Below are 72089 nucleotides of genomic sequence, written 5' to 3'. Positions count from 1 at the left end.
TTTTAGATCCTGAACACTTTACATAAAAATATGACCTATGTGTCAATAGGACGTCTGAGGAATCAGCCTTGTTGTGTGCTGTCTAACATAAACTTTGGTTTGTAAGCACAAAACCTTGGAAGCAAGTTCTATTGAAGCATTTCTTCAAATATGCTTGCTGGAAATAACTGAAATAATTCAAGTTTTTTTCCCCTTTAACCCTTGTTAGTGGTTAGTCCACTGATAGTCTGGTCCTGTGTAGCTATATGAGTATATGCAGCAAAGTAATACAGATTTTGATACAAGTGGAAAGTGAAAAACAGAAATTGCTTTGTGTATGTGTAGCTGTATAAGTGTTAGTATGTCTGTGAGCAATTGCAATCAATGTCATGCCACTTAAGTGTCTTGTATATTTTTATTCGACAAGTGCACCAAAATGCTTATAGCTCCTAAGGAGGCAATTACAGTGCATTTCAAAGTCATTTACAATTTTAGGCTTACATGTAAATAAATAAACATTTGAGCAAATCTTGTATTTGAGTAGCCTCGTGTTTTTCTAGAACAAATTAAAATGTCCTTTTCTGATTATCTGATAATCTGGCGGCATATATACCCACACAAGAACATACATCTGCCCTAGCCAGAAATAAATACGTCCTTTAAATTGGGACTTCAATAGGGACTGCTTGTTAATTTCAGTTGGTATTGCCTAAAATAAAAGCCATGAAAGTGTTACAGGTATAAAGCAGTACAAGCAGAGATGTAAAATTTCTGAAAATATTGAAGCCATGGAAAAATCCTGGGGTGGTTTCTGGGGATTTTTTTGGGGAAGCGGAATTTTTTGGGGACGGGATAGAATATATATAGAGAGAGAGACAGACAGACATTATTAATTATTATTATTATTTATTACATTTATATACAACCCCATAGACCAAGCTCTCTGGGCAGTTTACAATGATTACTTCACAAACCTCTTTAGGATGGCCTTCCCCAAACTGGTGCTCTCCAAATGTTTTGGACATCTCCTGCAGCCAGCATGGCCAGTGGTCAGGAATGCTGGGTGTTGTAGTCTAAACCATCTGAAGGTCACCAAGTTGGGGTAAGTTGCTTTAGGTACATAAAACGTCCTCTTTTTTTCTTGGTCCTTCAAGGATAGGTGACTGAATAGATGTCGCCAAACAGTTGCCTCTAGTCAAGTCGAGACTTGTGAGAGTAGAACAGCATGCACTTGGCCAGACCATCTCCAATTACCTATGGGGCATTGTTTTGTTGAATTTACCTGAATTTTTTAATCAATATTTAATAACAGTCTTTTTCAACCTGGTGCCCTCCAGATGTTTTGGACTACAACTCCCAGCATTCCTGACCATTGGCCATGTTGGCTGGATCTGAAGGGAGTTGAAGTGCAAAAAATGTGGAGAACACTAGTTTAGGAAGGCTAGGTTAGAACACTTGGTTGGAAACCTAAGCACTGGTTCCACAATTATCATGGTCAACCCATTCTGTGGGTAAATTATGAAGCTGTATCATAGACTCATAGAAGATTAGAGTTGGAAGGAGCCTATAAGGCCATCGATGCAGGAATCCATAGTAAAGCATACCTGACAGATGTCTGTTCAGCTGCATCTTGGATGCCTCTAATGTGGGAGAGCCCACGACCTCCCTAGGTAATTGGTTCCATTGTCGGACTGCTCTAACAGTCAGGACGGTTTTCCTGATGTCCAGCTGTAATCTGGTTTCCTGTAATTTGATCCCATTATTCTATGTTCTGCACTCTGACTTGATTGAGAAGAGATCCCGGCCCTCCTCTGTGTGACAACCTTTCAACCTTTCAAGACCTTTTTATTCTCCCAGTATTTTAACAGTCTATAAATTAATTCTAACTTTGCTGTTTTAAATTTGTATTTTAAATTTGTATTTTTGCATTGCTGCTGTTTTTATCTTGGTTGTGCTTTTATATTGTTTTTTATATTATGGTTTTATACTATTGTTTTGTTTTGAATTGTCTTAAATTTGTAAACAGCCCAGAGAGCTTCGGCTATAGGGCGGTATAGAAGTGCAATAAAAAAATAAGTACTTGAAGAGTGCTATCATGTCTCTCTGTATCTGGGTGAATTGGGTAGGTGGTTTGTGCTGGTGCAGAGAGAAAAATGGGTTATTACGTATACAGTAAGATTGGCCAAGAAGCCAGTTTAGGTACTTTGCAAAGCGGCCATCTTTGGAGATTCCACATTATCTTTTCGTGTTGGATGATTAAAAAATCAGTTGCTTTGAAATCATCTTGACGCCCAAATCGTAGAATGATCTTGCACACATGTTCTGACTTTTGGAAAGTCCCTTTGTTAGCCTGAGGACAGGATGAATACTTAACAGAAGCTGCTGTGGTGTTCAACTTCCTCACTGTTTTGATGGATGTGAGTTTGGGAACCCTTGATAAGATTGATTGAGCCTTTATGCTTACTTTTCAAATGTTGCTCATGGAAAGTTATTGAAACTGGGCCTCAAAAATAGTGACAAAACATGTCTGGTTTGCTACACAATGAATTGGTTTCACTCACAAACGTAAATCTCTGGGGTGAGCAAACGGCAGAGGTGGCGGTTCCCTTTCTTTGCACACAAAGGGAGGCACAGTACACACTTTGCACAGTTTATCCATGCTACTGGTTTTACTGGTTTCATTAGGTGCTACTGCTGTTATCTGACCAATTACCTTGTATTTTGGGTTTTTGAATTTGTACACCACCCAGAGAACACTTGTGTTACTAGATTTTTTAAAAAATATCGTAATTATGTGAAAAATAGAATTAATAAATTCCAAGCCAGGGACTTGGAAAATTAGGGGGAGACAACAAAGGGAATTTTAGATAGTTGTTGCCCCAATTCAGAGGGACGCTAGCTTCCTTTTCCTTTGATCCAAAATCTCAGTTCAGTTGCACATCGCTGCAAAAGAAAAAGAAAATATCCATGGATGATCTAATACTCGGGGGTATTCTCTGGATAAGAATTAGAACCCATGTCTGTTATCAATCCTGCTTGATTACATGAGACTTCAGAATATTGTCCAGGATCCAAAGGATATCGAAACTACTTCCCTGAGGTCAAGAGTGTCTTACTGTTTTTCTTGAACAGCAGCTCCAACCACCACCATGTTGCATAACGTGTGTGTGTGTGTGTGTGTGTGTGTGTGTGTGTGTAGGGTTACTATTAATGCAGGCTCCACAGACCAGCATCCACTAGTCACATTTCTAGAAGGGTATACGAGTTAGGAAGACTGGAAATTGAAATAGGAACACTATTATTTATTAATTTATTATTTATTTATTTAAAACATTTATATCCCGGCCTATAAGATCTCGGGGTGGCATACAGATAAAAGCATACAGTATAAAACAGTAAATCTACACAGCTAAAAACAAATTAAACCATAAACCAAGTTAAAACAATATATAATTTAAAAGTAGTAAAACTATTAAAACAGTTAAAACAATGTGACAACTTAGTGAATTCAACCATTTAAAGCTTCGTTAAAAAGCCATGTTTTCACTTAGTGCCAGAATAAAATCAGCGTTGGCGCCAGTCGGGCCTCCAAGGGGAGGGCATTCCACAGTCGGGGTGCCACAACAGAGAAAGTCCTCTCCCTTGTCCCATCATAGCGAATGTGTTGTGCTGGTGGGATGCGGAGAAGGGCTCCTCCAACAGATCTCAGGTCTCAGGCAGGCATATATAAGGAGAGGCGCTCCCTCAAGTATAGAGGTCCCAAGCCGTTTAGGGCTTTAAATGTCATTACCAACACCTTGAATTCCGACCGGAAGCATATAGGCAGCCAGTGCAATTCCTTTAAGACCGGTGTTATGTGGTCTCTGTAAGATGTACCCGCCAGCAGTCTAGCTGCTGCATTTTGCACTAGCTGCAACTTCCGAGTCGTCTTCAAGGGCAGCCCCATGTAGAGTGCATTGCAGTAGTCTAATCGGGAGGTTACCAGTGCATGCACTACTGTGGCTAGGTTGTCCCTGTCCAGGAAAGGCCGTAGCTGGTGGATCAGCCGAAGCTGACCCCAAGTACTCCGTGCCACAGAGTCCACCTGGGCCTCCAGTGACAAAGATGAATCTAGGAATACTCCCAAGCTACGCACCTGCTCCTTCAGAGGGAGCACCACCTCATCCAGAACAAGTTGCTTACCCAATTCCCAGACTCGGGAACCACCAATCCACAGAGCTTCCGTCTTATCAGGATTCAGCTTCAGTTTATTGGCCCTCATCCAGCCCATTACAGCCTCCGGGCACTGGTCCAGCACCTTCACAGTCCCAGCTGACTCCAATGATGAGAAGTAGAGCTGAGTATCATCAGCATAATGATGGCACCCAACCCCAAAACCCCCAATGATTTCACCCAGCGGCTTCATATAGATGTTGAACAGCATGGGGGATAGAATAGAACCCTGTGGCACCCCACAGCTTAATATTATCCCATCTCAAATTTTTCTGTATCGACTAGCATATCTGGCAAACAATGTAAGATGAACTGTTTGTGTTGTGTACTGTTGATGTTTTCGTTATATGGTAAAACTATTATCTATCTTAGAACAAAAATGAAATAAAACATAAAAATATTAGAGTTGGGGGGGCTAAGAGTGTGTAACACCATACTATTTCTTCTGTGCTAAAATCTCATCAAACTATAGCTACAAAGCCTGAACTAACCAGATCCTTGATTCAATAATGTTCCTTGATATGTTTTTTTGTACCCTGGACAGCTATTGTTTCTTCTCCTTATTGGACATTACTGAGACATAATATGTACAGCCACCAGGAGGAATGTTAAAGATGGATGAGCCTTGTCAGTTATTTCATGGAATGACAAATTGGCTCTGCTGTTCTGAAAACTGAAAAGAACGGGAGAGGGGGTGGGAGGGGGTGTCCCTGTCAGCCTGGAGGTTGTTTGAGAAGCCACTGCCACTTGAATTGTATGAAAATAACCCTTAGGGTGGTTCAAGAAAGAGAGGCCATCTTCTCAAGGAGTTATCTCTAAATGTATTCAGAGATATTCTGAGGTACATTAACACTTAAAGGACGATTCATGGGTGTTTCCCCATTTACTTCATTCTTATAAGAGAGAAGTGATGGGGAAGGTGAAGAGTAGGACTCAAAAATGAAAGGGTGGCAGAAGAGAGAAAGCTTCAAGCTGGGGCTTCAAAGTACTAATCGATTGTGTGAAGTTTACTTAATGCATATTATTATTATTATTATTATTATTATTATTATTATTATTATTATTATTATTACTACTACATTTATATCCTGCCTTTTTCCTTCAAGGAAGCCAAGGCAGCGTACATAATCCTCTCCATTTTATCCTCACAACAACAACCCTGTGAGGTAGGCTGGGCTGAGTCTGTGACTGGCGCAAAGTCACCTAGTGGGTTTCCACGGCTGCGTTGGGACTAGAACCCGGATCTCCCGACTCCCACTCCAACTCTCTAGCCGCTTCACCACACTGGCTCTTGGGTCACACTAGAATAATGCATTTTCCTTTTTCTAGTATGACCCATCCAGTATATTACCGACGAGTGAATGGGCTTCTCTACATGAGGCTTTTATTTTACACTCTTCATTGGTCGCTCACGGTTCTCTGCATGTCCTTTGCACAATGTTGCCAAGCTCTAGGGCCTCTCCAGTGTTTTCTGGCCATTATAGCAGCTTTATTCTCAATGGAGAAAATGAATTTCCTGCTATATCACAGCTATACTATAACACCATCTAGTGGCGGTATAATGAAACATAGAACTTGCCCAGAATGAAAATCCCGGGGGGGGGGGGACACATGTAAAGGAGCCGGTCTTAATCCTGTAAGGAATCTGGAAGCAGAAGCCCCAATAATGGTGCAGGATTTTAGCGTCATGTAGAAAAGCCAATTATTACATTTTTATTGTTATATTTTTATGTTTATACTATTGTTGTTCACTTTGTTAGTTGACTAGAAAGTGGTATATAAACCTGTGTATATAAATGCTAACACAACTCAAGAAAGTATGTGTCAAAATGAGACATGTGACAATCCATTGATCAAAATGCTTTGGGCAATCTCCACATAAGGAATTACCACTTGGAAGCACCAGCTTGAGCCTTGAGCCTTCCTTTGATCTTTCTACTACATCAGCACTAAACTAGATGGGCCATGATGTGAATTGTCTCTTAAGCAATTAATGGACACACGCATTTCTTCTAAAATCTAGGTAGCCATTGCTTATTCTGATTTTACTCCAAACATGAAGGATCACAAATGCCATCACACAAATGCCAGCGGTGATCTCTACACCTTTTAGAAGTGTAATTTCCCCACCGACATAGATCACCCAGAGTAGAATCCATAGAGGTGGATGAACTTAGGAGGCAGTGGAGGCCCCATTCCACATTATATGATACCTTGGAGATTGCTTGTTCCCAGTAGTGCAGCTAGGGTTGGACCTTGGAGCCAAAGGGCCCTGCAGCCCAGAGGTTCCCCTAGAGAACAGCAGATACAGAAGCAAACTCCATTTTATCCATGTAGACATGATGGTTTAAATGAGTTAAAATGCAAAGCTGCCCATGCTCAGGGTAATCTAAAGGCGGGGTGGGGGTGAGGGTGGTTAAGCCCCGGGTCTAAAGTCACCTAGCTGTACCATGGCTTGCTTCCATGTCTACAAGCAGTCTTAAGAAATCATAGGGCTTGGATGGATCATTTTGAATGGAACCTAAACCAATCCAAGTACATGCAGAAAGCACATACGTTTCTTTGAACAAAATTGCCCTAGGCCAGTACAGGTCAAAGATCATTAAATACCTAATTGGAGCTTCATTAGTAAGAGCAAAACAGCTGCTCAGCACACACTGTACCTAATCACAGTTCAGGCAATGCTGGTCAGGCCAGCGGGCTAACAGACAGCAGATAATATGAAAGTTAACTGGTGTGTTCATAATTGGCCCTTATTGTGCAAACATGCACTTTACTTAATGTGATGGGCCAGGCACATAGGGTTTTTGCTACCTTAAGTTTCTGCCTTGCTCCCAAATTGTTTATCCCACCCCCGAAGAAACAGACCCTATAAAAGCCTCCAGTAGACTACCACTATGTAGCTCTTGCACAGGACTAGAACACTTTGTTCATATCCTCCGATGAAATGAACCCAACATTTTCCGGGTAACATTTATTTGATTTCTACCTTTTTCTTTTTTCTTTTTTGCTCCAGAAGCATCCCTGAGGCACTGTACAGAACATAATACACTATCATACAGTCCCTTCCCAGAGGGGTGCAGGTCTTTTTACTGCTTTATATTATATGTGGAGAGGGAAAACACCCCCACCTCCCTGCCTAGGTTGCCTTTCAGTCCAAAAGACAATGTCCCTGCCCCCTGCCCCCAGCAAAATAAGTTACTTGACTTGAAAGCATGGCATGTGGGCTGCTGTGATTGGAACTTAAGTTCTAAGAGGAGGTCTTTTTGGCTGTCCAGAGCTACTGCTTTATAGAGGTATTGAAGTGCATGGATAACTGTTGGTATATGCACATTACACATTCCATATACCGAATTTTATTCCGAATTTTCCAAAATACCACAAGAAATGTCAGTGTGTTAATGTGCAAGAGGGACATAGAGGGCATGTCTAGACTGGGCAATATCCTGGGGATTGTCCTGGGATTGTCCCTGTGCACATGGCATCCCGAGTACAGGGAGGGAGTACAGGCCCGCCATCGTGGTTTTGTCCTGGCTCCTCATGAGTAAATGCAAGGAACCGGGTTCAGAGCTCCTCAGGAGCTCTGTGGCCATCGGGGGTGTGGTGGGGGGAGCACAAGGTTTTTTTTAAAAAAAACCAACAACTTACAATTATGTTCGAGCCCTCATGCACTCATTTTCCTTTAAAAAAAATTAAAAATGGCGGGCGCGACATCGTCTTCTTCCTGGGATGTCACGCGCTGCATGTAGATGAGGGGAATGATCTCATGATCATAAAATCCTGAGATCATGCCCCTCAACTTCCCCCCCCGCCCCCCCGTCTAGCCATGCCCCAGAGTTACAATGATGGGATCGTAATAATTTGTCAAAAGTGTAGATCTGGCCCAGGTTACTGAGCATGTGCAGTGGACATGCATGACCCTATGCTTTCCAGTAGGAAGGTTCAGAGCCTCACAGGGCACTTGCTAACTCAGCATGGTTTGCTGATTTTGAGTCCAATGGTGGTGGTCAAGCAGAGAATTTAGAGCATTGTGGAAGCTGCTACTAAATGTCTTGAGCCGATTGCAACCATTTTATGCACTTTGTAAAATCTTTGGAGTTACATTTTAGTTAGGCCCCTCCCTTGTCTCCATTCCCAAAGTCTCCCTGCCTCTCTCCAGGCTTGTTATTTTCTTTGGTGTAGTCAAGATTGAAGGAAAAGCCCTGTTTTAGGGCTCCTAATTTTAAAGTTTAGTTTGAAGTTGTAATCAAATGCTGAGAGGCCAAAGAGGAGCCTGTGCCCCTTTGTTTCCCCGAGTATCTGTGAACCAACCAGAAAGTGAAATGCTTGCGTTTCTATTTCTGCTCTATTTTCCTTTCCTCCTATAAATCTATCCATCTCTGTCCTGCACCCACCATTTTCACCAGCACTCAAGTTTTCCCTTGGAAAATAGTAGCAATGCACAATCTTTTCGGCCTGAAGGCTTTATCAAATGTTGGGGGTGGGGTGGTGGGCACATGCATGCACACACACACACACACACACACACACACACACACACACACACACACCCCACACTCACACTAAGGTGGTGGTAAGGGAAGGCTTTAACCTTGCCCCCATCCCAGTGATCCCACAGGAAGCTTGCAGGTTGTTAAGCTGTGCATAAATTTCCTGTGTGCATGCCATAGCTTTGGAAAAGGTCCCTTTGGTCTTGTGTATGTTTTGACATGCATATACATATGAGTATGCATGTGAACAGAGGATGCATGGCAACAGTAGCCTGTTCTAGACAAGGTTGCACTCCTTCTGAAAGAGCTGTGTGGATTGGAGTTGCTCTTTGATTCAGCTCTGTCACTTGAGAACTTGGTGGCCTTGGTGGCCAGGAATGCCTTTTACTAGCTTTATCTGGTTTCCCAGCTATGACCATTCCTGGACAGGGATAGTGTGCCCATGGTCGTACCTCGTGTTCTGCTAACCTCCCGATTGGATTGCTGTTGTGACTTGTACATGGGGCTGCCCTTGAAGATGACTCATGTTTCAGCCAATGCAGAATGCAACAGGCAGAACTGTAACCAGTACAGCCAGGTGGGATCAGATTACACCAATTTTGAAGGAGCTCCTTATTTGCTTCCAAGCTCAGTTCAAGATACTAAATGTGCTTACCTTTAAAGCCCAGAATGGCTGTGGCCCAAATATCTGAAGAATATCTCTTTCGTTATCAGTTTGCTCATGTCTGAGATAATCAGGGGAGGCTCTTCTCTAAGGACCTTGGGTACTTTATGTGTTGTGGTGCCCCAATTAGGAATTACCCTACACATGGAGGTGCAGCTGGTGCCAACATTGCAATCTTTCCAGTGCCAGTTCAAACCTTGTTGTTTGCTCCGGCATTGTTTGAGATGATTTGTCTGTATTGGGTTTGCTGTCCTCCACCCACCCTTTGGTCTAATTATCATGATATTGTTATTTTGTTTTTGTTGCATATTATATGGTGAATGTGACCATACTCTTGTACATGCCTTGGTATCTGCAAGGATGAAGGATGGCTCAAAAATATTTTAAATAAATAATCAATTTCTTTAAATCCTCCACATTCCAGATTCTCTGAATCTGGGCAAAAAGTTGATCTAGTAGTTACAGCTCCTGAACATGTCCATCAAAATGCAAAAGAAATAAAATGCCTGTTCTCATGTCTCATATCTTTCCATTTCCCCAGCAGGCCTAAATACATATACTTATATACCACTTAATATAACAACAACAACAACCTTTAAGTGGGATATACTAAAATGTAATACAATATAAAATGTTATAAAATAATAAATAATTAAAAACATAACAGCAAAATCAATAAACAATAAAACAATATTACAGGCCAGGGAAAGCCTGTGTAAACAGATAGATTTTCAAAAGGCATGCAAACCTTGTCATGGTTAATGCCTCTCGAAGCATGTGTGGGATAGCGTTCCAAGGAGTGGGAGCCACTGCTGAGAAGGACTGCTTTTTTGATATTATCTGGCAACATTCGCCTCTGAAGATCTCAGAGGTCAACTGGGTGTATATAGGGGAAGGCAGTCTAGGTAAAGGCCCCTCTGCATCCATCCTTCTCCTAATGCTTTCCCCTCTATCCTAGTTCCTCACTTCCTCCAACAGCTGATGGTCTCATACACCATGGAGGCTACATCTGTCCCACTTTTGCACCTTGAGAAGCCTGCCCTTTGTCTATCAAACTTTCTGCCCCACTGCAGTCCTAACCTGAGCCCAGTGGGAAGGGATCCCTATCAACCATTGCCTAGCAACAAAGACCTAGCATGTGTGGCAAAGCTTTTATTGATCGGCATCCAGGATGGAGATCTTGAAAGTGTGTGGGACTGGCAACCAGTCACTTCAGAGGCTCTACAGGCAGCAGGTTAGCAGATGTTAGACCCTGTTGTATCAATGGTGCCATATTTCTAATTCCACCAGCACATCAGGGTTTCCACAAAATCCTAAACTCCGTCAGCCAGCGGGGTGCTGTCTACATGCCCTATTTACCATGGGGTAGCTGTGCAGTGGCGCTGTGTTGGTTATACAGAACAGCAGCCAATTTGCAGCCACCACAGGGCTTCTCCCCTTAAAAATCACAGACTTACTGTGACTTTTTCCTTTCCTCCAAGATCACCACCATATTTCCACTATCTGTTGGTAGTGATCTTGCTTCATGTGGATGCTGGGGGAGTTCTGGGGGCAAATCGAGGTCCATGGTAGGTTGCCTGGGGCGTGGGAAGACAGGGTGGATGGCAGGGGTCATGTTCCATGAGCCCAATGGCCACGGTAAAGCCTGCACTCCCTCCTGGTGACCTCGCTCCAGCGAGAAAAGTCAAGGAAAGTACCCAACTTTTTCACTGCGCAGCTTCATCTATTTGCTCCCTGGTGGCAATGCAGCACCGATTCGCAGCCACCACAGGGCAAAAGACCTTTAGACAGCCCCCGGACACTGTAGCTTTTCTCGCGTTCAAAGGTATTTCTCTCCACAACAACCGGGGTGGGGTGGGGGGGACACTATCAGAAAATAGGCAGAAAAATAAAATAAAAGTTTAAAATAATTCAAATAAAATAGATGGCTTTCCACTTATTTAGCAGTCAGCTGCATTCATAAAATAATGAGCAGACTTCACAAGCAAGATGATGAAAAACTGAGATAAGTGTCCAAAGGTATAGTCTGACAATTTTGTAATTGTGTTTTTAGACTGTTGGTTGTTTTATTATGCTTTTCATGGTTTTAATTTTTGTGAACTGCCCAGAGAGCTTCGGCTATTGGGCGGTATAAAAATGAAATAAATAAATAAATAACCAAAATAACCTTAGCGCCATCCAGCTGCTAGAAGCCACATTTTGTGTAATTCTCCCCACAACCCTTTCATTTGCAAGTCGATACTCATTGCTTGGTTGCTAATTGGACCAGTGTTCCCGCCACACAAAGAACCGGGGACAGAAACTCTAATGCCTGCGGACGCTATATGGAGTATATATATATATTGCTGTTCATCCTTAACACAGGGAAACACTGCTGTGTTCCCCTGTAATGCAATCTGATTCCATTATATTGTTAATCTGCCCAATAACAGACGTTGTCTGGACGGGTGTTGCAACTGCGTCCTTCTGGAGACCCTCACTAGTACAAAGAGAGCAGTTTGCGTGTGAGGGAAGGAAGGCTCGTATATGACGGGTCAAGGGACAGACAGCGAAGGGGGGTGAAGACGCCGAGGGAGCCACAGCACTCTGCCTGATGAATGACAGAAATGCTCGTATGTGTGTACGCGTGCGCGCGTGTAAACATGGAAGCGCCGTAACTCCCAGCGCTGTCTGCGTCCGGCGCACACCGGCAAGCCCACTAGTTTTAACACGCAGACTGAGGAGGAGAAGACGCGGCGCCCTCAGCCAGAATGTGACGTGACGTGACCGTAAGTGGGCGTTGCGGGCGGGCAGCCAGCCCGGCTGTCGCGAGCCAAAAGAAAGCGCCTTTCGCCCAATCCTGACGCGGGCTGCTTCTCCATCGCTGCGGCTCTCGCTCTCGCCTCAGCCTTTCGCCGGCGGGGCGGTGACGTCATCGGCCATGGCCCCGCCCTCCTCCTCTTCTTTCCCACCCCCACCTCTGCGAGCGCGCCCCCGTGCCGGCGGGAAGAGGAGAGGCTTGTTTCGGTGTGCTTGCGAGAGTGTGTCGGGGGCGCGCACGGCGACGGCTTGGGCGCCATGTTGGAAGCTTGCTGAGCCCGGCCGCCGGGGACTCTGTGTTTCTCTCTCTCCCTCTCTCCCTCTCTGATTGTGTGGTGGAAGCTGAGCCCCCGTCGCTGCGCGGCTGCTGGCTGCCTGTTTCCTGTGAGGGCCCGGGGGGCAGGGCAGGAGGAGAAGGGGGAAGAAGAAGAGGTAGCGGCGGATCATGGATGTCGACAGACTGCAGGAGGCACTAAAAGGTGGAGGCTGTGGGTGCTTTTGGGGGGGAGGGGAGGGGGTTACCCCTAGGTCACGGGGGTAGGGGGTAGAGGAGAGAATGGGGCAAGCCACCGGCCTTGGGAATGAGGAGATAAGGCCTGGTCCTCAGTCTTGGGGGAGCCACGTAAGAACCTCCAGAGATCCCCTGTGGGAAGGGAAGATACTTTTTTTAATCTCCCTGGGTGAGGGAAGAGGGGAAGGAAGAGAAGCTGGGTAGTTGGGAACCCATTCCTCCCCCTCACCCCCAATGTCCCGCCAGAGTCTGAGCAGTTCTGTTCAGAGGGCCCTGCTCAGTGCGTGAAAGTATCTGTGGCCAGGGTGGTAATATAGCGACCCTAATATGACCCACACACCAGTGGTTTCCCGTTCCTCCCATTCCATCTGACTCTTCCACTCTTTCCTTAAAGGACCTTTGGAATGCCCTTTCCTACATTATCTGCACTTTCTTCCATATTTGATGTCTGTGTTCCCTTGTAATTGCCTTCCCCTTCCTTTTTCTATTTCCTGTTACCTTTTCCTTCCATGTTCTGTCCCACACCAACAAATCACTGGATTGCATTGCGTATGCTTCACCTTGCTCTCCTACCTAAGGCAGGTGGCCTAGTATTAGAAACTAGCTTTGAAAGACAAGGGGAAAATCAATTTCCGAGCTATTAATATGTATTTGATATCCTTCAGAGGCTTCTAAGGCCTTGTTCTGGTGTATGTGTGTTTATATTTAGTATATGGGGTAGCAGGAGGGTGAGATGGTGTTTAACAAACAAAGTATCCTTTAAATAACTCCCCCCCACCCCCATTTCTTCTGTTCTTTTCACAGATTTTGAAAAGAGGGGGAAGAAGGAAGTGTGTCCGATACTGGATCAGTTTCTTTGTCATGTTGCCAAGACTGGAGAGACAATGTGAGTGATTTTAATTGACTGATAGCTTCTTTCTATGTTCCCAGAAAAGTCAGAAAGAAAGTTAGCAACTAAATGCTTTTCAAACATTGGAATACTTCATTAGTTACATTTCTTTATAATTCCAAATTTAGAACCCTGCAGTGTAAGTGTTTCTCAAGTTCTTCTGTTGAGGTAACTTTCTTACAGAATTAAAAATTGCTGCACTTACTTATCAGAGTTTGAGAAGTATATTTCTAACTGCCTGTGATCCTTCCTAGAGTTGCTTATCAGCTTTAATTGATCCTAGTGAATACAGTAAACGTGATTCTTCCTCTTTGGGCTTTATACACTTCTGGTCCCTGATTTCATAGGCAAAAACTGGAAATCTACTGTGTATTTTGCAATCAGTTTTCAGAGTTGTGAGTTAAGTCAAGCTACAAACATTGAGTCAGGCTATTGCTACATTTTGCTACTACATGTGTGAAAAGGTGGATTTATGTGAGGTTTCTTGCACAAAGGTATACATGAACTTTTTTGCTTTTCATTTGTTTTTGATCTACTAGCTAGTATTGAGCCAGGCAACGGTAATTCTGCATAATGGCAAAACGAGTTCGTTAGCATTACATAAATATGCACATATCAAGTCCAAAGTCTGATACAGTGCCACTCTTAATAATCAGCAATGGGAACTGCTCGCACAAGACCCTTTTTTGTGCATGTGCTTCTTGATCCAGAAGTAGAGCCACGCATGGAAAGCAAACTTTTATTGGCCATTTTCAGACCCAATTTACAGATAGGGAATTAATGCTAAGAATGACATTAAATGTTGAAAAAACTACTACAACGACAGGCAGTGGTTTTCCAGGGTTTTAACAGAAGTCTTTCCCAGGCATGCCTAGAGATGCCAAGGACTGAACTTGGGCCTTTTACATCCAAAATATGCCCTTTAACACTGAGCTACAGCTTTTCCCTATAGGTTGGAGCAGTCAAGGGAGAGAGTGCAGTGCAGTTATTGAACACACTTGTTTGTATATCTGGGTTTTACTTGACTATTTCATTTCTCTGGGATAATCTCTAGTGCTACTCTGACTTTTTTATTGGCTCACTGCCTAGCAGGAAGGGAAAAGATCTCCAGTGTGTACTGTTAGTGAGTGCTCATTTTCTTGCTTCCAGTCTGTCATAGTGGTATGCATGCTTCAGCAAGGAATGCTTATTTCAAGTGGATATTGATCTTTCAGAGCTTACTTCAGAGCTTACAATAGTCAACTTTCTTATACTATGTGACTCTGGGTTGGGGGAAAAACTGAAGTTTAGCAAAATAAGAAAAAAATGTAGCGCTTGACTTTTCCTAGTATATGCAAAACCTAAATTACACAGAATAATTCTGCACTTAATAGCTGGTTTTTTTGTTGCATCAGTATAAACTTATTTTAAACTTTTTATTTTTGTCATCCTTGCATGGTACAGCTTGAAAATATAAGACCCAGGATCAATTATTTATGCTACTATGATAAAATGTAACAATTGTTGTAATAGCTTCTGTATTTCTGTTTTGCAGATTCAGTTTTTTATTTTGGCCCAGTTCACATGTTGCAATAACCTGATTTTTTTTTTAAAAAATAATAATATCTGAGGTATTGTGAATGTGGCAGTGTGCAGCAGGAGTGACTAAACAACCCAGGGTTGTTTGCTATGAACTCTGGCTTGTTGGGGGAGAGAGAGAGAGACTAGAGTCCCTGGTTCACATGTCATGATAAACAACCCAGGGATAGAGTGTCCATGGGTTATTTAACCACTCCCACTTGCACCAGCACATTGCTTCACTTACAATCACCCAGACTTTTTTTTTTAATTCAGGGTTATTGTGATGTGTGTACAGGCCATATTTTATTGTAGCTTGGATCACATCTGTCCTTAAATGTTAACAAAAATATTTTTGCTCTGTTATTGTTTTGCTTTACTACCAGTATTGATCCTCAAAGTTTTTGGCTTTGGAAAGTACATACATAGGGCAGTAACCAACACTGTTTGTGTGCTTCCACTAATTATGTTTTGCCAGTGGGGCCCACCACTGGTGCGCAACAGAAAGTTAGCGCTTTCTAGAGCAACCCCGGAACTGAGCCAAACGGTTCATTTTTGAAGTGGGACAAGTCAGTGTGAGCTTTGTTGACCTGTTCCAGAAATGAGTTTTGGCTCCGTTCCAGTTGTTTTAAGAAGTGCTAGCTTTCTGTTGCACTGATTGTGGGTCCTGCTGGCACTTGAGTGGCATTGGATACTGCCCATAGTATCTTACATTTTTTGGTATCTGAAGAGTTCATTATATTTCAGGATAAAATATTAAGAACATATTTTCAGAATTATTTACAAGAACTTTTTTAGTATTATTTTAGTTTAAAAGCTATAATAAGAAACACACGATTAAAACATTTTAAAAATACCTGTAGGGTTTATGTAAATTGATTTAATGTTTCTCCAAATGAAATGTTAAATATGTTATTTTGAAACAACGCCTAGGAATTTACTGAAAGGGGAATAAACAGAATTTGAAAGTTCAGTTTTGAGAAATTTGCAGCATAGTATACATTTTAACTCTGAAACGGACTCCACAGTTTATTTATTACATTTTTATACTGTCCAATAGCCAAATCTCTCTGGGCAGTTCACAAAAAGATGTAGGTCATCAGTTTAAAAGATGTAGGTCATCAATGGATCATACATTTACTTTGTTGCTCAGCTGAACTATTGTTAATAGTTAGATTTGTGTCTCATATTTAGCCCCCTTTTCTTTAGCATTTTCTAGGTACATAGATTTTAAAACCATTTTCTAGAAGTAGCATGAGCTCTCTTGATGAATAGTTCTGAAAAATGAGAGAAAATTTACCTGAAAGTATAATGAAAGTTTGCTTAGGTTTAAGGCATGATTTCTTTGTAAAAAGTGTACATGTTGGATAGCTGGACTTTGTAAATATGCTATAGCTCTAGTAGCATAGTACTGCTCTATCCTGTCATGGCAAGTGTAGCTGAGTCACTTACAGTCCTTACAGATAATTGGTTGAAGCTATACATGAATGAGAATGCTTGTGTCCCGCCTGCTTGCTGCTTCTGCTTTGCATCTGGTTTAGTAAACAACAGTTCCTGGGTTGTTTGGTGTGATGTATGAACCCGGCACTCTGGATTGTTGAGGGAGAACCAACCCAGAGTTTTAACCCAATGACAAACCATGCATTAAAACTCTGGGTTGTTTCTCCCTCAGACATTCTAGCAAAGAGGCCAGGAACTGATGAGGCTGGGGGCAGTGTGTGGCAACCATGGACTGTCGTTACATGCGAATCAGGTCATGGTGTGAGTTTTCTGATCTTTTATGATTATGTTGAATCATAGTAGCTCATAATTTTGTATTCCTTGTCCTTACGATTGACCTTGTGTGTACAGCTATGGAAGGGGGCTGGGTGGGGACAGAAGGAAGACTCCTGTGTTAGTTTTGTACCCTTGTATTAGGGCTATCACTATTTTTATTTATGATCTGGTTTTCTATGGTCTTATGCTAATTGAGGTGAAAAACTGTTTATGGGGCTGATGGGGACTTGTATGGAATAAATGCCTCTCCATACCAAAACAAAATACCTCTATGAACATAGAGGAGTAGGAGTCAGAGAAAAGGCTAGGCTACAAACCTTCTCCCTGACATCTAGTTTTCTATGTGAAGGGAATTTTTGTATGGAAGAGCTTTAAGTCATATTAATATAGTCTGAAGTGGTACAGCTTGGCAAAGGATTGCCACGTTACTGGGAGTTAGGTGTCTGTTCAGGAGCTCATAGCATCAGGACATACAATTTCCAGTTCTTAGTTTGAACAGCATACGTTGTATATTGCAAATTAGTTTAAGGTATTGAATCTCTAAGTAATCATACAGTATAGGACTATTGCCTGCCTTAAAAACAGAGTCTGTTTATGGGTTTCCAAGGGTTAAATCGTTAGGAAACGTTATTCTAGAAATTTCGTTGAAGCATAACAACACTTGAGACCAGGCTTGTTCATAAATACAGTAATTATCTTGCACAAAGATTTCACAAATTTAGTGCTTCCTTGAAGCTACTGGGGCAGTTAGACTTGTACAATGCACCCTGTTGTGAGGGAGACTCTGAAGATACTCTGACAAGTATGTTAGAAGGTACCGTTAAGGTTGGAGAAGGCTTCAACCACCAGCAGTGGAGCTCTGCATCTGCAAAGTAAAGGATAAAAGCTCCCTCCGTAAATGGGCAGTGGTGGATTAATGTTTCTCTCTGTGTGTGTCTTTTTGTTTAATGAGGATAATGGTTTGAGGGGGGAAGTTTTAAAATTCTAAAAATTCAAGGCACAAATGAATCTGCTACAAATTTGGCACGCCTAAAGTCCTCCTTAAGAGCTATCACCATGCCAATTTTTCATCTCTTTAAAAATTACACAGATGTAAGCATTTTTTAAATTTCCATTTAAAAAATTCTTAAAAATCAAGCATGAATGAATCTGATTCAAATTTGGCGTGGCTAAAGCCCTCCTTAAGAGCTGTCAGTGTGCCAAGTTTTATCTGTTAATCTTTAAAAATGGGGGAGCTGTAAACATTTGATTAACTTCCATTGACGTGGAAATGGAAAATGGGTGGTTCCCTGATGGGTAATCTGACGAGGTGGAGTATTATTATTATTCTTCATTGCATTTTTATACCACCCAATAGCCGAAGCTCCCTGGGCGGTTCTCTTGGGGCAGAGAATCGCCTCAACAGAGCTCTGGATCGAATTTTGAGGTGGAGAAGACCCATTTTGCACATCCCTAGTAGACTGCTTTTGCACACCACTGTTGTTCCCCAAATTCTGGGGGTGGGGAACTAGTAGCTCTCTAAATGTTGTTGGACTACAACTCCCATTAGCCCTAGCCAGCACAGCCACTGGTGAGGGATGATAGGAGTTGCAGTCCAGCAACATCTGCAGGCCTGCAATTTCCCCATCCTGGCTTTGTACTAAACAGATATATGTCAAATTGGACAGATCAGGATGAGTTTGGATGCGTGAAAAAGGCGTCACAGCATGGAACTGTCAATAGCCAAATCAAATTTTAAGACAAAGTAGGGTGAGTGTTCATTTTTAATGAATAGCTGCAAGCTGTGCTTTAAACTAGGCCTATTGCTTGCTTGGATGGAAGGTTCCTTAAAGTTCCATGGGACCAATCACTTTGTATCTGTAGGCAGCGGGAGGTAGAGGATATTTGTCATTATTTATTATGCAGCCCATTGTATCGGGCACCTAGAGAGAGATTTTTATCCTGTTTTTTTCTTGTCCTGAGATGTCAAATTTTGAGAACCTTTGTATAATTTTGGTTGATCAGAACAAATACGTTGCATACCAAGTTTCATTATTTGCAATAACTGCTTTTAAAATTAGATGAAATTGTGTATAATGGTGGAGATTGTTTGATTATTGTGGATTTGTTTTGGGTTTCCCTCCATTCTTCTCTCCTATTTCGCAATCATCCTTGGTTTTAAGCAAATAAAGATTGATTGAATAGCAGCCTTTGTGTTCGTCTATGTAAATATAGACAATAACAAGAAGAAATGTGTCTTTTTTTTCTTTGTAGGTGTTGCTACAGGATTTATGTGATAAATAAATATTGTCCAATCTTTTATTAAGCTGCCTAAAATATTTATAGCTGTTTTTAGTTTGTTTTCATGCCATGCCACCCCCCCTTTTTACCTCATCAGACTTCCTTTTCCCATTAATCAAAGTGGCCTGCGATCAGCCCCTCCTCACTGAACAGTCAACTCTTACATCCTCTCAGGTAGAACAAAATAATCTAATTACTCCAATTGGATGTTGTAGCCAGTGGGTCACGAATGTGTTCTGTACCAAGGTCTTTCTTCTTTCTTCAGAAAATTAGTGAGTATGAATGTGTTCCTTGAGGTATATGAAATGAAACAAGCCACTGTGAGTGACCTGACAGAGGTATGCTAATTCAGAGATGCCACATGTATGTCTTGGCTGCTTTACTGATAGTGTGTTAGAATCCAGTGGAGGCTGTGGCTCTGAATCAAGTTTTATCTCTTTATCTTTACAAATGAGGGAGCTGTAAGCATTTCTGTAAATACCAGTTACCCAAATGCTGAATGGGTTCTTCCATGGGTAATTCGACGAGGCAGAGAGAGGGGAGCCGCTCAGAAATCAAGGCAGATAATCACCTCTACGGAGCTCCAGATTGAATTTTTAACAGAGAAGACCCACTTTGCACACCTCAACATGTTGAAAACAAGCCATGGTGGGTTAGTTAATTGCTTGCTAAGCCATGTTGCTGCCGACAGATGATCAGGCACTTTCCAGCTTGTCATGATTTGTTTCCCCCTTCGTCTTTCCACCTGCTCCCAGTACATATCCCAAAGGTGTTCGCGACACCTCATCCAAGTTTTTCTCCTCTCTTGCCAAGTGGCTGGGTATCCCTTTCTGAAAAGCCATTGTGCCAGGTTTGCAAGTCTCTACAAGCCACTTTGAAAACTAGCCACCCTTACCAACCCAACAGCAAGCCATGGGTTCTCAAACCACCGTGAGAAAAAGGGCTGGATTTGGACATCATAACAAGCCATGCTGAAACAAACAAGGCTGACAGACTATGGTGGTTTTTTGTGTTGCATGGACCAGGTCCATATCTTTGGGTTCGAGTATTTCTTTGGATTTTTTATTTTAACTACAATTATTAGGCAAGTTTTTCTCCTCGTCAGAAGAGAATGATCAAACTTGGATGCAAGACTTCTGGTTTTGTGATTTCAATTGTAAATTTTAGAAACTGAAAGTTTGGATCAAGTCCAAATACCATTCTGCTTCTTGGACCATATTCAGGCTTTATAAAACTACTCAGTAAGTGTGGGATGGTTGATGGTGGCAAGTGAGATAAGGTTGTAAACCCATCTTTACATTCAGATCTGTTCAGATACTTCCTGCAGGAGTACATTTCTTTCATCATGTAAATTGTTTCAGCTGTATGGTTGAACAGCAGGTTTTAAACTTCCATTATCTGTATAGGCTGGGGAAGGCTGGTATAGGGAATGCTGTGCATTTATAAGTCACTATCATGAGCATCAAGGAAATGTGCAGAAGTTGTGTTACTTGTATATTGTGCTTTTTTTTTTTCATTGGATGACTTCCTTATTGATTGATTGCCCTCAAGTGATAGGTACAGTGATTTAGGTTTTCCCGGAAATTTTGAATGGGAATTTTTTTCAATGCGAATTAGGTACATTTTCATAGAGTCATTTGTGGTTTGTGTTGATTAATTTGCATAGGAACATTTTTAGTTTGCATTGTAAAATGTTCTTATACCCGAGAGATCTAATTTAACATGAAAACAACAAAGCTTTTTTTTTAAAAAAAGTACCACATATTAAACTTTTTATTATTATTATTATTATTATTATTATTATATATAGCACCATCAATGTCTCAGTATACCACATGTATTTGACCTGAAATATTTGAAGGTACAAAAATTAAAGCATGATTAATATTAATTAAAGGTTATGTTATGTAATTATATAATCTTTGAATAATATTAATATTTAAAGGTTATATTATATACTTGTAAAAATTTAAAGACAATAGCATGTGTTTCCCTAACATGTGTTTCCCTAACAGTTTTTAAAAATTTAAGAAAAAGAAAGGTACTGAAAACTGTTGATACACTAATTTTAGCAACCTGAAGAAATGTGCATGGTATACTGACAACCACTCATCTCTTTCAAGAGAGTTCAACTCTCTTCCACGCTACCTTCAGTCTTGCTGTCACTATTTATTAGTTCCATTTCACTCTGAGATATAAATGTATTTCAAAAACATATTTATACTAGGGTTTCATATAAGAAAAACTAATTGCAAGTTTGGAACAGTCAGGCTTCCATATTATTGTTTAATTTATTTGTAATACTTATGTATAATAAAATATATAATAAAATCTCTAAGCTGTTGGAAATATTGTATTTGCAATTGACATGCATTTATTTTTACTAATAAACTTATGAAATAGAAAATTCTCTACAAAAAAATAAAGCGCTGGAAAATTTTCTGCACTATATCTCTGGATAGATGCTTCAAAAATGATTACAGACCAGAAACTTCATTGCTGTTTCAGAGCTGGTTGCTGAACACTGGTGGAACTTGGCCTTGTGAAATGTATAACTGCAGTTAATTAAGTTTCAAGAAATTTCCACAATCTCTATACTTGAAGCTCTTGTTGGTACCCAAAATATAACTGCATGCCTGGACGTGTAAGTGAGTAAAGTTCTTCCCCAGCTATGTTGGTCTTACAAATGCCCATCTTGTCTGAGATGTGAATTATTGGGCAGCATGTAACGATGGAAAACACCAAGCAATTGGAGGATCTCTCATTCTTTTCTTTGCAACCATTTACCTAGTTAGATGCTGACTCATGCTCTTTCATTCATCTGTACTTATTGAATCCATGCATGAACCTATTAGTCTGTAAATATATAGACTAATGTTTTTTCCTCCTCTACATTTCTACCATTTTTGTTTTGTACTTCTCAATAATAATAATAATAATAATAAATTTCTTACCGCCTCTCCGATTGGATCGAGGCGGGGAACAACAGCAAGCATAAAATACTGATTAAGAACATAGTATACACTGTTTAAAAAACATCCTAAAAGCATACTAAAAGTATCCTAAAATTCTACTGGATAGGCCTGCCAGAAGAGATCAGTCTTGATAGCTTTCTTGAATGCTAAAAGATTGTCAAACTGACGAGTCTTTGAATATTTGCATATCCAGATCAGTCAGTATCAGGTACATTTTACTCCTATTTTATGAACCACCCAGAGAGCGTCAGCTGTTGGGCAGTATAGAAATGTAATAAATAAAATAAATAAGATAATGCAGTATATTTTCTTTGTGAGGTGAGTTTTCTCATTTGTCAGAATCTAGCATGCAACTGATGATACATTTAGCGCTTTTCTGTAGGTCTGTTCCCTTAATGTAGAGTATTAATAGTGAATAGGTACTGTTTCTCCCTGCATGGGCACAGCACCCATAAGGAAAAGGATAATAGATTCTATGCATGTGCAGGCCATACAAGATACTGTTATGCTAACTGGAAGATCTGTGCATTCTTCCTATATCCCCATTCTGTCTTTCCTCACCCCTTAACTGTCAAGTTATATGAGTTTGGAGGACATATAACTTGACTGAGTGGAAGAATGGGGTGTGAAGGATGTGGGAAGTGCGCATATACCTCTTATTGTCTGGTCTGATTTGCTGTGTGTGATATGTAGGAAGGGAATAAATACAGTTTTTCTTGAGCCCAGGGAAAATCTAGTTCTGTTAATTTATAGCATTGTTTGCCCTTATCCTTGCATTGGGTGAAGGCTTTAATCAGCTGGAGTAATTCAAGGTAACTGATCATGAATGAGTATAATAGAAATGATTGTAAAAGTACTATAGCATGTTAAAAGTACTATAGAAATTAATAGTAGTAATCAAAATAGTACTAATCCAAAGTTTATTGATACAAACTTTGAATACTATCCCATAGTCTTGCTAGGCTATCCTGTGGAGGTACGTTAGTTCTTGTTCCAACAATAAGAACATGTATGTCTGGGTCCTGTGTCTCTAATCTGGGATTGGAAATTCCAGAAATAGCAGTTGTTTTTAATATTGAAATTTCCCCACCACCCTTCCTGGCAAAAAACAAAGAAACGCTGATTTTTTAGACAAGTTATGGTGTCAGGCATTGTGGGGGTTATAGATATATCTTCATATCTGATATTTGCTCTTCCAAAGTAATTGGTATTAATAAAACCAGCCTGGAAAATAACTTTTAGGCCATACCTGTTGATTTGCTCCATTTTGTTAATTCCATGAGAAACTAGACTTTCCAGTCGCCTTTGATTTAGTACAGCACTGTATGCACCATGTAAACACGCATCTTATTTGGGCAACTACATTTAGAGACCAATCTCGCCAGCTTCTATTTCTAATCAAATAAGTAATACCCCACCCCCACCCGGTGAACTCTCAGTAACTTCATTAATCAATTTTTCTTTATCAGCTGATTTGTAAGCTAATTAAGGTGCTATTTAGCAATGGTTGCCTCCTGTCACAATGGTTTCTTCCACCCTGCCCCGCCATGTCAACACTTCAGATGTAGTTTAGAAGCAGAGAGCTCAGGGATTCGATCACTGTTGAAACAACACAGCATTGTTTGTCGAAAGAGCAGTTTACCATAGCAGCACTTCAGGCATAACTGATGATGAAAGTAAGCATTTTGCAACCCCAGACAGAGTGAATGAAAGGAATATTTAATCAGTGTCGTTATCTGGGGGACTCAATACTTTTGTGCGATACTGATGACATAGAGAAAGTTGGGGGTTAGTTGGTTATTCCTTTTTTACTGCCTTCCCGTTGACCGATTCTCATGAAACACGCTTCATTGGAAACCTCTTGACATGCAGATTCCACTAATAGCAACTGTTTTCACTATAATTTAAAGTCGGGAGTTTATTTACATCCATAACTTTTTTTGGGGGGGGCAGTATAAAGTTGTTTTACCAATATAAAAAATGTCAAGTATAATTAAACACAATTAATTGTAAATTGGAGCAAATTGAAATATGAACACAAAAAGGTCTCTGTACAACTTTATAAACACAGGTGCACGCCAAAGTACAATGATATGCCGATAACATACAGACTTGTAAACAAATCATGAAGTGATTAAGAGACATAGTTAAAAGTAACCCGTTAGATTTGATTTTTCTTCATAAACTGATCGTGGGTAACAACTGGTTATTTTAAAAAGAATGAAATGAGAGATCTTAAAAAAATGTTTTTGAAGAAACTGGATTAAATAAGAGGATGTCTAGTATCTTGCACTGAAGTAAATTTTGTATTTTAATTCAAAATGACCACTACCCTCAAATGCTGCCTAAATGAGAGCTATCTCAACATCTACAAGAACAAAAACGGTACCAACATTTTGAAGAGTTTTCTTGAAAATGCTTGTAAAGTTAAGGTGACTTATATATCTGTTAAATGGTAAAAAGAGCAAGAATTTGTAAAAATTAAACGTGTGTACCATGGGAATAGAGTTAGAATGTAAGAAGAGGCATGCTGGATCAAACCAAGGTTGCATCTAATCTAGTGCTGTGTTCACACCGCCGTTGAGCAGGAACCCACAAGCAGGGCACGAGTGCAACAGCACCTTCCTGCCATGTTCCCCAACAACTGGTGTACATAGGTTTACTGCCTCTGCTACTGGAGCTGTTGTACCTCTTCACCTTTCTCTCTCTTTCTTTAATAGCTTTTTTCTATGACATGTATGTTGCTTTGCATCCACACAGCTGTCTGTAATACTGAAATGAACGTAAAGCCGTTCCTTGTAAAGGAACTTGTGTGCATTACAGCACCCATATTTGTCTTCACCTTTTCCCCATAGAACTCAAGGCACTTTCCATAAGGTTCCCATGTAGTTCTAATCCAGGCATTGACTAGTTTCAGTTTAGCAAAATTGCTTCAGCATGTGCCTCGGACCAAGCCCAGAGAAACTAAAATTAGTATTCTGTTTGAATGGCCATTTGGACCTTGACTGGTTGGTTGCTGCTTCGTGAGTTTTGTGATATTGATGCTTGCTTGATAGAATTTAATGCCTTTTGATGTGTATTCAAGCTTAAAAAAAACTTGAAAAATGAAAAATCAAATATCTGTAGAAAATTGGCAGTTAAGTATGAAGTTGCATACTACTACTATTCATATTGAAAATATAAAAGGGGATTTGAGACAGATTAAGTGTAATTTTTTGAAAGCTTCCATAGTGATTCTGTAGTAGAAGTGGTAGACTTCAACACAGGTTCAGACACTACTCTATCCACTGGACCATACTTCTCATGTTATACAGAGGCCACAGCTAGACCTAAGGTTTATCCTGGGATCATCCAGGGTTCGCCCCTGCCTGAGCACTGGATCCCCTGTGTGTCACCTAGATGAACAGGTTTGACCCCTGGATGATCCAGGGATAAACCTTAGGTCTAGCTATGGCCATAGTTTACCTTATTTGGATGCCTTGTATAAATACGTTTTTGACAGTATAATCCTAGACATTATTGCTCCAAAGTAAGCCCCACTGAATACAGTGAGACTTATTTCTTGGAAAGAGGATTGCAGCCTGTATCTTCCATGCTGAATAATCACAGTTTCAATCTAAAACTTAACTCTGTTTGAACCACTGTAATCTTCTAAGTAATTAAACATATGTAATGTAAACTGCTTGTTTTTTCCCAAGACTGTAAAGTCCATAGTAGCTTTCTGTTATGGATGCAAAGCTTAAATGTTGTTGTTGGCATTGGTAAAACCATTTTCCAGATAAGTGCAAGATCTAACCAAGTAAAGGAAGCTTCCCAATTCTCATAATCACGTGTAAGGATAAGAAATGTGCTTCCTCCCATGAAAGAAAAAGCAAATATGAATTATTTTCTTTAGCTATAAAATTAAATGAAAAGTTGAGAAGCCTCAAATAGTTTGGTAGCAGAAGCTACTGTCTCCTACCCCCAGTTGGGAAAATAGCAGAAAGACTTGCCTCAGTGTATGGTTGGATTGTCTATGTGATTGCCTAGAATAGGGTAATGTATTATGCATGATCTGGCCAAATTTGGGGATAATTCTGAAAAGCAAATTTGGCACAAAAAAACCCCTGTGCTTTTCTTGCATTAAAATATAGCCCTTGGTTGCTGAATAAGCTACTTACTGTATTCTGTACATTCCTCTGAGAGGCTTGTTGCAGCATTGTTGTGATGAAGCCATGGTAACAAGAAGAATGAAAACGTCAGTAGGCTGAATCAAGTTATGGGTGAAAGTGGTGAGCAAGGAAAACAGTCTCACAATCATGCAGATGGTGACATTGGCTAAAAGTTCACCCTCTTCTAATGATCAGTTTTTATACGCCCTCCTCCTTTGGAAATTGTGCCAGTACACTAGTAAAATGTGTGTGTTTTGAGGGTAGCTTATTTATTTTTGATGCCTTCCTTATACATGTTGTAAAAATCATACTATAAACATATTAAATAAATAAAACAAACAAAGCAGTGCTTTTTCTTGCAGCTTAATCCTGTGATAAGATTAAAAAGTTGGCAGTATTCGGTGCCCTTGCACAAGTGCAGCATCACAGAACAGATCACTAAGGTTGTTGCATAGGTGTAGCAACTTAATACAGTTCAAATGTGGATAGAGCAAGGGTGTGACAGGTTGAGAGGACCCCTTTCCTTGTAGGACTGGTAGTATATTATGCAACTCAAATGCCATAGCCAAGCATTTCTTTTATATAGGACGGAAGATCCCTTCACTTTTCATATGCTAATATTGGGATAAGAATTAAGAAAATCATGCATTTACTTGCCTCAACACTGCCCTTGTCCTACCTGCCAGGCTTGTTTTCAGGAAGTGAAAGGGCATGGAAAAGAAGAATGGGTTGGAGTGGGAGAGAGCCTGTTGTGTAACTACCATATTAGTGACCGTATTTTACACAGGGAAGCAAAGGTTGAACCAGGGTTTGCTCAGTCTCATAACAGTAAAGAGCCAGTAACTCTCAAGGCAATAAGGAAGTCACACAGTGCAATTGTCAATATATGTCAATATTGTCATACACTGCCTCAAATCAGTCTCCTTTCCAGTTTAGAGTTCTGAGCTCTACATGTGAGACAAAACTTGATTTTTTTCCACCATGGTGTGCACCCTTCAGGTGTTTATGTGCCTCTCTCCCCATTAGTCTGGCTGTGTGTGATACATTAAAATTGCCTCCAAGGGACTAGATAAGCGGCTAATTTTAACCCTGACTAAATGTTTCACTTACAATCTCATATGCCTCTGTAAATGCTGTATCACCCTTTCTCTCTTATTTCTTGCAATTCCTCAGCATTTTTCTGAGAGGAACATTCCCTAGAATGAATCTTCCTGAAACACCTCTTTAGATCAGAGATGGGAACCAGTGGCCTTGTAGATGTTGTTGGGATCTAAGTTCCATGAACCCCAGCCAGCCTGGCCAGTTGTCAGGGGTGATGGTAGTCCAATATTTGGAGGGCTTCAGGTTCCCCACCCCTGCTTTAAACTGTCAAGGGTTGCATTCAGACTTAGTCATGCTTAGAGTCGACCTATTAAGTCAATGATGGTCATGATTAACTTAAGTCCCATTAATTTCAGTGCACCTAGTCCAAGCATGACTAAGTCTGGATCCAACCCAAAGTTGGATCACTGTAAAATTTTGTTTTTCTCTCCTATGGTTATATTCTTGGCTCTGGATTATTGCCTGTTAACTCATTCCATTGTGCACCACCCTCTTTTGTCTTGCTTATGTGATCATATTTGTCATTAGGCCACTTTTTTTAAAAAAATAAAAACCTTCACTGTTTCATTAGATATGTCATTTATAACTGTACATATTTTGAATCATTATTTACCCTAAAAACAACCACACTCTGAATAATTAAGATATAGCAATGTTAACTTGTATGAGTTCTTTTCAGTCTCATTGGAAATATAGTACTTTTTTGTTCTGCAGAAACTTGGGAAAGAAATGGAGCTATACTTTGTCTATTCTTCTAATAAAAATCCCCACTCCCAGGAGAGCTCCACTGACCTAGATTTTCACTCACTGAAGTCTAGTGTAGCCCAGTAGTTGACCCACACTTACTTATTCTTTTAAACGAGGCCCTTTGAAATGAATTGGCTTCAACAAGAGTTATGGGACTGGCCAGGGCTATAAAAATAGGACAGGCTTGGGAGGAACATAGCTGTATGACTACTGGGGGAGCCCCAACTTATAGAGTGTCTCGGTCCTAATAATAACCTGTCACAGGAATAAGTTAAGCAGAAAGGCAAATTAAACAAGGAGGCCTGGGCAGTCTGCCTTTCTCCATTAATGATAATAAATGACTGGTAAACAAGTCCATTGAAGAACTATGAAGCAGTGCTTTGGGGGCTATCCAGTGTATTGCACTGAGTGTCACACATAAGCGTACCAGTTTGCTGGACAGATGTGCTCATAAAATTAACTCCAGGCTCTCAGGGAACAAGTTTGCTCCTGTGAAGCCAAGGTTGCTGACCTGGAGAAGTTGAGAGAAGCAGATACGTTAGTGGACAAAACCTTCCAAAAATAATTAAATGATACCAGGCATAAGATTATTGAAGACACAGGCACATGTGACAGACATGTAAACTTCAAAGTGACTTGGCAAATTACAGATGATGCGTGTTGTCTGGGTTGGAATCAGTGGGACATATTGTAGTAATGTGTGACTTCAACTACCCTCGCATTGATTGGATAACCCAGCAGGGCTCTTCTTATGTTCCTAACCTAAATATATAAATATTAATGTCTTGCTGATCATTTTTCTCCACTGCAAGTACTGATACTAGAAATGCTTTTTCAAGCATTAAACTATAAGAGCACAATACAGAATTATAAGTTTCAGTCGGTTGGTCAGTCTGTACAAAAATCTAAACTTTTGTATACAGAAGGAAAACTGCTGCAATCTTTGCTTGCCAAGTTGAGTATCCTGGCTCAAGTATAGTTTAAATCCTGACATTAGTTATTCTGTTTAGTTTTGAGTTTGCATTACTAAATTCAGTGGATGCATGCTATTTTGATTTAACCTTTCTCAGTTCATTTTCCCCAGTCAGATACTCTAAGCTTGCTATGCGCTGGTTTCTAAATATTTGTTATGTCACCTCTTCAAAGATTGGCTGTCTGTTTTAGAGGCTAAAGACTCCTTCCATACTGAATGTGAGCATTCCTACCTCACACCATTTGTAACTGAAGTAGTTGTACACAGAGGGTTTAGTTTAAGAAAAAGAAGATAGTGTCAGTGGTTTGGATCCAAAGGTCTGCTCATTTTTCAAGCACAAAACATCTTCTGTTCTTGGAAGGACTGAGCCCAACTTAACCGAAGAGCATTGCACTAAAATGAGCCCCCCAATCCAGAGGAATTCCATATGTGCAAACTCTTGGTAAGACTTGACCCAAGCTCACTCTCAGGACTTGTGGCCACTAAAATTTATATAATATAGTCTATATGTTTCTTATTCATTATTCCTCATATTGTAATGCAACTCCTGAAATAGTTGTGCTGCCCTGTGAAAAGGCTTTCACTAGTGCTTGTGCGAGAATTCATGGAACACTGCTGATGTATTCTCTCCTTCTGCTCACAGTTCTTTGGATTGCTTTTAAGCTGTGGGTTGGTTTTCTTTCCCTTTTTGGTAGTTTTTAATATGTTTGCTCAGGATGCCAAAGTTAGGAATTTTTAAAGGTTGTTCGGTACCCTTTGAGGTCTATTCAGTATAATTCTGCTGAATAGATTGCTTGGGTTAGTTTATCAGCTTTCATCCAAGGTGGGTCTAACCTCTGGCATAACATAAATGGCCCTGGACAAGTGTGCCTCAGTGTTCCATTGATTTCCAGATTTTCACTAGAATAGATACAGCAATAAAAATAATTTCTGAGAGAAGTTAAAAATAACTTTTGATTGTTCGTTTCATTAATTCTTGATAAAGGTTCTGACTCAAGCTTTAGAAATTAAATGTCACATTTTTGTGTGTGAATCAATTATATGCAAGATAAATACAATGGCTGTTTTGCAAGGCCATACATGTCGAATTGCCAGTTTGCACAAAAGTGCTTATCAGCATTAAAGTAAACCTAAGGCCGCTAGACCAAGCTCTTAACCCAAATAGGTATCAATGAGGAGACTATGAACCTTCAACTCTTAAAAATACTTAGAAAAAAGACCTCTTTCTTGTAATTGTTTCCTGCAGCATCTCTGCTGGAGAGCACTTTTCTTGCAAGATGAAAGAATGAATTAAGATAAGCTGCCTGTTTTTGTGCTTTTAAAATGGCTGGCCCTCCTAATTGGCTCTTACTAGATAAATGCTCTGACAATACTTTTACTTGTCCTCCGATTGCAGGGAGGTCAGTGTTGGAACTTAGCCATTGCCAAATCAGTGCTTATTTTTCAGGTTACTTGTGGGATCGCCTTCTCCCGTACACTCAAGTCCTCTGGGAAGGGTCTACTCCAGTCAGCCACAATTAGGCTGGCAACTGTTACCCCGAGGGACCTTTTCTTCTGCTGCCCCCAGACTGTGGAATGGCCTGCCGGAGGAGATTTGTTGGCTTAATACTCTCTCTGAGTTTAAGACAGCCATAAAGACTAGTCACTTCCGGCAGGCTTACCCAGATGAAGTTTAAACCTAAGAATTTTAAGATGTTGTGATTGTTATTTTAATACCATATTTCTTCGATTCTAAGACACACTTTTTCCCCATATAAACATCTCTAAAATTGGGGTGCGTCTTAGAATCGTGAATGTGTTTATTATTTCTTAGAATCAAAGCTTTTTTTCTGTTGGTGGTACTGAAATTAGTGTGCGTCTTACAATCAATGGCGTCTTAGAATCGAAGAAATACAGTATTGTATATGCTCTTTTAACCAGTTTTATGTATTATATTTAATGTTGTTCCCCTCCTCGATCCAGAGGGAGAGGGGGGTAAGAAATAAATACATTATTATTATTATTATTATTATTATTATTATTATTATTATTATCAACTCCCGCAGTTCCCAATTTTGTTACCTTTTTTTACTCTTTGCTTTATACTTTAACATATTTAAGGGTTTGTATTTTACATATTAAACTGGGGTTCTAATAATCTTCAATAAGCTCCCTTTTTAATACCTTAAAAAACCTTTGCTAACATGAGAAAGGAGACAGACTTTGTGAGTTTCTAATTTTGCATTCTTATATTTGATGTGGGAGAAGATTTCATCAAACAACTAAGAAAATCACATGGAAGTTAAAAACAACTCTCAGCTTTTCATCAAAGTCTTGGACTCTTAATCACAGCTCAAAATGAACTGTGCAAAATCCCCGAAAGACTGTTTTTAGGGTACTGTAGAAATGTACAGTTCCTGCTTTGGCACAGCTTTGTTTTTTATTTTTGTTTTTGAAATGATAGCATTTTAAGCTTTTGATAGTTGCCAAGTGATTTTTGAAGAACATACAGCTAGTATTTGCCATTGGATACATAATGCATGAAAGTGTGTGTGTGTGGGTGCAAAATCCAAACTGCATCATATTTGGTTTGTGCATTAATAGTTATAAAGCGTTTTACACATACTCTTGTTTACGGTCTTGGTCATACTGTGAATGCCAACAGGAGCTTTGTCAGACCCATCGTCCTATTCTGCATTGCAGTTGCTCACTGTATTGTCCTGGCCGTGGGCTTTCAGGTTTTTCCAGGGTTGCCAAGGAGACAAAAGTAGCCAGGCTCACAGGTTTGCTTACAAGGAGACTAAATTTATTGGTATAGTCCAATAAAAGTGGACCAGACTGCGAAAGCTTCTTGCACAAAAGGCCCTTCGGCAAAATCTGGACCCTCACTCCTGGGCACAAGAACAATTATAGCAAAACTGAACTTGGCATTGCTGCCAAGTTAAGCTTAAGTGATTAATTGCATGTTGTTAATAACAAAGCAGCTTTTCTCATCATAAGAATCTATAGCATAAGTCTAGTTTGTTGTGATAAACAAGGCACTAGTTTGCATTTCTTTGACACACATAAGCATCCCCTTCACCCAGGTGCACTTACTAATTGGATGGAGAGACTGGAATGTCAGCTCGTTAAAGCCTCCAGATACAGTACCAGGTTACATAGATAAGACTTGCTGTTCTCATGAGATCACTGTAACTGTGCTTTTGACCCATCTTTCCCATAATGCAAAGGAATGTTGCTGACTGGTACAGAAGGCAATAACAGTTTGCTAGCTTAGAAGCAGAAGCAGCCATTCACCCAGAAGCCTTTGCAGGTAGCCATAGTTTGCCAGCCTCCAGGTCATACACTCACTCACACACTTGAATGGGACACAGTAAATGAGCAGTTGACGTACAAGGAGAATTCTGAGAGTGTTTTGGTTGCAGCTCACTTCACAGCAACCATGTTTAACGCCTTCTGTCTGTGGATTTGCCTGCTCATGAGAAAATGGCTGAAATAATTAGAATTGAGGCAAGAGCTATGGTGGGAGATGAACGGAAAGCCTCTGAGGCTGAAATGAATCCCTAGGCTGTGAGTTGATAAGCCTACTTTAGAAGCTAACCCTACATACACAGGACTGAATAAAAAGCTCTTATTTCTGGGTACTTCTGATTTTTCTTGTTTTTTTTCTGTATATGCTGTAATATGTCTGCATAGAACACTATAGTATGTAGACTTGAAAGTCAAAAGAAATATAATTTGGTCTATTTTCAAGCACAGGGGTCTAGATTTTCTGTGACTTGATTTTCTTCCTTGATCTACAACCTGTTGATCAAGGGAGGCTGGATAGTTGTTGTGGCTGTGATATTGAGGAGCAAGAGGAAGAACATAATGGAGAATAAGAGGAGGAAGAATAGTCAAGGACTTGCAGGACTCTATCCCTAGATGCTGAATGCTGCTGCTTTTTAAATATATGTATATCCTTTATGTGAATTTAAACTTGATTTTGACAATGTGAAACATTAATCCCATCTTGCACTCTTCTTTCCACTGACTGTAAGGACAGTGCTCCTCCACATATCAAGTAGCTCCCAGTCCCAGTCCATTAGACAAATTCCTACATCACTGCAGTAGCATAGGAGCTGCTTCCCTGGTCTACCTTGGTAATGCCTATATGAAGATCCACATTGGTGGGTCAGTTGACTTTGTTCATTCCAACTTGAATAACACCCAGTGGGAGTTGAACTAAACAAAGCTCAACTGGGAAGAAATTAATGGTGGGCCAGACTTTTATTAGTGAGCAGAAAGTGCCTTTTGTTTTGTGTCCCCTTCTTTCTATACACTAAATTTATGGGAGGACTGGGATTTTTGCTGCTCACTTTTGAGGCATCTTTGCTCTCAATAGTCTTATTTGATCCTACTTTTCATCTGCCATTGACACACTTAGTTCATTTGTTACAATGGTTTTTATTTAACGTACTCTCAGATTTGTATCTTGGCCTAAGAGTTCTAATTTGGGGGCTTTATGACATATCTTACCTGTTTTGTTAATGATTTAAGTCATGTATTTTGGTTTTGCAGCATAACACAAAGTACTTTGTATTTGATAACTGTTTTGTCTTGCTTGCCTGCAGGTAGTTTTAAAACTAACTCTGCTGTGCATGCTTTATTGCTTTAATATAAATATGGTTAGCATGTGGTTTTTCATATGCTGTTAAGCAAACTGTGTGTATTTCTTTTCAGGATTCAGTGGTCGCAGTTCAAAGGCTATTTTATTTTCAAATTGGAGAAAGTGATGGATGACTTCAGAACTTCAGCTCCTGAGCCAAGAGGCCCTCCTAACCCCAATGTGGAGTATATTCCCTTTGAGGAGATGAAAGAACGCATTCTGAAAATAGTCACTGGCTTTAATGGGTATGCAATCTTGGATCAAACCTTGCTTATTGTTTGGACTGTGTGATTTATTGTCAAATTTAGGCATTCTATTTCTGACCTTCATACTGTAGTAATTTTCTGCCATATGTGCAGCAAAATGAAAAATTGCTATAAATATTTCTTGGCAAAGTGCTAAGTATTGTGGTAAATATGGAAGTCATTTGCTTACCTTCTTTCAGCTCAGATTATAAGAAGGGCTGATGCTCTTGAAAGGTTGCTCTTTCTAATTTGCATCACAGCTTTTTAATAGCTTACTGGATGAATACGTTCCAATTGAGCATGTACTGAGGACAGAAGCTCTACTTGAGCTACTCAGAGAGCAATGCTGTGATCCCTGGGCAAGCATTCCAGGAACCATAGGATGGCTCGGAAAACCCCTTTCGACAGTGTTCTGACCTACGAAGGAGGAATTGGAAATCCAACCCTGATCCCTCATAGCCAGCATGGAGAGAACCGTGTTGGTTGCCTCTCTGAGGTTGGAACATCAGTTTCGGAACTGGGGAAGGGGGTGTTCCGGTGGGCAGGGAGGGGAGGAGACTAGAGAGGGCAGGATAAGGTTTATCCTGAGTTTCCTCCAGTTTCTTTCTCTCCTCCAAAGTGCCTTTGCTAGATGGATTGAAAAGCCTGTCTAGCGAAAATAGTGTAGAACAAAGGATGGGGAGGCAAAGATTGCCTTGGCCACTCTTCCCACCCTGCCGGCTTCAGCCTGAGTAGGAAGAGTGGCCAAGGCACATAGGAATCTTTGAAGCCTCTGAGTTCAGGCACTTAGATACTTATGATCTGTTGAAGCCACGTTAAACTGGGCTTCTCAGTTCAGTCTTCCCAGATTTTAGACTGGCAACACTGGCATTGAATTCTTCCACAGAGCTAGGATTTTAATTATGAAAGTGAAGGATACTACCATATCAGAGCTTACTGAAACAAAAAATGAAACCTTAACGTTGCAGCTTCCCAGCTCAGCAAATCCAGAAACCAAAACATTTTATTGTAAATTCCAAATACAAGCACAGTGGTTTAGCTGAGTTTTGGAATTTTTATCCAGTATAATTTAATAGAAGAATGGATCTTGAACTCATAAACGTATGAGCCTTCATTGTTCAAAAATTGGCTGTCTTGCCACAGTACATAAAATACAGTGCTTAAGAAAAAGCCAAATGTTAAAAGAATTATTTGATCTTGTAAGTCAGAAACTTTAACCAGCTGTGGGAATATAATTCTGTAAAACATAGCCTAGAATAATTATAAAATATTTGTAGCCGACAATAGACCTTTTAATAAATATAATGGTCTGGAAGCAGCTTTTTCCGCACCAGCCAGAACACTCCTTGAGTAGAGTCACTCAAGATTCTCCAGGAAGAGGGGAAATGCACTCTCTCTGCAGCCACCAACACCACCTCCCATGTTGTCTGAAGGCTCTCCAACCTTCTAGCACAGATTTTCAGGGGGCAGAAGGACTACAGAGGGAGGCAGGAAATTGGTGAAGATTGCCTTCTCCCTTGTTCTGCCAGCAGAAAAGTTCCACTAAATCAAAAAAACTTCCATAAACATGTTTCTGCATTCAAGCCTATGGTCCTAGTTATTTCTAGTTTTTTCATGAAAAGAAGTTGATGTTCTTTTTGTAATCTGCCAAAAATCTAAATCCATAGAATTAAACACTGGGAATTTGGGGTCATATTGTGCCACGTACCTTACTAATTGGATAGTAGATTATTGAATTATTCTTGTGCACTTCAGATGTACATATTCAAAAATATCTAGCTTTACATAGGTCTAGTTTGTTTCTTATTATCATACTTCAGGGTTTTGGTGCTGTAGGATTTGGATGATATGAAGCCACATTTTCTCCTGTTTTTATTCAGGTTAGAAGTAGCTGATAAGCACTTCTTGCATCCCAATATGAAGCAAGATGTCTTACCCCAGGGGTAGGCAACTGGTGCCCTTCAGATGTTTTGGACTCCAACTCAAATCAGCCCCACACAGCATGTTTAATGATCAGGGGTTATGAGAGTTGTAGTCATTGATGTGGGTTTTGTGCAAAATTGTGAATTCGAAAACTTTCCAGAATGTTTTACAATGCAAATTACTTTAACTTGCATAGGATTTTTTTAGTTTACACTGCAAAATGTTCTGATGCCTAGAGCAGGGGTGGGCGGTTTGTGGTCCTCCAGATATTTTGGCCTACAACTCCCATCATCCTTTACAATTGGTTATGGTGGCTGGGACTCATGGTAGCTATAGGCCAGAACATCCAGAGAGCCACACTTTGCCCACCCCTGCCCTAGAGAGATCTACTTGCCATGTTTTTTATTCTCGTATTTAATAAATGACAAACCTAAAAAAAAAAGTACCCCGTGTCCCATTACACCACAAGTATTTGACCTGAAATACTTATAGCATACTGAATGTGATTTAACTGTTTCATTATGTAGAAATTTTTAATGGAATAGTTGTAAAAATTAGAGACAATATGTAAATATAAGAAAAAGACAAAGGTACTGAAAACTGTTGACATGCATGCTAATTCATTTTGGCAACCGAAAGAACTGTTCATGATATGCTGACAACCACTCATCTATTTCAACAAAGTTAAGTCTATTTCAGCAGTGTTCAACTTCAGTCTTGCTGTGACTATTTATTAGTTCCATTTCATATATCAATGACATATGTATATTCTCTCCTATAACTGCTACTGATAATTTAACTGTGCAACATTAATTACAGCTTTGAAACTGCCAAATTTTCCTAGTCGTGTATTAGCAAATTTTATTAATAAACTTATAAAACGGAAACTTGTCTGCAAAGAAATTAAGCACTAGAAAAATTTCCATTTTGGAAAAATTTCTGCCCCACATCTGAAGAACACTGGATTTATCTCTGGTTTACACTTTCGTGGAGTTAAGGCAGCAGTCTGCTAGCTTCCCATAACACTTTGAGTCTAAATGAAATGAACAGTTTTGATAAGTCCAAATTCCATCTCCCCCCCCCCCCCCCAAATTTGCCAGTGCCTTTAAATTGTTTTGAGGATTTTGTGATGTTTTGGGGAACTATAAAACACCCCTTGCAATATTAGTAAATTGCAAAAATTTCTAGGTTCAGCTCCTAGGGATGATGTCCTATGGAGTGTTATTCTCCTTAGGACATAAGCATTTCGGAATGGTACTAGCACTAGTTTATACCTGCCTGTTGTACTCAGCTGGCTTTATCCAATGCTTATTACATATTAGTGTAGATCATTTGCAAATAAAACATTTAAAATGTTAAATCTCAACAGAGAGTTTATTTATTTATTTATTATTGCATTTATATCCCGCCTTTTTTCCTGCAAGGAACCCAAGGCGGTGTACATAATAATCCTCCTCTACACTTTATCCTCACAACAGCAACCCTGTGAGGTGGGTTGGGCTGAGAGTCCAACTGGCCCAAAGTCACCCAGTGGGGTTCCATGGCTGAGTGGGGACTAGAACCTGGATCTCCCGACTCCCAGTCGGACACTCTAGCCGCTACACCACACTGGCTCTAGCTACTACACCACACTTTTAGCATTGTGCCCCCACCCCCACTCCTGTTGGTGAGAGAGGACTTGTTTGTCAATGCTATGTTGTCCTTTGTCTTCCTGCTTTGTGTGGTATAAGTTGGGTATTTGAGATGTTCTTGTATACTCTGCAGGCTCTTTTTGAAATTCTGATAATTCTGACTTTTTTTTAACACCCCTCTTCCAGCAACAATGGGTACCCAGTCTCTCCAGAGTGAGATACCTTGCCGCATCACTGCCTGCTTTCAGAAGAGCAGGAAGGGGGAGGGGGAATGTATTATTCCAATGACCATTTTTAAAGACTTCGTAAAAATGGTTCCCTACTGTCTGGTTTTATCCTGCTGCCAACGATCTTTGTTTTTATTATACAGTATTTTTAAATGTTATTCATTATATATTGTTTAAATGTATTTTATATAGCAAGTAGGGATCTAAATTACTACACTAACACAAGACAGGACAACGTAGAGGCTGGAGATGAATGAACAGCAGGGAAGGCTGATGTGAGTAGTTATGGAAGTGCAGGTATAGGGAAGTTCAGGAAAAGAAAGTAATGGGACTAGACAAATTCACATTTGAGAAGTATGTTTCAGGTGAAGAGAGCAGTCACCATAGCATATATGGGTAATAAGGCTCTGAGAATGAACAAAAGGGATTGATGACAGATACACCTTTGTAGAACAGAATGGGGTTGCATGAAGAGTCAAGGGAAGGAAGTTGTTTAAGATGTATCTTTATTTACTCAAGAACATTTCTAGATCTCGTAGTTCAGGATAATAGGAATACGCCCAAACATGTTGCCCATCCTACTCTAAGTTATGATTAAACAACTCAACTGCATTCAGCAAGAATTGACTTCATGTCCAGTTTTTAAAACAGATGACAGGGAAACCCTAGACAAAAATGGTCAGCTTTGCTTTTTCTTTGGAAAACAACATTTAAGTTCTTTTTCCCCAGGTGATGTGGAATTATATTATTGCATGAAAATACATTTTTAGGAATTTTTACAATTTTAGCCCATACCATTTTCTCATCCTGGTGCATTAAGATTTTGAACAGTCTTGGAAAGAAATCATTCAGGAAAGCCAGCGAGAAACTTATCTCTAGTATGGTGTAGATAAGACACTCAGTTGTTTGTTTCTCTGACCAAGGCGGTAGTTACCGGTACATGATAACTATAGTCATTTGAGCCTTTTTGGATTTCCTTGAGCATCCAAGGGCACTTTGGGGTGAATTCATTGCCTAAACAATTGATTCTGTGATGCTGCAGTGCCATCTGCTGTACATTTGAGCCTAGTTTGTTTTTAGAGGTACTAAATGAAGATATGTTAAATTCCTGTTCAGTTTTAGTAACCATGCAGATAAGGAGAACGCAGGGTTATTCCTTCTTCCTACTTCATCCATTCAAAACAAAATTTAACTTGTTTGCATTTTGTTTCAGTATCCCCTTTACTATTCAGCGACTCTGTGAACTGCTGACAGACCCAAGGAGGAATTACACAGGAACAGACAAATTTCTCAGAGGAGTAGAAAAGGTAATAGCTGACTTCTGGTTGAATTGTTGCTCAACTGAAATTGTAGTGATACCACTTAACAAACATTCATAGAGCTGTTGCAGCATAGTACCAACAGCAGTTCTTCTTTAGTTGAGTTCTTGTCTTTAGCAATTGTTTAAAGTGTTTAAATTATTTGCCTTGTATTGCTTGTTAGATGGTGTATTCCCCACCCACCCCAATACAGACCATTTCCAGGTATACAGTGGGTATGGAGAAGGTAACACTTGACCTGGTATGACCATGTGGATAGCTATGGCTTTCTAGCAGCAATTTGTGAAAGTGCAGTATGTGTGTGAGGAACTTGGTCCACATATGAAGTGACAGTTGATAATGTGGTTGTGCCCCATCAGAGGTTACTGTTTTCATGCCACTATGTATATGAACTAGGCCTATGTATTCTCTCGCATACGGAACTGTACAAGAATTCCAGGTGTGATGTTTTCAATAGGAAAAATAGGGTGGGGGGAGGAGATCAGATTATTTTATTCAATAGAAAGAAATCCTAAAATCCCAGGGTGCTTCTCTGCCCATCTTTTGGCTAAGTTGCTCTAATGTCAAATCTTTTACAGGTCTTTAACTGATGACAGGAAAGCTGTGTAGCTCGTATGCTGATAAACTAGAACTTGAAGCAAAGGCCAGGGGTGGAGGTGGTTAAAAGGCAAAAAAAATGGGCTGGAGAAAGCCTCATACAAAGCGTAGGGAGAGGCTATGTCCTGTTGCTGGGAGTGAGGAGGGAAAGAGATGGACACTGAGAGATGGGAAGCAGAGTAGGACGAGAACGGCATTCCAGAGTAGCCGAAGGTAGCAGGACAGTGTAGGCAGGCTTGAAAAGAAGGTGCCTGAGGAAATGAGTGGAAGATGACATTAGATGTGAGGAAGAATGTTCAAGATGGCTGACAGCTGAAGAAACTAGGTGCCCAGGAGAGCATTTTACATAGGACCTGGAAACAAGAGGTTGAGAATGCTGTTGGTGTGAAGAGAATGGACAGGCAAGGGAGCATTTGGGGAAGAGGGAGTATTCCCCCCCCCAAAAAAAAACCTCTTGGCATTTATGTGTTCTTCTTTTGTGTTACAGAATGTCATGGTTGTCAGTTGTGTATATCCATCTTCAGAGTGAGTATGACCTTTGTTTTTCATAATTTAAAAATAATTAATGGGAGTTTTCAACCAGTTTTGATATTGCAATCTCAGTAATGTTTGTTACTGATTGTGTGTCCTGTCTCTGAATTAGTTCATAGACAATCTTAATTATTTTAATTTTAGGTAGTTCCTGATAATATCAGCTTTAGAACAGTTAGATGGGGAGGATCAGATTAGACACAAACAAGCCATAATTCAGGAATACCCATTATAGGGACCAGCTAACTGTTGGCCTGCAGAGGGCCACCAGCTGACTCTTGGCAGGGTGTTCCTCCCATTTGAATGAAGTTTGAGGGTGTAAATAGTGAGCAACAGCAGATTCTTCTGGTTTTGCTGCTAGAAAAGGTTTAGCATAGAATGGGAGGGGAAAACAGAGGGAATTATGTGTGTGCTTGCTGGGGCAATTATTTATAACCCTTATCTGAATATTTCCTCTTTCCCTTCCGTTCAAAGTTAAACTTTCATGCTTCAATTTAAAAGGTGGCTGTGGGAGTGGAAGAGGGATACACTTCCAGCCAGGTTTGCAGTTCCCAGTGCTTGAGACTTATTGGTCCACTGTTCAATCTAGTTGCTGATTGCAAGAGCAGATAGAATTTTGACTTGGAACTTGGAGAACCAGGGTTGTAATAGAGCAGGATGGGAAAGTTGTGGATTTCCAAATGTTTTCACCTACAGCGTCCCTCAGCCCTCACCATTGGCTATCCTCGCTAGGTCTAATGAGAGTTGTAGGCTAAAACATTGGGAGGGCTGCAAGTTACACATCTCCATAGTAGAGGCAAGAACCAGGGGCTTGCTTTATGATAAGCTGCTTCACTTTCATGTTACCTAGCAGAAGCTTCAGATATTTGAGGAATAAGCCCTGTAATATAGGGTGGGGGAGGACAGGCAGATGTTGGGTAGGTACATGAAGCAATCAAGGCCCGTAAAAATCTGATAGCAAAGCAAAATTGGAAGAGTATTTGAGGAATCCGGAGGAATGGGGCGCGCTTTAAAAGTCCAGGAAGCGGAAATAGGGAGGATGAGCTGCATCTGAAAGGAGAGGTTGTGGTGTTTTGTATCCCAGTAGTGATTGTATTGTGCAGTGGTTTACTTGTACATAATTGCTGGTTTCATTTTATCCTTCCTTTGGTATGAAAATTTGTCTTGTGAGAAAACAAGAAATCAATCTAGGACAGTAGTAGCTTCCTATATGTAATTCCCCCAGGATTGCATGGTGATACCTAAATAAAGTCATAGACCCGACTAAAATCTCCGACTATTTATAAACTTAGACTTGAATTCTGAGTTCCCTTTCAGTGGTGGGGGTTTCTTGTGAGTGGAGGTCTGTTCTGTTCATGGGACACTCCCGCCAGTGAAAGGGGGTTAGTGGCTGGCACTGATTCCTCCTTCCTTCTGCATCTCCTTGTGCACCTGAAAATCTTCTCTAGATGGTTGGGGGACCTTGAAAAATCTTGGAGGAGTGTAGGAGGAGGGAAGAATGGGCAAAAATTGCTTCCACCTTTGGTTAATGGGATTCTTTTAGCCCTTCTGTGAATGGAAGGAATCCTTCAATTTGCAGAAAGGACAGGGGATCTATTGTTAGTTGTAACCATAACTTGAGGCAGTGTTCTTGGAGGATTATTGAGTAAACTAATCTAGCTAGAGAATTAGTATAGCATGGGCAGGGACGGGGTTGGAGCACGCTGCCCAGATATTGTATCTGTCTAAAGCCTAGTGCATACAAACAAGAGCCAACTTCATGGCAACTTAAAATTATACCCTGAAGTAGCTATAAAGTTTGCAGTGGCATGGAGGGAAGTGGCTGGTCAGCATAGTGAGCCACTGCTCATGCACAGCTTGCCATGTGGAGTTGCTTGCATATTTGAATGCATTGATCTTACTCTGAACTGATCACAAAGCACACATATTTGGAAAGGGTGGAGCTGAGAATGTAGAGATTTTGACTGGCAAAAATTAGGTTTGTGTTGCCCAATATTTACTGTTTTGTTTCTGGTTTGATATTTATTTGCTATTCAGCTTTATTGAAAAGAATTTAAACAGAATCAGAATAGTAGGGGCCTATATGGCCATCGAGTCTAACTCCCTGCTCAATGCAGGAATCCATAAGGTAGGTTTTGCTTAATAAGGATAGATAATGGGATTAGAAGTATGTTAATTTGAGGTATAAATAATACTTAAGTGTATCCAAAAAAAGCTACAAGTATTTGATTTTAGCCAAAGTATTATTATTTTTAAATTGCTTAAACACTGTAGAAGTCTTACAACACTGTCATTTCTTGTAGGAAAAATAATTCCAATAGTTTAAACAGGATGAATGGTGTAATGTTTCCCGGAAACTCACCAAGCTATTCTGAGAGGTAAGAGAAAATGCTTAAAGAGAGAATAACTACCCTAGAAAATATAAGTTGATGGTTTTAGAATTTGGATGACCTGCCCATTTTATGTTGGGTATTTAAGCATAATTTCCAATCTTTTGGATCAGCCCTTTTCCTTTCACGCAAAGAAAGGAAAGATCTGTGAAGGCTCAGATATATTCATTGCAAGGGTTCCTCCCATTAGTAGGAAAACCAGCCTTTTCTAGATTAATGTTTCTTTGTACCTATGTAAATTAATTATCTAAACTATCTTATATTGAAAGAAATGTATTTTTCGTTTAAAATTAACTTTTTATAAAATAATTAAATTATACATACAATTACACATATATCCAGTAGCAAGTTTACTTTTTTTTTTTTAACAAGAATGATAAAATTACAGCAGAGGAAAAGGATTTCATCTAATATTTTATTTGGCATTCCAACATTTCCTAAAACATTTCCATTCTTTCACAAATTTATTAGATTTGGGCTGCAATCCTAAACTCATTGGCTGGGTGAAAGTGCAATTAAAATCACTAGGATTACATCTGAATTCCCATGTTTAGGATTATGCTGTCAGATTCTCCTTTCTTCAGAAAGTGTTCATAATCAATATAGTTAAGATATAATATTTTTTCTGACAAAATCATGTGAAATAAAAGAATCTCCTTGTCTTTAGCCACAGATCTTTGTTTTAAAAAAGAGAACTAAATATAATTTTGGATCCAGTGGAAAACTGACATTCAAAAATTGATTAATCAAATATAAGACTTCTTTGTCTTTGCAGATCCAATATAAATGGTCCTGGAACTCCTCGACCTATAAATCGACCAAAAGTTTCTTTGTCACCTCCTATGACAACAAACGGTTTACCAGACAGCCCAGAGAATAAGGAGTCAGGTCTCCCACAAGCAGAAGAGAAAATTAACAGGTTTGTAAGAAGAGTACATGTACCAGGCGATTTGGTTGGCTTTTGTGTTTCACATAGACTATTTTTATAATTTTTAATCCTTCTTCAATGCAAGCTATACATTTTCTCCAAAGAAATGTTGCATATTTTGAGAAAGTATTTCCTTTCCCCTGAACCCTTAAAAGTCCTTTGCTTATGTGTACTCTGACTCATGCACAGATTTCTTGTGTGCATGGGCTATCCCTTATCACAAATAATCACTAGATCAGGACACTGGGTTGCTGTTTATAAATAACTTACCCCAGAGTGACCCAATTGTTCCCATTAACACCAGTGAGACTATTAGATCACGTCTGAGGATAATGAGAAATTTGTTGTGTGTTAACTAAAGAACTAATAACATTGACTAATGAGAGCAGAATTTTCCAGCTGAGCCTAAATGGTGGCATAGTAGTCTTGTCACTGATTGAATTAAATTCACTCATCTGAAATCAGAGCTCAGACTATTGTGATTTTTCATCGGATTTTTTGCTTTCATCCTTCATATGGCACAACAAGAGTAGTTTCTTGGTTTGTACCAGAATGTTTAATTTAATGCACACTTAGGCAAAGTAGTAGAAATGTTCGTGACCCAAAGAGGCTAACACCGTAATCTACAATGGATTTGCCTATGTGTTGATGTGGGATATGAGGTTTTGTATCTACACCAATTTTTGTCTTCCAGTGAATCACCAGCAACTGAGCCTGAAAGAGTCCAAAGCAGTCCTGTAAAAAATAAGCATCCTGAAGAAGATCCAGCGGATGTTGAGGGGCGTGAGGTAAAAAGACTTAAATTTGACAAAGAGAAGGAACTTGAAGAAACTTCCAACCAAAGTGAAGCTTGTTCAGCAATGGTAGAAGAGACTGAGACAACCTCTGAATCTCAAGAAAAAGAAAAAGAAACCACTTCGGAGAGACAGCATTGTAAAGAGGAAGATGAGGAGGAAGAAGGTATATTGATTATTCAGTGTCAAGAAGTCATATTGATTATTCAAAATAGACACATTGAAATCAAAGAGAACTTATTTAGTTATGACTAACTTAAGTCCCATTGATTTTCATAAATCTCTTCCAGGTATGACTAAGCCTGGATCCAATCCCATATATTTACATTTGAGGATATTTTTACTGAACTCATCATCTTAACAATGGGAAAGAAGCAAAGGAATGAGAAAACTTAATTCTAGTCTTTTTAATCATTTTTTGTACACACATTGCTTATTACACTGGTACTGAACTACCAGTTCATGTAGACTGCATGTTAAAGTCAATGCTTAATCTGATGATTTCAGTAACTTATCCAGAACTGTACATAACTCAAATTCATGTCAACACCCAGATTGAATGTCTATTTATGTTCTGTAAACCAGGGTTGTGAATACTTGTCATTTCCACAAACTTGGATTCACCTGTACATGGTGTACATGTTTCCCAATTGATAATGTCTCCCTTCAGCCTTAAGGCCAACGTGAATGTAGGGTCGCAATGGAGCTGCAACATTTGACAGACTATTTTTGTCTATTCTGCTTTCTCTATTGGGTGGGATTAGAGTTGGCCCTTCCATTAGGCAAGGAGAAGTGAACCACTTCAGGTGACTGATTTTTTGGTGTCATTAAACGATAGCAAATTGTCAAGGATTTCATTTATTATGATTGGATCACCAAGGTGCATAACAGGATTGCCATTTGGATTTTCTTATCTAGGCCACAAGATGTCTTGAGTTACCTCTGGTTGAAAGACTTGGGGTGTGTATCTATTTACTTCCTTTGCAGCAGAGGAAATAACAAGGAATGTATGTGAATGCTGATACACAAGAGTTATATGTGGTGTATGTTGCACACAGTGCAGAATTCATTAATGCCCCGAGTCAGTCTTCTAGCATGCTTTGGGGGAAGATACGCTATTGGCATGCCACTAGAGTTCGTTTGTGCTAATACTATGTCAAAAGCGCAAACAGATCTACAGCATTGGTTACTGCCCATTGGGCAGTATCCTACACTGATGAACTGCTAGCATAAGTAAGCCACTTTTGACAAACCAGTTTACCCTATTGGCATACTGAAGTGTTGGATATTGCCCAATATAACAAATTACATGTTTGCATACATAGTATTTATATAGCATTTCTTTGAACTTTTTAGTTTTGATCTTCTAAGTATGTATGCTTAATGCTAAATTCTAACTTTATTCCAGAATCCCTCATGACACCAAGAGAAATTATTCCAGAAAGAAAAGATCAAGATAAAGACAATGTATCCTTAACTGTGAAAGAAGATATTTCTGAGGAGAATAATCAGATGGAGGAATCTGACCAGACTCAAGCAGAGAAGGACTTGCCTTCTGAAGACAGTGAAAACAGTGGATCTGTCAGTAGCAGAGCTGACTGCAGTGACACAGAAGAATTGGGCTCATATGTTAGTGAAACTCCTGAAACAGCATTGGAGACCCCAATGGAAAACAGCGACGAAGCCACAGAAGCTGCAGAAGAACCTATGGAACAAGACTAATTATTTAAATACACTTAGAGGCAGTATTTTCCATAAGGCTCTGGTTTTACACTGTATAAATAATTTTATGTAATAAAAGTGGACCTTTAGTTTTACAAGAGAAGCAGGCTGTAAATTGAACTTCTCAATGCGTTAAATCCTGAAAGAGTTGTACTTGTTACTGTGAAATACCGACTCCTTCAGGTCCTGCTTACCGCTGAAATTTCGGTATGGTCAAATCAGTGGTCTGTGTATAGTTTTTTTATTTAGAATTAAAGTTTTTAAACTGGAAGGTAATTATAATTTTGACAACTTTTTGGAGATTACCACACTAAGGATGCAATCCTATGCATGTTTACACAGAAAAAAGTCTTACAAAAATAAGTCATGTTGGGAGTTGTAGGACTTTTTTTCTGTCTAAACATGCATAGAACAGCACTCTTAGTTGCTTCTCTCTCTCTTTATTTCCCCTGAATGCTATAGCAGTTATTTTCTGTTTTTGGATACAGTTTCAACATTAACGTGAATTATAGGGTTTCTAATAGGTTTCCAGATTTTCATTTAACTGCATTGTGTGCTTTAAAAAAAGCTACACATTTTAGATACAGTACTTGAAAACATGCTGATCTAAAGAAAACCTATGTTTGCACTCTTAAGATTATGCCTTTTTTCTCTAATGGAAGCAACTGAGTTCATTTCACACAAGGCAACATTTTCACCTCTGTATAAACCAAATAAAAGTGGGCCCACCTGATATCCTGAAGATCCAAACACTGTTGAAAGTACCAGGTTAAATACATTCCAAGAGATCTGTTCAAATAAAACACTTTCATACATTTCTGAGGTGCCTGAATGAAAGCTTTTCATTTTATTCCTGAGAAAATGTGTTTTTAAGTTGAGAACAGACTTCAAAACAATAGCTTCAGCTTTTTGTAGGGGGAATGTTTGCAAACCTGACAAGACAATTTCTCTGAACTGAGGCAGTTTCTGGCCTTAGATAATTGTTTCAAAGAAGGCCGATCACACTGATAACAAGACATTGCATCATTGCATACACTATAATTAGTTATGTACCTTATTTTAATGGCTGGCTAGAAGTTGTAGGGGTGCATTGAATCTACCATAATTTGTACATCATTTTGAAAGTGTAGTAAATATTTTTTGAACATGCTCCTTGACAGCCAGTGTTAACACTTTCTTTTCCAAAACCAGCTCAAAGCACAACGACTGCTTTAAATTCTTCACATTATATTTTTCAGACATCGACATGTAAAGACACTCAAGATGCAACCTCCCAGTCGCATTTACTGGCTGCCAAATTTATACCTGTTTCTTCAACTGTACTTTTTTGATATTTAGAATTTTTAAATTTCTGTAAAGTAGATTTTTGTAGATTGTAAAGAGTGCTCACTGCCATTGTGAAACGGTATATAATTGTATAATTTGTGTGTAAACTGGATGCTTGGGCTTTCAATACAGTATTCATATAAAGCAATAAATATTAATGTTATAAAATGTTTGAGTACATTTTAATCAAAATACAATAGGAATCCCTTTTTTAAGAGGTGAAGTTGCATACTTTGAAGTACAAAAATAACCACCAAAATGCATGCTAACAATTCTTGTACTGCATTGTGTGCTTCATTTTGGAGAAGGGTGGGCTTCGAATTCAACTTGTATTCCAGAATAATTTGGCTGAATTTGCATATTTTAAGGTGATAATAAACTGTGCTGTCTATCAGGTTCAGAGCAGACAAAGAAAATTCCTAGTGCTGTTCTGCATATAAGGGGAAAAAACAGTTTTTCTCAATTATTTCCCTTTCTGTAGCAACAGCAGGAGGGTTGGGTGTGTACAATAAGGATTATGGAGAGCACTAAAACCAAAACATAGGAATTAGCAAAACATTTCCAAAAATGCAAGGCTAGAAAACAGCTTTTCTTTTACTCCTCTCCGTTGCTTTTTCTTTCTTTCTTTCTTTTTCAGGGATATTTTGCCAATGAGAACAAATTTTAAGTTTAGAGATTTCTGAAATTTTCTTTAGAATGTTTGTGAAAATATTGTTAATAAACCTATTCTTTAAGCATCTGTGATCTTTTGACATGTTTATTTTAACATCCAGTGACACCTGATTTCCCTCATCTTGTGAGCAATGGATTTATGAATTGTAAATGTAATAATGTAATGGCAGCAGGAGCTTGAAAAGTTAACTCAGTGCAATTCTGTATATGTCTACTCTGAAGTAAATCCCATTGAGTTAGTATTAGTTATTTGAGTTTTTTTTTTTTGTGACATCTAATTTAATTTCAGAGAGAGTGGTATGATGCCTGCCTTTGGGCATTACAGATAAGATTTGGCTTTGTAGGCACAATTTAGTTGCTAGCTTCATACAAGCCAACCAGCTTCAGGGAGCTTGTATTCGTTCTTGCTGTCCAACTGGCAATGACCAGAATGTTGTTGTCATAACTTATTTTTGGAATGAGTTCTGCTGCATTGGGAATTCCCATTCTCTGCAGAAAGATGCATTTGGCATGTGCACAGTGTCATGCCCTAGAGCATTTCTTCCCTAGAAAATGGGTTACCCTGGCACAGGCAGGTCTTTGAATATTGCCCATTCACAAAACAGCAGCTTTTTTTTTTTTGCAGCTAGTTCTATTCAGATCAATGGGGCTTGCTTTCAAGTAAATGTGTTAAGTATCTGGGATTTAAGTCCTTTCCCTAATTACAAAGTGTATTGTTGGGATATGGCTGCCTTCTGTGCTACTTTAAAATAAACCTAATCACAAATGCATACTATGGAAAGCAGCCAAGCTGTAAAGGCAAACGAATTGCAACATTTCTGGGCTGAGATCAGACCTGTGTGATGTTCTTGACTAGCTTCTTGTGTATGAAGGCTGAGGACACATCCAGACTACAGGTTAGTTCAGCCTTCCCTGACTTGACTGGATGTGCTGGCTGGGGGCAATTGGAGACTTAGACCTACATATCCGGAGGGTACTAAGTTGTTTGAATCAATTTCTTTTATGGTGATCGCCTTCATTGCTTCCAATATGTGGTTTTGGAAGCACACCTTGATTTCTTGTGTTTTTGCTTATTTTAGAACAGGTTTCTCTCTGTTGATGATAGAAATTATACAGGCCTATGTCAAAGTGATTAATTTGTATTTGTCATTTCTAATTTAAGAGAGCAGAAAATTTAAAATATAAATATTAGCTTTTCAAAGTAGAGATTAAAAAATACCACCTGAAAGCCCTATTTGTATCTGTTCCCCAAACACCCAAATCCTCACTTTAAAATATCTTACATTCTTCATGGTCTCTGTGCAGTCACACACCTGGGGATTTGTACTTGTGTAGAGCAACTTCTCAAACTTCTCTAGAGCTTAAGAGGATAAAAGCTGGTACATGCTCCACTCCTCAAACGAGAAGTCCCTGCAGTATGTACATGCCTCACTCAGACAAGCACCTTCCTGCTCATTTGTAAGTAACAATTATATTTAATAGGGGAACTATTTGAGCCCATCTAGTACAAGGACAGGCAACCTAGTGCTCTCTAGATGTTTGGATCTACAACAGCTAAAAAACCAAGAAAGTTAAGGTAATAATGGATTTTTTGTGAAGTTTTCATATTAAAGTAAAATACAAAAAATATTTTTAAAAATATGTATCTAAAGAATATAAAGAGCATATATATATATATATATATATATATATATATATATATATAAAAATATACTTTATATTTTCAAAAATATTTTTTGTGTTTTACTTTAATATGAAAACGTCGCTATAAAGCCATTTATTACCTTAACGTTACTGGTTTTTTAGCATATTGTGTTTGGCTAAGGTTAGCACCTGCTTTGTATGCAATGGATCTATAACTGCCCTCCACACCTGCACGTATGGCCAATGGTGAAGAATGATGGGAATTTTAATATAAAGGATTGGGAGGCCTTTGAGACATCTTTTTAAACCAGTGAAAGTGATCAAGGGAAGGCCTGTGAGGGGAAAACTTTAAAAAAGAAGCTGTAAAAGCTAAAACAAAAAAGCTGCACCACTTTCCTAATGTGTTTTGCGATTCTGTCTTTATCAAAGGCAATTGATTTCTTAAAATCTTCCAAATAATGCTTCTAAGTCATTGATGGAAGTCAATGAGCCTGTTCAGGCATTCCCCCTGCCTCCACGTGGGCTGTGCATGCGACTCATTTGCATAATCCCCATGATGCAGCATGGGTTGGTGCATTGTCTGAACCCGGCACTTGGTGAGAGTGGTTTTCTACCTACCCTTGCAAGTTGTGGGTTGTAAGGTGGGTAGGAAGCCACCCCTACTGTGCCATCCATGGGATTTGGGTGACATACCAGCCCGCGCTGCATCCCAGGGGTTATGCAAATAGTGGGAATTCACGGGGGCAGGGGGAGAAGCCACAGTGGCTTCTTTTCCCGACGTGAACATCCAAACCCAGTCAATGAGTTACGAATACATCAAGATGAGAACACTATGCCATGTGTACTGTCTTCCGTTGCCTCCATTATTGTATCTTAACCTATGGTTTGACAGGTGAATTGTTTAATTTTAATTCATATTTGTCTTATTTGTAGCTGTGCTGTGTTGAATTTTCATAACTGGGGGACTGTTTTATTTATGGTGGGTTTTTAAAAGATAGTTGATTCTTCTATTCTGTCATGCTCTTAAAATGTTCAGCAATATTTCCCCAACATGATTATACTCGCACACCATATCTCTTCCCTCTTCTGCTTCTCCACCACTATTCTCTCTCTACAAGTAAGATTGCAAACTGGCAAAAGATCCCCCAGCCTGCACACTAGGGGTGGAGATTTTCCTGCCCTTTGGTCAAGCCAAGAGGATTAGGGGGAGGGGCACCGAAGGCAAGACTCAAATGGCCAAGGAGCTACCTCCTCTTCTGCACTTTGCTTGGTTAGCTGCTCACCCTTTTATTGGAGCTTTCTGATCTCAAAATCTGCAAAGCGTAGAGGCCCACAGTAGCCCATCCCAAGTAAATAGAGGGACACTTGGTTCCCAAGCACCATTTCTCCCTTTGTATTTGGTAACCAAACAAGAATGGGACAGGGAGAAGTCAGCAATTCAAGCTTGATTTACCTAAACCTTCGTTCCCCTAAAATTGGGATATGATAAAAAAAGAGAGCGCAAGAAATAAAAATGAATCCAATAGGGATTTTTCACTAGATTTTTTTAAAAAACTATTTTGCTAAAGGGTCAAAGTGAGAGTAGGGTTCAGATTACATGCCTTATCAATTCATGTCCTTGTTTCTCAAACCTGTTGCATACAAAAGGTCTGTGCTCAATTCAGATAGGCTTGCTTTGCCCTCTAGTGGGAAACTAGGTTCCCTGTAGCCAGAGAGATGCCTTGCCTTGGCCTTTTTTGGTACCGCAGATGTTTTTAGTCAGCAATAAGTTTTGAAATCTTGACAGATCAGTCAAAACAACATAATTCAAGGGACTTAAAAGTAACCACAATAGAAGAGCCATGGGGATCATTCAAGTTTTGAGTGCAAATGTTTGGCAATTAAAGGAGCCAAAATATTTTGGAAGGAAGGGGAGAAAAAAAAGTGAAGAAGCAGAAGAAGAAGCTGTTGCCTAAGCTGTGAAAACAAAATGGGATAAGAAGAGGCCCTTCAAATGTGAAATACTTGTGGACAAAAAGAAAATCTGCAAACAGTCTGAGAGGTGGAGGAAAGAATCTCACAAAGAGTTTCATGGGATGGACAAGTAACTAGCACTCCTTCAGAAAGCAGTATAAAGAAAAAAAGCATCACAACATGGCTGCCATTGATTCCCATATTGAAATGAAGGGAACATTTGCTTTTTGAGTGCCATTTCGTATGCAATGTCATGCATTTTTTTGCAGATATGTATATTTGTCCTCCATGAACAAACTCACTTTTCATGAAATGTGAGCACACTGCCTGAAACAGCTGAGATTTATTTATTTATTTTAAAAAATCTTTTAGGGCGTAACCCCATACATGTTTAGATGGACAAAAGTGCTACAACTTCCAATGCTGTCTAAATATGCATAGGATTCTGCCCTTAACGTAAGGTCCAAAGCAGACATTATTTTAAATGTGTGTCTAGCAGCTACATTATTCGGAATGGCAGAAGCGAAATATTTTTCAATGCTTAATATACCCAAATATCGGCGCGCACTAACACTGGCAAGATTTAATGTCCTGCCATCTACTCTGTTGCAGGGGAGGTTTTAGAAAATTACTTTTCATGATCGCTTGTACCCATGTGGAAGCAATGAAATTGAATCGGTTGTCCACGTTTTACTCTGTTGTTTCTATACAAAGATTAGAGAGATATTATTATTTGACACCAGTTTAGAAATTAATGCACTTCTTCATTACTTCAGGGCCACAGAGGACAGAGACGCAATCGAGGCATTTGCAGAATTCTTTTTGAATGCTGTGAGAATAAGGTCTCTCCAGAATTGATTCTGCTGCATACTTTTCAAATCTGTATGTAATTTTGCCCTACTCTTGTACATGTGTAATGTCTGGTCGGTGTCCGTAATAAAGTTGATGATAATTATTTTCAATTTTACTCTACAGTAGGTGCAGCGGTCCCATCATGATTGGGACCAAAGTGTGTGTGTGTGTGTTTAAGATCCAGAGGACATAACTGCTAGACCAGAGATGGGGAACATGCACTCCTCCAGATGTTGGACTTCCAACTCCTATCAGCCATTACTCATTGGCAGTGCTAGCTAGGGCTGATGGGAATTGCTGTGCAACAACATCTGGAGGGCCACACATCCCCTATCCCTGTGCTAGACACACATTTAAAGTAATGTCTGTTTTGGTCCCAAGATGGAACTATATATAAGTTTTATAAATTCCAGCCACTGCAAAATGTAGCAGCCTAACTCATGCAGTGCCTAACATTTGTATTAGTGGTTGCTGGCTAGTTTCTTGTGCAACTCTAGAAACTGGATTAAATGTCTACGTATCCTGCGCCCAGTATATTGCATGGAGTGTTACCTCCTTTATGAATCCCTTTACCTATTACATCCAGATCTTTGGGCAATTCCCTGCTTGCTACCTGCTCTTTCTTCTTGGGGTGTGATGCCTGAGAGTAAAGATACTTTTCTTTCAACATGATTTCCAGATGATTGTATTGAATCAGTTCATCCGGGTTTGAAAATTGTGCTTGTATGCTGGAGCTTAAAAATAATAAATCCATATCAGCTAAATTGATGTTCATGATTTTTTGTTTGTTTCTGTATTTGCTTCTTTGTATCTCTAGATAGGAAGGCAAACTGGTATATAGGTGCAATAATCAAGAACGAAGGAGCTGGAGTCAGCGCAGAACAAGCCGCTACGCTAATCGGGGCATGTTGCTGGAACTGTTGGTTGGCCACTGTGCGAACAGAGTGCTGGACTAGATGGACCCTCGGTCTGATCCAACATGGCTCTTCTTATGTTCTTATGTTGCTGATCCTGGGCAAAGACTTTTTTATTTATCCAGGATTTACCATTCCTATGACTTTTTTTTTTAAAGCCTGATATTTGCTGTTGCAAGCTGCCCTAAAAGTACATGTCTGGGGCAGGATATAAATATATAAAATAAGAACTAGGGTTGGACATAATTTAGTTCAAATGTTATTTAAAAGAGAGAGAAAATAACTAGGGATGTGCTCCGCTTCTCCTCGAACCGGAGAAGCAGGAGCGGAGCGGGGGGCTTCGCCTACCCTTAAGGCGGAGGCGAAGAGGATTGGGGGGCCGGCGGATCGAGGCGAAGAGGATCGCCTCAATCCGGAGCTTCGCCTGAAGGTAAGTGGGGGGGAGGGGGACTAATCTGGCGCTGCCGGCGCCGCCATCCATGTGGCGGCGGCGGCGGCAGCACCAGGTAAGGGAGCAGGGAGGAGGGACGCTTACCTTCCTCCGTCGCGGGCTTCAATTGAGGCCCCGGTTGAAGCCAGAAGTGAAGGCCGAGGCCTCTTCCAGCTTCAACCGGGGCCTCAATTGAAGCCCGCGATGGAGGAAGGTAAGGGGGCGGGGCAGGGGCAGGGGTCTGGCCTACCTGGTGCCGCCATCCATGCAGCAGCGCCGGCGCCAGGTAAGGGAGGAGGGAAGCTTACCTTCCTCCGTCGCCGGCTTCAATTGAGGTCCCGGTTGAAGCTGGAAGTGAAGGCCAAGGCCTCTTCCGGCTTCAACCGGGGCCTCAATTGAATCCCGCGACGGAAGACGGTAAGGGGGCAGGGTAGGTGGGTGGTTTCTCTGGCACCGCCGCCGATATAGTGACGGCGGCGAAGCCGGATCTCGCTCCGCGGAGCAGAGCGGGAGACGGGCGGAGCGGCGCGAAGAGGATCCCCTAAAAATAACCCTATATGCATTAAATGATATCATGTATTTAACATATTGTGTAATTTGGACCATATAAACAGTAATTTCTTAAAATTTGAATGCACAGAGGCAGAGCGAAAGAGCCAGAAGTTTAGTTGGATCTGTTAAATATGTTTTTGAGTTTGCTAAATATGTTTAAATAAACCAAAGCATGTTTGAGGGCTTGGTTTCACTTGGATGCTTGTCAGTCATGTAGTACACTTGCACCTTAGTGTAGGTACTGACACAATTTCCCCATCCGTTCTTGGACACCTTTACCCCAAATGTTAGAAAAAGGGGTGGCAACTCTATATCCTATAGTAGGGGACTTCATCTGCCTGGATACTGTAACCTCTGCCCGACAAGTTTCCCCCCATAATCCCTGCTGTCTGGTAGCTGTTGTGTTTACCCAGGGATGAAGCAAAGGTAAAGAGTGTTGGAGAGACACAGAATGGTTCATGGAATGCTGGGATTGGCTGAGGGTGGGAAGTCCAGATTCAAATCCACAATTAATTATGAACCTCACAGGATTACAGAGAAGCTAAACTACGGCCTTAGCTAGACCAGGCTTTATCCCAGGGTGATCCCTCGGATAGTCCTTGTGTGTCCAGATGATGCACAGGGGATTCCGGGATCAGGGAGGGATCATCCCTCCCTTGCCCCAGGATAGAGCCCTCCCCTTGGGCCCACTTTTTCCACGGTCTCACGCTGAGCCCGAGACCGCGGAACATGTGGCCCATTTCCACAGTTTGACCCAGCTCCGCACGATTACTTGCACGGAGCCGGGGGCCGCTGCACCCATCAGAGTTAGGGTGGTGGGAGAGGGGAAATTAAACTAAATTTTTAAAAACTTTTACCTTCAGCGCATGAGTGTTTGTGCGCTCCATCTTCTTTAAAAATAAAAAAATGGCGGGTGTGACGCCTCTCTTCCCGAGGTCATCGCTTCTCACGTGTAAACAGAGGAGGGATCTCGCATTAATCACAACATGAGATCTTCCCTTCTCCATCGCGGAACAAAAGGTAGGTTTAGCTAAGGCCTATATCTCTAAACCAGAGTTGTAGAACCTCTGGCCTGTGGCCAATCCAGCCCTCATGGGTTCTCCAGAAGGCCACGCCCCTGGCCACACCTTCTTTCCTCTGACCGTCAATCATTTGGTGGTCTCTTGGCGTTTGTGTTGTTTTTTCTCCATTTGAAAAGCTTGAAAGGCTTTCCCTAAGGCTGAGGAAAGAGAGTTTTCCCCTAAAAGATGCAGTGAAAGCATTAAGCTACCTTGCCCCATTTTTTCTTCAGTCCCACCTGCCCACCACTGCAATGCGCCCCCTGGGAGCTTCTCCAAAATTGAATCTGGCCCTCAGGCTGAAAGAGGTGCTGCTGGGCTCCTTTTCTAAGCCTCTCTGAGGAAGTGTGGAAAATGGATGTAATAAAGGGTGTTCACCTATGCCAGAGTGTGCTAACGCTTCATAGGTTCACCCTTGGAACCTGGGGCTAGATCCTGGCCTAAAATACAAAACAGGTCTTGATATCCAGGCAATTGGGGAAGGAATATACAAAGTTGCCAGGCTAAGTCTGACTAAACCCCAGTGACTGGTAGTAGCTTTCCAGGTCTCCAAGCAGAGAACTTCCCAATACTCACTGCTCCCTAAAGTCCTTTAACTGGAGATTCTGGGATTTGAACCCTTGGGAGTTCATGCATGCAAAGCATGTGCTCTACCAGTAAGCTTCCTCCCCTAAAGGAGTAGGAAACCCTTCAGTAAAGAGCTAAAACATTGTGACAGCTAAGTGCTGTCCGGGAACCAGAAACACACAAAACGCTTGTCCTGCCAGAGACTGGCATGTATAGCGCGACGTCTGGCAATGCTTATTCAGCCAAGGCAATGACAGGTTGACATGAAACAGTCCGTAAATCAAGAACATCTTTCTGATTTTTACAAATAACCTGTCTAGTGCCTGCGCTTGTATGCATTCCCTTGGGTGACTGTTGGATGGCTTAGAAGTGGCTAATTATTAGCTGCTTTAACTAGAGGAGAAGTTTGATCTCTGTAATTGTCTGATGGTATCAGGCTGGTGATTTGTGTCTCTCAGGAATTCTCCAGAGAGGCCTGTCTGGCAGGGCAGCAAAAGGCACACTGAATTTTGTCAATTCAGAGCTTGGTTCTGCAGGCGAGCACCAAAGACATGCCTACTATTTGATGTTGATGTTTAATCATGTCATAATGGTTGTGGCTGCAGGTTTCACGTTGGGTTTTTCCCTGCATTGTTTTTATTTATTTTCATTTTGTTTTACTTTTTGTACTGTATATTTTTAATGTATTGTATACCACCCAGAGAACTTCAGATATTGGGTGGTTTAAAAATACTGTCAATAAATAAGTCAATGGTTTAAACAGATGAACTATTTAATTTTGGCACTCTGTAAAAGATGGCAAAGACTATATGTACATCCTCAACTAAATCTAAATCTAAGGGATTAGCAGGGCTTTGGTAATAGTAGCCCTGCTATTTTGGAAATGGCTGAACAGCTGTTTTACAAATTTGTGAGCATTTCTAGGCAGTCATGACTAAGCCTGCTGATATACCACTCTTGTTATGATCTCCCATCACCATCATCACACAATACTAGTACAAACCAGCAATTTTGAGCTTAATCAACAATTCAGTTTAAGTTAAAAATATTTGGATTTTGGAGGATTTAGTTCCTTTGATTTGGCAGTCCTGTCTTTGATTAAGTGTGTGTAACTTCCATTGAGATCAATGCAACTTAGCTGTTTGTAACTATCTCTGGGATAGTAACCAATGATCAATGAGGATGTCTGGATAAATCATTAGGGTAAACTAGAGAGAGAGAGAGAATTCATTCTCTTTCTCTCTCTCTCTTAAACACACACACACACACACACACACACACACACACACAGAAATGCATTTATAAGGGCATCTTTTTGTTTCTCTGTATGGTAAATAACCCCACAATCCTTTTCCTGGTTCTGCATGTATGACAGAAATAGTCTTTACAAATAAGTAATTACATTTTTTAAAAAATGCAGGATATTATTATTATTATTATTATTATTATTATTTATTACATTTACATACTGCCCCACAGCTGAAGCTCTCTGGGCAGTTTACAAAAGTTAAAAACAGAGAACATTAAAAAGAAATACAGTATACAACATTTAAAAGCATAAAAAGCATAAAATACAAACAAAAACAGACAATATCCATTTAAAACAACTATTCTGGGGTCAGTTAAGAAACTCAGCCTATGATGCTGTTAGATGCCTGGGAGAAGAGAAAAGTCCTGACTTGGCACTGAAAAGATATCAATGTTGGCGCCAGGCGAGCCTCATCGGGGAGATCATTCCATAATTGGGGCCACCACTGAAAAGGCCCTCTCCCTTGTTGCCTTCTAGGATACTAGAAGTATAACTAGGCATGCTATTTTTACATGCCATGACAAATATATGAATCAAGAATAATGTACACAAGTCAGATGTGCAACAAAATGTTGCAGTTAACCATTTTCATCTCCGTGATATTCCATTCCATTCCCCTTCCCACCAATTTCCCATTCTCTCCCTCCTCCCTGCAGTCAGCAGTCTGACTATACCTAGGACTTATTGGACTGCTTAGAGGCTGCCATCCATTAAGATTTCTTTTCTAAAGGTGTTTTGTTACCTTGGGAATTCCTCACATCTGCAGATAACCTCCCTCTCGCGTGTGCATGGCTACAAATGCAACTGCACTCCCTCTCTGAAAATTGGAAGTAGTATATATGATCCTTATAAGTTTATTAATAAGGCGTACAAAGAATTCTTCACAATCGGACAACAATATGGCTTTCTAACTGGTTCATAAACCTCGCAAAGTTCAGTCACTGTGTTGCTAATTTGAAAGGCTTTGCTATGCAATATTATCAGTGACCAGTAGAGGGAGCACTATGTTCGTAAATTGGCAGTGGGTAGCTCAAAATTTGTTATTCAGCAAATAATATTTGGAGCCAATGGGACACGGGAAATTGAGATAAAGAGTTTTTGTCTCAATATATTTTGAGAAATTGCATGTGTGTGTGTGTGTGTGTGTGTGTGTGTGTGTGTGTGCAATTACAACAGAAACAAAAAGAAGGGGAAGAAAAAACTGAAAGAAAAAAGAAAGAACACACCAAAAAGGCAAATCTCTTCACAATAATTGTTAACAACACCATTAATAAAAAGAAAAGAAAAAGAGTGAAATATTGAATGCGTCTATTTTATAGAGATCAAAAGGCCTTTTTTGCCTTTATATTCATCACAGGAAGAAGGGTGTAAATATGGTTACCTGGTGGCATACATCTATGCCTCCCCCCACTCCCCGAGCCTCCTCAGACAGGGCTATGCACAGGCGACAGCTTTTCAGGCAGCTGGCATCAAGGGTAGGCCCGGTCAGCTTCAAGGGCCAGTGTGGCTGGGCACCTGCTGAGGACCCACACCTCAGCAGCTGGACAGCCATCTGTCAGGCATGCGTTAAGGTAGATTCCTGCACTGAGCAGGGGGTTGGACTCAATGGCCTTGTAGGCCCCTCCCAACTCTACTATGCTATGATTCTATGATTCAGCATTGCAACCTGCTTGTTCACTTGGCTCTCGCTCTGGCCCAGACAAGGGTGGTGGTGATGAGGAGACGCAGAAGTTGCCACTGCCTGCTTGCTCATGGACCCCCTGCCTGTCAAACAAGCGAGTGGTAGCAATGATGAGAAAGAGGATGAGAAGCAATTGCAGCTGGTGACAATGGTGGTGATAAGGTAGACTCAGTGAAGGAGGGGAGCCATTGAGGGTGTCTTGACTGGGGCCCCTCAAAGGCCTGGGGCTGGCAATGACAGTGAGAGCCAGGATCATATCGCTGTCAACCTGAGCTAATGATATATCTACCTGACTGCTCATTCGAGAAAGGGTGCAGAGAGAATGCAAGGTTAATTCAGTAATGCCCTGCTATTCCAGAACCCTTTTATTTCCTAACAGTTTGTTAGGTGTCCCTGTAGAATGATGAAATTAACTAGACCAGAAGCCGCTTACAAGGCTGTGTAGTAAAACCCGCCGTGTGCATATTGACTAGGTCATGGGGAAGTATGTGGAAATGTGAATTAGGAAAATGGAGCAAATAGCCTCCCCCCTCCCCCCAAAAAACTTCTCTCCATCATTACATTTAACATAACTCTCAATGCATTGTACTCAGGCACAGTGAATTAATTGTGTGCTGTCCCCTTAAGACCAGACCAGCCTCCAGATTTTCCCCTTCATCTCTTCCCTTTTTTACTTATTGTTTTAGTTAAAGCATTAATATCCTGCCTCTCCTAAAACATTCAATGTGGTTAACCCCAAAAGGGAAAAATACAAATTCAGTAAAAGGTGCAAGAGCATTTTAGGAGAAGCCCTGCTGCAGGACTGCCTTTCGACTAAAGAGCGCACACCTTGTTTCCTAGGACAGTTGTATCCCCCATACCACTAAACACAGTCCTGCAGCTCCCTGTAGCCACTTGCAGCAGTATGGGAGGGTTGTGGCCTGCAGTTGGCTCTCAGGGGGACCAGAGTTGCCCACCCCAGTTTTAGAGCCTTGTCAGGGAGCTGTGTGTAACCTTGCTTACATTACCAACAACTGCATTTACAGCCTGAATGCAGTAATCAAGAGACAAGAGACAAGCACACTCACAAAAACATAAGAAGAGCCGTGCTGGATCAGACCAAAGGTCCATCTAATCCAGCATTCTGTTCACACAGTGGCCAACTGGCTGCCCATGGGAAATCCACAAGCAGAACATGAGTGCAGCAGCACCCGACCATCCATGTTCACCAGCAACTGGTGTACAATAAATAGACTTGCTGCCTCTGATACTGGAGCATATAGCCATCAGGACTAGTAGCCATTGATAGCCTTCTCCTTCAAGATAATTTGAGTTACTCATGTTTGAATCGGCTGGTAAAGATGGAATGGCTCTTGTTGCATCTGTTGCCCATTGAGACTGGTAGGGTGGAAGCAAGTGTGGCTAATGGTAAAGGAGCCAACTAATTCTGCAGTCCTTCTTCCTTGCAATGGCAGTAAGAACACTTCAGCACTGCAGTACAATTCTTTAATGGTTAACATCTAAGTGAACTCAAGACAAGTCTCTTACCTTGGTTCTATAGATTTCCTTGCTATTATACTTGATTCTGCTGGGGAAAAGGGATGTGGCTTCCATTCCCAACCTTTCCTGTACTCCAGGTAGGCCACTATTCCTGGCAAGCTCAGGGATAGAGTGGCGCTTGGGGCATGTGTTCAAACCACAGAGCTGTGTGTTCTGCTTCCATCCCACAAAGAAGCATGCACACACAGAGAGAGATGTCTCTTGAGCAGCCTTCTCTAATCTGGTGTCCTCCAGATGTTTTGGGTTACTGTTCTCATCAAGCCCTGTGGTCAGGGATAAGGAGTTGCAGCCCCAAACACCTGGAGGTCACCAAGTTGAAGAAGACTGCTCTAGAGTCATTTTCTATTGATGTTCTGTTCTCTTCTCAGTCTTCTGGGACATGGTTTGATGGCTTCTCTTGTGCTGGGCTCTGAAGTGGAGGCAAAGGGTTGGTTCAGACGACAACACTAAGCCATGGTTAGGCCGCTAACCCTTTTTGCAGCAAATGGTTAATGAGCATGTTTAAACCGTGGTTATGTAGACACCATGGTTAGGAATTATTCGCATGCTAAACCATAATGTTTAGCTCAAAATGCATAGCTACCATGGCTTAGTGTGTCGTCTGAACAGGGTTGACATGGGTAGCTGGCACAGGCAGTCTGCTCTGCTGATCTTCCTCTCAGCTCTGCTTGAGTATCATAGAATCACAGAATAGTAGAATTGGAAGGGGCCTATAAGGCCATCGAGTCCAACCCCCTGTTCAATACAGGAATCCACCTTAAAGCATCCCTGACAGATGGCTGTCCAGCTGTAGGCTCCATCTGACGCGTATTTTATTGCACACTCATTACTGGGCACTCACAGATTTTTTCACAGGTTCCTCAAATGATGTCGTCTGCCTCCCACACGCCTTCTGGCCTTCCTTGTGCCACAAGAAAAAACACAGAAAGTCCAAAATATTTTTAAAACCGGAAGTTACTGTTCTCTCCTGTGTGCAGGAAAAGCAGTGTGATTAGAATGCCCGACTGAATGGGCCTTGTGCTCATTGTTTACTTCCTGCTTTGAAACAGGAAGTAACTGAACAACGAAACCAGGAGCGGAGAAGCAATGGTAGGGAGTGTGTTTTCCCACGTGTGATGGAGCCCTGCATCTTGAATGCCTCTAGTACAGAATCATAGAGGAAGGACCAAAGCTAGAGAATCCTGAAGGGGAGGTCTTAGTGAGGGTCCAAGTTGATGGTGGATACAAGTCCTAGGGGTCTGGGGAACCAGGAATGGGGCTGCTGTTAAGCTTATTACCATGAAGAGGTCAATGAAATTAAATTTTAAAAGATCATGCTTAAGAATCTTTATACAAACTTAATTCCTTTTATCTATGGGGTGTCCAAATCTTGTGAGATTTGCTGGAATCTGTCGTGCCCTCACTAAAGGAATCCTCTTCAGATGAAGAAGTAGATCCTCCAGAAACCAGGGAGACACCACATCAGCCACTGACACCAGCCCAGGAGGAGCCTGGGCCTTCAGGGGAGAAGGCTCCAGGTCCTTCCCTGACATGGGGAGGGACCTCTGACTCTGGAGCACATGCTGAGCAAACCCTTGACCCCCAGGAGTGCCATCACCTCAAACAATAAACCAGTAGGCCTCCTGTAAGAAGGAGTGTTTGGTTGCAAAGGTGGTCTCCTCAGGAGAAAGCAACTCCTCTTGAGTAGGGCTCTGGCCAGAGAGCTCTAATGGATAGCAGGTGAGTCTGGGTGGGGCTCAGGAGCCTTTGTGAGTAAAAGCGGCTCAGGACTTCATAGCTGCCATGACAACCATGGGGCTGTCTCAACATGTCATCGGCCCAACACATGCAAAGGGACACACGCTTGATCTGGTTTTCTCGACTGGGCAGGAGGATGGTGATCTGGAAGTGGGGGAATTAACATCTACCGCCTTGTCATGGTCAGATCACTTCCTATTGAGGTTTAGACTTTCGGCGGCCTTTCCCCTCTGCAAGGGTGGGGGGCCTATTAAAATGGTCCGCCCCCAGAGGCTAATGGACTCCGATGGATTCCAGAGGGCTCTGGGGGATTTTCCTGCTGATATGGCCGGTGCTCCTGTCGAAGCCCAGGTCGCTCTGTGGAATGCAGAGATGACTCGGGCGGTTGACACGATCGCGCCCAAGCGTCCTCTCCCTCTGAGCAGAGCCCGGTCAGCTCCTTGGTATACACCTGAGCTGAGGGCAATGAAGCAAGAGGGGAGACGGCTAGAACGCAGGTGGAGGAAAACTCGTGCTGAGTCTGATCGAACACGGGCTAGAGCTCACTATCGAGCCTATTCTGTGGCGGTGAGGGTGGCAAAGAGACAGTTCTTTTCCACCAGCATTGCATCTTCTCAGTGTCGTCTGGCGGAGCTTTTCCGTGTTGTTCGTGGCCTGTTACACTCTGGGCCAGGGCGAGAGATGGTGGAACCCTCGGTACACGCTGTGACGAGTTTGCACGGCACCTTGAAGATAAAGTCGCTCAGATTCGTCATGAATTGGACACCACACTTAATGCAGCACCACTAGTAGAGGCGTTCAGAGCACCGTCCGGCTCAGTTTTATTGGATGAGTTTCAGTTATTGAGGCCCGAGGATGTGGACAAGGTGCTTGGCCAAGTCCGGTCGACCACCTGTGTGCTTGACCCTTGACCCTCTTGGCTCATTACATCAAATAAGGAGGGTATCGCCGGCTGGGTCCAGGAGGTTGTAAATGCCTCCTTGAGAGAGGGAGTGGTGCCGGCCTCTTTAAAAGAGGCGGTAATTAGACCACTCCTGAAGAAGCCTAACCTGGACCCGGAGGATGTTAACAACTACAGGCCGGTGGCTAATATCCCTTTCCTGGGCAAGGTGCTTGAGCGGGTGGTTGCAGGACAACTCCAGACACTCTTGAATGAAACGGATTATCTAGATCCATTTCAATCAGGTTTCAGGCCTGGTTTTGGAACGGAAACTGCCTTGGTCGCCCTGTGGGATGACCTCTGTCGGGAGAGACAGGGGGAGTGTGACCCTGTTGGTTCTCCTGGACCTCTCAGCAGCCTTCAATACCATCGACCATGGTATCCTTCTGGATAGGTTGTCTGAGCTGGGAGTTGGAGGTACTGCGTTGCAGTGGTTCCGCTCCTACTTGGATGGCCGATTCCAGAAGGTGATGCTGGGGGATTATTGCTCTGTGCCGTGGCTCCTAAGCCATGGGGTTCCGCAGGGCTCTATTTTATCCCCTATGCTGTTTAACATATACATGAAGCCGCTGGGGGAGGTTATCCGGAGATGTGGACTGAGGTGTCATCAATATGTGGATGATACCCAGCTCTACCTTTCCTTTTCATCAAACCCAGGTGAGGCAGTAACTGTTCTGAACCAGTGCCTGGGCACGGTAATGGACTGGATGAGGGCTAACAAACTGAGACTCAATCCAGAAAAGACGGAGGTACTGTTAGCGGGTGGTTCATTTGTCCGGCAAGGTGATGTTTGACCTGTCTTGGACGGGGTTGCACTCTCCCTAAAGGATCGGGTCCGTAGTTTGGGGGTGCTCTTTGATCCAGAACTGTCACTTGAGGCACAGGTGAACTCAGTGGCAAAGAGCACCTTTTATCAGCTTAGGCTGATATACCAACTGCACCCTTATCTGGACAGTGATCGCCTAGCTACAGTTATCCATGCTCTGATAACCTCTCGTTTGGATTACTGCAATGCGTTATACGTGGGGCTGCCTTTGAAAATGGTCCGGAAGCTTCAGCTGGTACAAAACAGGGCAGCCCGTTTACTAACAGGGACTGGCTGGCGAGATCACATTACGCCAGTCCTTTTACAACTTCATTGGCTGCCAGTCCAGGTCCGGGCCCGATTCAAAGTGCTGGTATTGACATTTAAAGCCCTAAACGGTTTGGGGCCAGGTTATTTGAAGGAACGTACCTACCCGGACCTTAAGATCATATGTACCTACCCGGACCTTAAGATCATCTACAGGGGCTCTTCTCCGTGAGCCCCTGCCAAAGGAAGTGAGGCAGGTGGCTACTCGGAGGAGGGGACCCCGGTTGTGGAATGAGCTCCCCAGAGAGATCCGCCTGGCACCTACACTGTACTCCTTTCGTCGCCAGCTGAAGACCTTTTTATTCACTCAGTATTTTAAAACTTAATTTTAACTTAAATTATACTGTTTTAACTCTGTATTTTAACTTTATGCAAATTTTGCTGCGTGGTTTTATCCTGGTTGTGCTTTTTATATTGTATTTTGTATTTGTGTTTTTTAACTTGTTGGTTGTTTTATGATGGTTTTAATTTTTGTGAACCGCCCAGAGAGCTTGGGCTATTGGGCGGTATAAAAATGTAATAAATAAATAAATAAATAAATAAAGCCAGCAGTGAGAACTTGCTAATTGCTGGAAACAACGTCTCACTGCTTCTTCTGCCCTGTCTCCCTCTGATAGCAAGGGAAGTCTTTCCTCAGCAAGTTTACAGCACAATTGTCAGCTTTGCGCCTTGCCAATTTTGTGCTTTTTGGCATTTATTCCAGCATATCTCTGATTTTTAAAAAAACTGAATGGTGTGTGTGTTGAGACCACAGGAGATGACCTGTTTGTTTACAGCGTGATGTAATCCCCCAGGAAACTTCCATGAGTTGCCAGTTGCGAGTGTGCTATAAATAGCTCATTCAGAGAAGCCCTTTCTCTCACTTTCAAGTAGTAACCAAAAGTAAAGCAGCCCAGCAGTAAGCCTAAGCCAAATTTTATCAATCCACTCAGCCCAAGAGCCATCAGGACTAGTAGCCTCATTGGCCAGAGGGTGGAAGTCTCTGCTGCCCTTCTGAGTCCCTGATTGGACAAAGGATTCCATAAGAAATAAGAATTCATTGAGCAGGCCTACCAGTTTTTCCTCCCCTTTCCAGTTGCTCCTCCTGCCCTCATTGCATGGGTGGGCAACTTGGAGAGTATGAGGCCAATTTCCACCTCCAGCAACCCCCCTCCCCCCAGGCTGTACTCTTGCTGCTGCCATGCCGCAGGCACGCTTGCGCGCGCGCGCACACACACACACACACCAGCACTTTGCTGCCAAGGTTTAGCAGCAAACTACTACATAAACTTAGAGAGGCTAAATCTGACTTGGAAAAAAAAAGCACTGATGTTTTATTCTTTTGTCGCTGCCAAATGGGCAGTGAAATGGCAGCAGGGGCTATACAAGAGTAAGAGGGGGCATGTAACTTGCCATCCGTGAGTTACCACCTATCCTTGATCTTCATAGATATGATCTTTGCCCATAAATTCTCTCCTGTACCTTTATGAAACAAAAATGCTGCGTGCCTGTGTCTGGGTTCATACAACATGGTAACCCACACTCAGTGATTGAGTGTGAGTTGTTGAACTGTGGGTTGCTCATGTACAGCACCATGTACATTGATGGTGCTATATAAATAAATAAATAAATAAATAAATAAATAAATAAATAATAATAATAATAATAATAGTGTGTTGTCTGAACCCAGGACATTTCCCACAAGGTGGCTTGTTAACCAGACAGTACAGATTATTTTTCTCAAACAAGTCATCTTGAGAACCCATGATTTGTTGGTGTGTTGTGCAGGGTGGTTAACAAGGCACCCTATAGAAAATGTCCTGGGTTCAGACAACACACTAACCCATAGTTCAACGAGAACTCACACTCAGCCACTGAGTGTAGGTTAGTGTTTTCTGTGAACAGAGTAGCCCTATTCACATGATCATGAGGGAAGGGTGGGTAAACTATCCACAGAACCAGAAGGGATAGGAAAGCCATGATGCATGCCTCCGTCAGATGACTGTTACCCTGCAGAGCACTGTAGTTTACTTACCCCTCTCCCAGATAACTTTGTTGTCTCCCAGCACGTGGTGCAGCATGATTCTGGCCACAATGGCCACTTTGGTCTTCCCAAGGACTGTGCAACCATAGAGATAATGCATGCTGGCAAGAGCATCACCAGAAGTGGCAGGCGCTCTGGTTGGCAGACTCTATGGTCAGCTGTTTTTTCCCTTTGCGCGGCCAGCTCAACCAGTGAAGAGCCCAACAGGTGCCACGCTACCCACCCCTGGGGGCCAGTAACCCTATTGCAGAAAATGGGTGTGAGAGGTGGATAGTTGAAATATCATGGGGGGGAGGGACTCCCCAATATGCTAAGTCACCATAGATCTCATCTTTGAGTGACCCACTGTGGCTTAGCGCGATGTCTGAACAGGCCCTGGGGAGGGTCTTCCCTGCTGAATTCTACCCTGACAAGACTGAGAAACTGACCATGGAGGCTGAGAATATATGCCACCCCGTGGACTGGTTGTAAGTAAGGAGTCAGTAAGGAACGGCCTACCTGGGGAGGAGTGTTGCCTGACCCTATGGCTCAGTAGCTCATTCGCCCTAATGGACCAGCCGCTGCTGCCTGTTGCTCCACAGAAAAGAATGATCTGTACACAGTCTCAGGTGTGCAGCTCAGATATTTCTCCCCCCCCCCACCACACACACTTTTTGGAAATACTTGCCTCACTTGTCATGCCAGTGACATATCTCCAAAAAGGAACAGAAGTGTGCAAAAACCCTCTGAATAATGTAAAAGGTGTATTCAATCACTGACTCTGTCTATGTAGAGCAGCTAATGAGATAAACCTTAAGGGTCCTTCTCTAGCACTTTGGAGAATTTTAAGCATAAACACAACCAATATGCATACATTAGCGACTTTGAATAATTAATGGGAAGAGTGTAACTATATGAGTAAGGTAAGATCTTTAATTGTTCGATGTTGAGATGCATACTTATCGCTTAATGAATAAATAACTCTCTCTTGCTTCACAGGTCTTGCTGGCTGTTAAATGTGTCATGAAAACGTATTGTAAACAAATATCAATTAATAACAGTTTAACATGTGGTATTCAATTTGATCATTACTCCCATGTATTTTTCATGGCCGTTCAGGGACCAGTACAGGACTAGGAGAATGGGATGCATCAATTAGATGGGTGGGTTAAGAACCAGCCTCAAAGAATAGCATTCAGCAGGAGCTCAGCGGGAAAATGTTTGGAGCTTGTTTCGTGTGTTGTGTTTCCAGTGGATGTTAAGCAAGTTATGTAAGAATCACTGCACTGCATGAGAGTGTATGTGTGGATAGATAATGTAGGCAGTAGGTGACAGCATTACATTGGATAATGTGGGCAGTAGGTGAGGGCATTATATCTTAGCAATATAGAGCCTATTCACATAACATCAGAATGATTTTGTCCTATCGATATTCAATTTGGCACCAGTCATCAACCTCATCAGGAATATAATCTGGAGAAACTTCAGACAGTTTTGATAAGCTTTCGCATGGAGGCAGACAGAGTGGTTCTGGAAATGTTTCCTGATATGCAAACAGCCATGGCTCAAAGAGTTCTTCCTACTGCATTGATCACGCTTACAGCCATAGCTGTAACTTTCTTTGTCTTTCTTTTTCTAACTCTAAAGTAGGTGAAGTGCCCCCCCATCCGATTGGGATCCTAGCTTGGAGAAATCCTAGCTCCCCCCACCCACCCACCCACTGTAGTTCTGACCCAGGTTGTGGCCCCATTTCAATAATTTTCATTGCCAACAATTTCCGGTGTTTTAAAGGATCATTTTTTGGCAATGAAAATTACAGGCACAGGGAGCCCAATTCAGATTTCAGGCAGGGACAAAGGGTTCAAGCCCTTTGACCCTCCATGCTAGGGTCCAAGTCTGGCCCTGGCTCGTGTGCTTACTTGAGAGGGGGCGGGCTTCTTTAGATTAAAGGGAAGTTATATTTGCTTCCTGAGGCTTTGCTTCCTGCTTCTCTTCTGCAATTGTAATGAGCTGAATTACACGGGAGGAGAGAGGCGACCATGTGGTCTGTAGCTGAAAACTTCCCTGCTCATATACTTGAATGGGACAGTGCCCTCTAGTGGGTGTTTTGCAGGGCTGCACATGGCAGGAAATCAGAGATATTTCAGAAGAATTGGGATATCCAAGGTGTTTTATAAACAGAATAACCAGGGGAAAGAGCAAGAGATTCACGTTGTCATCAAAATGACTGACAAAATTCTGTGAGTGGCCAATCACAAGCGTGCTATAAATTGTTAATTTAACGAAGCCCAGAGACTTGGCTCCTAGCTACATCTCCAAAGAGGGGTCACAATGCAGCAGAGATGAAGCTGACAGATCCCACAGTGCTAGCAGTTGAGTGTACTGCAGTGCCTGGCTTCTCCCCAGCTTTTTTAGGAACATAAAAAGCTGCCATATACCACTGTTCCATCTAGCTCAGTATTGTCTACACTGACAGACAAAGGCTCTCCAAGGTTTCAGATAGAGGCCTTTCCCAGTTCTGCTAGGAGACGGCAGGGACTGGACCCGGGACCTTTTGCAAAGCTCATGTTCTACCACCGAGCTGTAGTACTTCTCCTGTCTCTAGCTGCCAGGCCATGGGAGAAGCATGGCTGAGGCTGGGGCCAGCATGCTCAGATGCGCCAATGACACCCAAATATACTTCTCTACGCCTTCGACAACAGCGTCAGCTAAGGATAGTGTGTCTCCTCTGAATGAATGCTTGGAGGTGGTAATGGGCTGGATGAGGAAAAACAATCTGAAGCTGAATCCAGACAAGATGGAGGTGCTTACCATCAAAGGCCCCAACCTGGGTTTGGAGGTGTGTCAACCAGTTCTGGATGGGGTTACATTCCCCCTGAAAGTCTGCGTTTGTAGATTGGGGATGCTCCTGGATCCATCATTCCAAATGACAGCTCAGATAGGGTCAGGAGTGCCTACTATCAGTTTTGGCTGATACGCCAGCTGTGCCCCTTCCTAGAGTTGGAAGACATAAAGATGGTAGTACACGCACTGGTAACTTTGAGGCTTGACTTCTGCAATGCACTGTACATAGGGCTACCTTGTGCCTAGTCTGGAAGCTTCAACTAGTTCAAAATATGGCAGCCAGGCTGGTCACTGGTACCCCTAGGGGTGACCGTATTACACCAACTTTAAAATCACTTCACTGGCTGCCAATTAGTTTCCAGGTGAAGTCTAAAGCATTTGTTATTACCTTTAAAGCCCTACATGATTTGGGTCCAGGTTACCTGCTGGGTCACCTTCTCCCGTACAATCCGCCCAATACACTCAGGTCCTCTGGGAAGAATTTACCTCAGTCAGCAAAAACTAGGTTATCAACTGTTACCCAGAGGACCTTCTCTGCTGTCGCTCCCAGACTGTGGAATGGCCTGCCAGGAGAGATCCGCCAACTCAATAGTCTTTCTGAATATAAAGCAATAAAGACTGATCTCTTCTGGCAGGCCTACCCAGTCGAATTTTAAGACCTCTGACAGTTATTTCAATGTATTAGTTTTTATATGTTTTAATCAGTTTTATGTATTTTACATTTTGTATTCCATGTTGTTCCCCGCCTTGATCCAGAGGGAGAGGCAGGTAATTATTTATTTATTTATTTATTTATTTATTTATTTATTTATTTATTTATTTGGTGTTATGTCCAAAATTGTCTCTGGGTGAAGTTTTGGATCTAATAAGTGGACTGACTTTTTTGCCTTTAGTTTGGGAACATTTTCAGGGAAACATTGAACACATGAAGGTGCCACGTGAGTCACATTATTAGTCCATCTCGTCTTGCCCAACCTGGTGGCCTCCAGGCATATGGGCCTGCAACTCCCATAATTTGCAGTTATGCTGGCTGGGAATTATGGGAGTTGCAGTCAGGGAAGGTTGCAATACTGTCTATTCTGACTAGCAATAGCTCTCCAAGATCTCCAGCTGTGATCTTTCCAGCTGTGCTATCTAAGGTCCTTTAACTCAGAGGTAAGCAGAAGATAAATCTTCAGAAGTTTGAACTTCAACTCCCAGAAGCTCCTGCCAGCACAATCAATGGTATGGAATGCTGGGAATTGGCAAATGCAATAGCTGCAAAGAAGTAAGATTTCTTCACCACCACCCCTGCCTCAGAATAAGATCACAAATGGATTCTTACCTGTGTTCAACCATATTTGCTACAAGTCTTCTGCCATTTCCACTTTACTAATAAACACAGTTTTTTCATCACCCCCAGTTTCTTGGAATTTGAAGGAGCTGACATGGTTCTACAACAAGGTTGAGGACATTGGGAAGCAATCCTATCAATAGCCCCAGTCTTCCCCTCATTCCAACTAGTAACCAGGACCTTGGCAGGACTGTTGGCTAAGCCTTTAGGAACATCCAAAGGGACCTCAGAAATCCATTCAGATTCATCAGCCTCTAGGTGCCAACCACCAGACTTGGTCTCTCACTCTTGCAGAAGTTAGCCCGAAGGCCGAAACTAATCAGATGATTTGTCCATGCCAATGGAATTTCTATTGGATTTCCTACTCACAGGTCATTTTCTCCCAACCAGCACAGAAAAAAAAAGAAAAGAAAAAAAAAACAGGTCTATGGTGTGCCCTTCCACATGTGTTAGGCCAGATATTATCTGATACAGGCCCTCAGTTGACATGGTGGCCATGAAATCTTGAGCTGCTTCTGACAAATAGCCTCAGCATAACCCACAAGCCTTGGGTTCTTCAATACTACACTTGAGACCACCCCAGTCAGTTCAGGTAGGGAAACTGTTTGGCAATGAAATCCTAGTCCTGTTTTGAGTGTCCAACATTAGATAATAATAATAATAATAATAATAATAATAATAATAATAATAATAATAAATGGCTGACAGAGGGCTATCTGAGCAGGGAGATGGAATCCCTATAGACCAAGGTTACCCCCTGCCCACATCCCTCCAGTCAAGCTTGATGCTGCACAAGAAACCCTGGTGGGCATGTTTGGGAAAGGTTAACCTTCCCCCTTCATCCAACCAGTTTTTGGTGACAGGGAGGCATGCTTTTCAGTGATCAGGTCAGCTTCCTTTTCCACAAGCTAACATTTGGAGATCTACTTTCCACCCATCCTTGCTCTAACTGAAAATGCCGAGGAATGACATGAGAAGTTCTCAATAGGATGGCACGTGGCCTACATCACAGGGGCTGGCCCCCTGCTTGAAGGGCTGTCTGGTCCTTTAAAGATAAAGAGCTATTCAGAAGGGGGGGGGGGAGCAGGGTCCTCGATCTTGCCCGTCAACAGTTATAAGACTGCAGGCTGAGCAAGGAACTAAGTTACGGGTCTTCCTCGTTATGATGAAATACATTCTATTTTATTTAAATTATAGTTATTTTTATATTTCCATCTATACATATGAATTAGCTTATGTAAATATTATTTACATCTGCCCTCTTTTGTCCTCTTTTTCTGGCAATGCAGACATCTTCACGCCTAGCTCCTCAGTATCTGGCTCAGCCACTGAGCTATGCCTTCTTCTGGGCCCCTGTTTCCCCTGGAGTACGGATTTGCCTATGTATTGAATCCAGAACCTCAAATACCCTAAGCAAGAATCAGACCTAAGAATCACATATTATTTGTAGGACCTGAGCCAAGGGCACCTTTCCCCACAGACATCTCATCATACAGATCTTTCCTAAAGCATGCAAAAACGAGGAAGGGACAACAGTCCTGGCACCTCCTTCTATCTACCATCCCT

At 41.3% G+C, this 72089-nt stretch overlaps 1 protein-coding gene across 3 annotated transcripts; it reads left to right on the top strand.

The window, feature by feature from the left end:
• Positions 1–12387: 12387 nt before the first annotated feature.
• On the top strand, positions 12388–48101 carry PPP4R2 (protein phosphatase 4 regulatory subunit 2). 3 transcript variants are annotated; one of them, XM_063121893.1, is made up of 9 exons: positions 12388–12410; positions 13458–13541; positions 33806–33976; positions 38971–39064; positions 40161–40198; positions 42508–42582; positions 43370–43513; positions 44217–44482; positions 45725–48101. In XM_063121893.1, exons 1-9 carry the CDS (start codon positions 12403–12405, stop codon positions 46036–46038), a joined length of 1194 nt encoding a protein of 397 aa, XP_062977963.1. In that variant the 5' UTR covers positions 12388–12402; the 3' UTR covers positions 46039–48101. The 3 variants fall into 3 exon arrangements, with proteins under 3 accessions (XP_062977963.1, XP_062977961.1, XP_062977962.1); XM_063121891.1 differs by lacking the exon at positions 12388–12410 and adding an exon at positions 12421–12623 and having other exon boundaries at positions 13460–13541; XM_063121892.1 differs by lacking the exons at positions 12388–12410; positions 13458–13541; positions 33806–33976 and adding an exon at positions 37859–38032.
• Positions 48102–72089: the final 23988 nt, after the last annotated feature.

This window comes from Elgaria multicarinata, chromosome 3, assembly GCF_023053635.1.
Source record: "Elgaria multicarinata webbii isolate HBS135686 ecotype San Diego chromosome 3, rElgMul1.1.pri, whole genome shotgun sequence".
NCBI lineage: Eukaryota > Metazoa > Chordata > Lepidosauria > Squamata > Anguidae > Elgaria > Elgaria multicarinata.
The sequence above is the reverse complement of the archived record's forward strand: the minus strand, read 5'-3'. Positions and strand labels throughout refer to the sequence as shown.

Excerpts from the sequence above, each read along its gene's own strand:
- PPP4R2 (XM_063121891.1), top strand. The coding sequence starts at position 12,590 with ATGGATGTCGACAGACTGCAGGAGGCACTAAAAG. Across the intron at positions 12,624-13,459 it reads ACTGCAGGAGGCACTAAAAG|ATTTTGAAAAGAGGGGGAAG; the intron begins GTGGAGGCTGTG and ends TTCTTTTCACAG. Across the intron at positions 39,065-40,160 it reads TTCTCAGAGGAGTAGAAAAG|AATGTCATGGTTGTCAGTTG; the intron begins GTAATAGCTGAC and ends TTTGTGTTACAG.